Source organism: Sapajus apella, unplaced genomic scaffold, assembly GCF_009761245.1.
Source record: "Sapajus apella isolate SASKATOON/1434 unplaced genomic scaffold, GSC_monkey_1.0 scaffold29, whole genome shotgun sequence".
NCBI lineage: Eukaryota > Metazoa > Chordata > Mammalia > Primates > Cebidae > Sapajus > Sapajus apella.
In genome coordinates this window covers 21,378,039-21,450,127 of record NW_022436969.1, presented here as the reverse complement: position 1 = coordinate 21,450,127, position 72,089 = coordinate 21,378,039, and the positions used below count along the sequence as shown (strand labels likewise).

Below are 72,089 nucleotides of genomic sequence, written 5' to 3'. Positions count from 1 at the left end.
AACCTTGCCTCCCAGCGTCAAGCGATTCTTCTGCCCCAGCCTCCTGAGTACCTGGGATTACAGGTGCCCACCACCATGCCCAGCTAATTTTTGTATCTTTAGAAGAGACTGGGTTTCACTATGTTAGCCAGGCTGGCCTCGAACTCCTGATCTCAGTTGATCCACCTGCCTTGGCCTTCCCAGAGTGCTGGGATTATAGACATAAACCACTGCACCCAGCCTCGTCTTCTATTTCTAATCCCCTTCAGCATTTTTCTGTGGAATTTTGGAAAAGACAAAGTCCATTCCGAGGAGGGAGCACAACCACAGAATCTATCCAGTGAGCTCTCACTAGCCCTAAAGACTTAGGCTAGATTTTTCCTCCCCTATAGGACCTCCTTAAGGCCCCAGAAAGAAGCCCTTCTTGTCTCATCATAGTGCCATAGCACTTTCCATAGTGTATTATAGATATTTATGCAGCAGGACAGCCCATATGAGCCAAGACTAGAATTCAAGCCAGGGACTCTAAGTTAGGAACACGAGTTGTGGTCAATGGAAGGAGAGCAGAATTACCAGAAAGACAAAGCAATGCACATTGCATGGAGCCTTAAACAAATGGACTTGTTTTTTCTGTATAACAGGAAATCTAAGTTCAGTTAGAAGTGAACTAATGCAGGGAATTAAAAACATCACAAAGTGTTCAGGCGCCTCTATCTTTCTTTTGCAGTATTATTTTATTTACTTATTTTTTAGATGGAATTTCACTCTTGTTACCCAGGCTGGAGTGCAATGGTGCAATCTGCAATCTCCGCCTCCCAGATCCAAGTGATTCTCCCACCTCAGCCTCTCAAGTAGCGAGGATTACAGGTGTGCACCACCACACCCAGCTAATTTTGCATTTTTTTAGTAGAGACTGGGTTTCATCATGTTGGTCAGGCTGGTGTCGAACTCCTGACCTCAAATGATCCATCCTCCCAAAGTGCTGGGATCCATCCTCCCACAGGCTTAAGTCAACATGCTTGGTTGCTGTAACATTCTTAAAAGTGTTGACATGTTGCCCTATGCGTGTAAGACACATGCTAGGCCTTCAGACAACACTTTCAGGGTCAAGGCTGGGAGACAGTTGAAAAAGAGGGAAGCAAGGAGCTTTCTCCAAGGGAGATTACGCATTAGTATGGGGAAAGGGAGGGTGTCCCCAGCACACGTTCATTCCACAGCATCACCCGTCACTAGGCAACGATCCTGTCTTAGATGAAAAAAAGTTAAGTGATCATGTCTTGGTTAGACCAACCACGACTCGTCCTCTAAGGTGGAAGAAGGGCTTCCCTTTCTTGCAATCAAGTCAGATCTACTAGCAACTGGACAAAGTGGGTTTGATTCACAGGGAGGAAAGGAAGTGCCCGTAGTCTAGGCAGCAGACAGGATGATGGCGCAGCTTCTGATGCCTCGGGCTTTCTGCCTTTATGTAGACAGTGATTAGAGAAAGAAGTAGAAGAAATTGTTTTTATTGGATACTTTGTGGGAGGCTGAGTCTCCAGCCTTACTAATTTCCAAATGTGACACAAGTCCCAGAGGGTTTGCTCCACAGAATGTGTTTTAGTCATAGAATGCTACATAACAAATCCCTCCAAAGCCTGTGCCTTAAAACAAAACATAATTTTTATTTCTTTCGGTCTCTGTGGGTCAGGCATTTGGGAAGAGCTTGGGTGAGTGGTTCTGCCTGGATTTCTGATGAGGCAGCAGTGAAAATATCAGATGTGCCTGCAGATCTGAAGGCCTGGGTGGGGCTGAAGAACCCGATTCCAAGTGGCTCCCTCCGACAGTGGCCTGGCCCAGGATGAGTGACTCCACAGGCCAAGTGGGAGCTGCATGCCTCCATGACCTTGCCTCAGAAGGCAGACACCGTTTCTTCCACTGGCCTCTGTTGGTGTCATGAGTCACTGTTTAGAGGACTGTGTAAGAGCATGAACACTAAAAGGCAAGGCCATTTGGAGACATCTTGTGTAAGAGTTAAAGAAAGAGGAAAGAAACACAAAAAGTGACTCAACAGTCAAAGACAGGTTTATTTTGGAGAATAAACCTGAGAGGGGCTGCCGGCCACTTTCGGTCAGGAGCGTTCTGTCTTACAAACTAAGAGTATTTATTGGTTTTAGAATTACCACAAGCTTGGGGTGTTTCTGTGTGGGGGAAAAGTTTATGGTGGGGTTGGAATGTCTCTGGCCAGAGGGGAGATTATGTTGAGGCTGACATCTCTCTAGTTGGGGACGGGTTTATCTTTTGGTTGGAATATTTCTGGTCGGAAATGTCATGTGTGATTTCTGGTCATGCTGGCCTTAGCCATTAGGCTGATGCCCTTTGGATTTAGGCAGCTTTTGATCAAAGTGAACTTTATTTATTTATTTTTAAATTGCATTTTAGGTTTTGGCATACATGTGAAGACCATGCAAGATTGTTGCATAGGTACACACATGGCAGTGTGATTTGCTGCCTTCCTCCCCATCACCTATATCTGGCATTTCTCCCCATGCTATCTCTCCCCAACTCCCCACCCCCTGCTGTTCCTCCCCTATTTGCCCCCAACAGACCCCAGTGTGTGATGCTCCCCTCCCTGTGTCCATGTGTTCTCATTGATCAACACCCGCCTATGAATGAGAACATGCGGTGTTTGATTTTCTGTTCTTGTGTCAGTTTGCTGAGAATGATGGTTTCCAGGTTCATCCATGCCCCTACAAAGGACACGAACAAAATGACCATGTTTGTCCAAGATGGCAATGCTCCTGCTCTGTCATCTTCGAGGCTGGCTAACCCCATCCCCCTGCGTAGAAACCAGAACTGCCCTGATAGCTGAAAGGGGAGCAGGGTGCTGCCCTCTGGGAACTTGGGAATAATGTTGCGAGTGGAAGGGCTGGTTGGAGAACAGCCTAAGATTTTGCAGTTCTGCAGAAGCCATCCAAGAAGTCATGATATCTTGGACATTAGTGTTAATGTGATGTCATTTGTGCCCCAAAGCTGGAGAGGCTGGGATGATCTATTTCCTTGATTTACAAGTCAGCCTCCTCTGAAGACCATGAGTTCTTCAGGCAAAGAGCTCATGTTGTTTATCTTCAGATTCCTACCACAGAGCACATTGTCTGGAAATACGGAATGTGATTCCCAACTGTCTGTTAAATGAATAAAATGAGTCAATGGATTCCTTTGTAGGCAAATTTTACAATAAATCTTCTCATTAGAGACCTCTTAGAAAAATAGAGGTGGAACTAGGGCGGAAGGTGAAAGAACATCTTCCCCAGATCACACAGACTCAGGAGTGGTGCTGCCTGGAGCGAGGATGGGAACCCACCGGGCCTGCCTGCAGAGCCTGTGCCCCACCAGCCATGCTGGGAAGCAAGCCATCCCTCATGACCACGTCTGGAGGCCCTTACATTTGCTCAGGATTTTGCCATCTGGAAAGTGAAGAGACAGGCAAGAGACGGCACCTGGGCAACCACCCGGAGCCATCACACCTAAGCCTTGACAGCTGAGGTGTGCCTCCCCTGCTTCTCTGGCTGCCCTCCTTATCCAGCCACCTGCAAGGGAACCGCAGTCAGGTGGAAATCACCTAGAGCTGGAGAGGCGCTTGTCCAGGGGGCTTCCCGGATAAGCAACAGAAGGAAGGGAGATTAGTCATCAAAACACATCTGTGTACCTTCAGCTGAGGACAAAAAAGCTTAACTTAAAAAAATATTACCTACCATCAGAATAAAGCATGAAGCAGCCTATCTGCAATGAGTATTGGGGGGTTAGAAGAGTGAAGTCATCCAGCTTTAGTACTTGGTAAGCTGTGCATTTTCCAGCCCCAGGAACGACTTGAGCAGCTCTGTGGGCCCCACATGTGCAGCCAGTAACAGGATCTCCCAACCCCAAATGCAAGGGTCCCGAGCCTCTGTCTGCAATCCCCACATCCCTGCTGCAGAGGGGCCGACAGAACACATGTGCTGCCCATTTGCAGAGCCTGTTGATTTATAGGAGGGACTAGCTCTGAGGCAGGCACTGGCTGTGCTAGCTATTAATTCACTAATCAATTCCTCTCACATCCCTGGTCTGCAGGATATTTCCGTGGGATGGATTTCTCCAGGCGCGCTAAGCCGCGGCTTTGGTTTTCTAATAAGACGGTGGTGCCCTAGTGAAATAAAGAACAGTTCTGGCCAAGAGTGAGTGTCTGGAAACAAATCCAGGTGTGCTGGGATCTTACTGCCCCTGCTGTGGCTGGGGAGTCTATGAGAAGAAATCTCGGTGAGTCACCTGGCTTGGGTGAGAACAGGGCAAGCAGGAACAGAGAGCAAAGTGCAATGCCATCCTGACCCTGAGACGTTCCCCTCCATCCGCAGAGGCCCAGCTTCCCAGGGAACTGGCACAGAGTGCTGTGTACCCAAGTGTGAGCATGGGAGGCTCCCATGTGCACCCCCTGGACTGTGCATGGGAGGTTTCCCCAGTAAGACTCTCATTCTCTGGGGTGCAGAGAATTCTACCAGCCCCACCTGTGTCCCACAGTCAGTTTCAACAAAGAGCTCATACCCAGTTCTCCAGAATAATTAGTCTTGACCTGATGAGACTGAATTCCTAAGCTCAGAGGTGGGACTGGCCATGATCCTGCCTGTGCTGGGAGCACTGGTAACAACCCAGGAGGGTCACTGTGGCCCCGCCCAGTCTTGCAGCCATGTGCTGGCTTTTCTTTCCCTGGTAAATGGATAGGAACAAAATGGTCCCCAAGGAGACAGAGGAGCATTCTCGTCCTGGGAGGTGTGAGTGCGCACAGGGTGCAGGTGCCTTCTGGATCTGCCTGTGGGGTCTCCACCCCTGGCAGAGGTGGCCGCATCGTGTTCCCAGAAGCAGCTTCCTGGTCCCACGTTTTTGGCCCTATTCCATATTTGTGATTATTTAAAGCTTACTACAGACAGGTGATGGATACACTGAAATTTCTTAAAGTAAGTCCCTTTAGGAAGGCTATCCCCTCCCCTTGCTTCCAAAAACCTCACCCCCAGTCACCAAAACAGCCAAGCCTGGAGGTCCATACTTGCCTCTACTCTCAGAGGGGGCTGGGGAGTGTCTGGAAAGGAGAGCCTTTAGGTGGGCGTGGGCAAGTCCATGCACAGCTCTGCTCTGATCCACGTTTCCAGGACCTGCGCTCAAGCCTCCTCATCAAGGCACTGGGCTGCCGGCTCAGGGCCTCCATGGCCTGAGATTCCAGGAACCCTGAATTCCCTTGTTTACATCCATTGATCCTCCTGGCCCTCTCTTCAGACTGGACAGCTGCCTAGTCCCAGGGGTCAGGGCAGATCCAAATTCTATGGGACCTGAAGGTTATATAATTTAAAAGAGTCTTTAAGAAAAATATAAAAATAAGAACACAAAATTAGGTATAAAGTGCATCTTTATTTCGCAGGAGAAAAAAATCACACCACTCAGAAATTTTTAAAAGTTAACAAATATCATAAATGTCACAACATCCAGAAGAAAATTCAATTAATTTACTCCCTGATATAATGTTTTTATTTTTATATATCTTGAGACAGTGTCTCTGTCACTCAGGCTGGAGTGCAGTAGTGCGGTTATGTCTCACTACAGCCTTGTACACCTGGGCTCAAACAACCCTCCTGCCCCACATTCCTGCATGGCAGTGACTACAGGCACATGCTACCCTGCTCAGCTAACTTTGTAATTTTTTTGTGGCGATGGGGTCTTGCTATGTTGCCCAGGCTGGTCTTGAATTGCTTGTTGGGCTCAAGCAATCTGCCTGCCTCAGCCTCCCAAAGTGCTGGGATTACAGGTGTGAGCCACCATGCCCAGCATATAATTTTATAACAGTTTCCCTTACATTCTAGGGTTTCATTCTCTTTGATCTTCTCTTTATATGACAATGATTTTATGCTATTTTTCTATAAAGAGAATAGACAGTCAAGTCTTTTCTGTAGCATGATTGGTCAAAATTTATTTTCCATTATTGATAATTTAGAAAAGCTCCTTTTGACCTAACAGTTTATTATAGGTAATGCTATGTCAAATTTTGTCAAATTTGGGGAAACTTCTATTATGTTTATTCTGTAAATAAAATGTAAGATTTCAGGACATTTCAAGTTTTCTTACATAGTGGCTAGTAACATATTTTAAATTATCAGTACTTATTATTCACTTTGTCATTGATGTTCACATTGTAATGGCACACTACAAATTCTCTATTATCTATAATGTCAATGTTTTAATAAATCAGCCAGAAATCTAAATCAACTCTTCTGGCTTGTTGGGCTTCAGTTGAGAGGTCCGCTGTTAGTCTGAAACATTGAATCAACCGGAATGCCCATCAATGATAGACTGGATAAAGAAAAATGTGGTACATACACAATGGAATACTATGCAGCCATAAAAAAAATGGAATGAGATCATGTCGTTTGCAGGGACATGGATGGAGCTGGAAGCCATTATCCTTGGCAAACTGATGCAAGAACAGAAAACCAAATACCACACGTTCTCACTTATAAGTGGGAGCTAAATGATGAGAACACACGGACATATAGAGGGAAACAACAAAAATTGAGGCATATTGGAGGGTGAAGGGTGGGAGGAGGGACAGGATCAGGAGGAAGTAACAAATAATAGGCTTAATACCTGGTGATGAAATAATCTGTACAACAAACCCCATGACACCAGTCTACCTGTGTAACAAACCTGCACATGTATCCCTGAACTTAAACAATTTAAAAAAAAAAACCCTCAGTCATTATCCATCATATTAGTGTGCTTGACTCCCGTCCATTCACCGCTGCCTCTCGGCTGACTCCTGTCCTGCCCCCCACACTCCCGCCCCTAAGACTCCCATGCACTGATCTCCATCTCCGAGTCAGTTTCCAGACCACCAGCCTGTCCTGGGTTGAACAGTGTCCCTGCCAACTTCATGTACATCTGGAACCTCAGAACGTGGCCTCCTTTGGAAATAGGATCCTTGTGGCTATGACTGGTTAAAGTGAAGTCATGCTAAGTTAGCGTGGGGCCTAAACCTAATGACCTGGAGTCCTTATAAGAAGAAGAGAGGGAGCACAGACACAAGAGGAAAGTGGCCAGCTGAAGACAGAGGAGGAGACTGCAGCCATGAAGCTGCAAACCCAGGTGTGCCAGGGACTGCCAGCCACCACCAGGAGCCGGAAGAGGTCAGCTGGGTCTCCCTGTGACCAGAGAAGGGAGCTCGGCCTTCTTACACTTGGTCTCCAGCCTCCTGTGGCACTGTCACTGCTGCCCTAATACGTGACTCCAGACACTCCCCTCAGCAGGACAACAACATTTCCCAGGCCATACACTTCACACAAGGGGATTCGAGATGGGAAGAGAGGTTGGCTTACATTAGAACACTTTACAAAACCATATATGAACACATTGTTGGGGCTTCTTCTCAGTCCTAGAAGCTGCCAACTCATGGCTGCTTGAGGGAACAGGCTAGGGTCCTCCGCCCACCTCTGAAGACATCTGAGTGAGCTGCAGAGCACAGCGCAGGCATCTGTGTTGCCAGAACTCACAGGACCATTTTGAAATGTGATCCTCCACAAACAGGGGCTCAGAGTGAATGAATGAATGGATGAAAAGCAAGCTTGATGTAAAATGTAGTCCTTGCCCCTAAATATTAATATCTGACAGTGCAGAAGAGATGCTGGCTGTATTGTACAGCACAGCAGAATATGACAGATGCCATCAAGTGCCCATTAGCGCAGGCCCTGGGAGCTGACCAGAGAGAGGGACCCGGCAGCGGTTGCTGGAGCCTCCTAGGACTGGGCAGCAGAAGACCAAAACTCTAAAGGATAGAAATCTTCTTCTTCTTCTTTTAATTAATTGATTTTTTTTTTGAGACAGAGTCTCACTCTGTCACCCAAGCTGGAGTGCAGTGGTGCGATCACAGCTCACTGCAACCTCTGCCTCCCAGGTTCAAGTGATTCTCCTGCCTCGGCCTCCTGAGTAGCTGGACTACAGGCATGTGCCACCATACCCAGCTAATTTTTGTATTTTTTTGTAGAGATAGGGTTTTGCCACGTTGTCCAGACTGCCCTTGAACCCCTGGTCTCAAGCAATCTACCCACCTCAGCCTCCCAAAGTGCCAGGACTGCAGGCATGACCCACCACACCCAGCCAAGGGTAGGAAAGCTCTAACAAGCAGGAGGCACCCTCCCTCCCGAGAGACGAAGACCAGAGTGTACTCTGATGCCCCAGGGGAGCTGGGTCTCCACTCAGAACACTCGTCTCTCACAGGAGAGGGCTGTGTTCCCTTTTTGCACAATAAATGTTGCTATTTATGTATTTATTTTTGAGTTGGAGTCTCGCCTCCGTAGCCCAGGCTGGAGGGCAATGGTGCGATCTTGGCTCACTGCAACCTCTGCCTCCCAGGTTCATGTGATTCTCCTGCCTCAGTCTCCCAAGTAGCTGGGACTACAGGCGCCGACTACCACGCCCAGCTATTTTTGTATTTTTAATAGAGACGAGGTTTCGCCATGTTGGCTAGTCTGGTCTCGAACTCTTGACCTCATGTGATCCACCTGCCTAGGGCTCCCAAAGTGCTGGGATTACAGGCATGAGCTCAATGGATTTTAGGGCAGACTCAATGTAGCCATCAGCATTGAGAAGTCTGGCTTGAGACCTAATGCCAATTTCCATTTCCCATAGCAAGGTTTACAGGCACAGGAAATGTGTATGAGACCTAAGATACTGAATTTTTATACCTGTGAAAGTGGAGGAAATATAAATTTAAAACAACCTGCAGGCAAAGAGGGCATTAAATAATTTTTCATAAATACTGAGTCTTCCATTTTTTAGGGACCTTGAAGTGCACCTGGTCCCAGCCCCCTTATCACAGAAGAGGAAAGTGAAATGCAGAGGGTTTGAAAACACCTCTCACGTCACAGCAGGGCCCAGTGGGTCCTCATGCCTGACCCCGAGGCCATCACTTTCCTGTCATGCCAGGAGAAGTCCCTGCATGCCAAATAATGGCTTTCACAGACAGAGATTACCCAGAGGAGAACCTACTTTACCCCTATGTGAAACAACTTTCAAACAAAGACAAAAGACATGTGAGCCTGCGCTCCACAGTTAAGCAGCATGGCAGTTGAATCCACACAAGGACCTTTTTGAAAAAAAAAAAAAAAAAAAAAAAAAAAAAATGTAGAGGCCAGGCACAGTGGCTCATGTCTTTAATCCCAGCACTTTGGGAGGCTGAGGCAGGAAGACTGCTTGAGGCCGGTTCATGACCAGCCTAGGTAACAGAGTGACACTTCATCTCTACAAACATTCTTTTTTTAATTAGCTAGGCATGGTGGTGCACACCTGTAGTGCTAGTAACTTGGGAGGCTGAGGGAGGAGTATTGCTTGAGCCCAGGAGGTAGAGGCTGCAGTGAGCCATGATCAGTGATCAGGCATTCCAGTCTAGGGGACAGAGCAAGATGCAGTCTCAAAAAAAAAGAAACCTCTAAGCCCAGGCAAACAAACCAAGATGCAAGATGGCTGGTCATCTTAACTCTTCAGAGAATTTCCACAGTATTGGTGGTTTTTCTCTCACTTTCTTTTCCTATGTCTGGTGGATTGTTAAACTCTTTCTCAATGATATATTAGATTAAATATGTAAATCCAATATTCAAATATTCTCATAGGTTAAACTGTAATTTAACTGTTCTCATAGGTTTTCATATTTCAAAACATGAAACAGGTTTTGAAATATGATAACCTATGAGAACAGACGTGAATTACCCCATCTCTGGGATCAAAGTACAATTGGCTAAGTAATGGATATTGTAATGGTAATGAAACTCTGCCGCGGGCCTTAAATCTTTAGCCAGGAAGTCAATGAGGTTGTCTTGATGCCCCGTCTGGGTTCTGATGCTGCGTGACTTACAAATGAAAAATGTTCCTTATGTTTTCAGAGAGTTAGAATATGGATCAAGGTGAGTCAAAGTTAACCAATGAACGAGTAATGAACTGGTTAACAGAAAGGTGACTGTGCTTAGTTTCCCCATTTGCCAATCAAATGTAGAAATAGTATGTACTCCATAAGAGCCTTACAGAGGTTAAATGAGTTAATATCCGCAAAAGCACTTCAGAGAGTGCCTAGCACATAGGAAGGGCTCTAGACATGTTCATAAAAGAAATAAATAAAAACTACATGGGACAACTTTTGTTTTTGTCGTCTTTCCGATGTAGCTAGGAGCTATGTGTACCTTGACTTATACACAGTCACACACAAACTCGTGTGAGGAAAATGCTCACAGGAATGAATATAAGAAGATCTAAAAACACATTTGAACCTCACTTTAATGTATGGTCAAGATTTAAAACAGACAAATGAAGTTGATTCATCTCTTCATGAACAATTTCTTTAAAGGGTGAAATTCCCTCATTGACAGAACTTTTGGCTCACACGTGGCTGTGTTCACACCATTTTCAGCCAACCATCCAGACCGCGGGAAGCAGGGCGCATGGGCAGCCTTGTTTCTGAGCTTCCACCTCCCCTGCTTGCCTCAGAACATCAGGGAATCTGCCTACTTCCCTTTGTTCAGCCATAAGCGGATGTCTGCGCTCACTTTATTAGAAGGGGTTTGCTGGGCCACAAGGAGTTGTAACTTAGGAGTGAAGTTAATACAAGTACCTAGAACAAGCACAGTCCAGACAAAAGTGACAGACAGATGGGTCCCTGCTTCCAGGGGTCGGGGGGCTTGGCGCCCAGTGAGCGGGGTGGAGTGAACTGGAGAGGACATGGCAGGAGGGGTTGGAGGGGGCACTTGAACCTGACCTTCTAGAGGGACGGGGTGTATGGACATGGCTGGGGAGAGGGAGCCAGGTGGAAGCACAGCTGGGGTGCTGTGGGGCAGAGGAGAGGGAGTGGTTTGGGCAAAGCGCAGGGAGTAATGTAAAGAGATGAGAGACAGCGGCGCCCGCATGAGGGCGCTGACTCGGAGCCCCTCACCGACAGCCACATCCTTCTGGCCGAGAGGCTGGATTTCAGTAGGGTGTCTGGTTCCAAAAAAAAAAAAAAAGTGTTGCTTAATCCATATCAGTCATATCTATGGCAACCGTGATAAAAATGATATTTTCACAATGACAGAGATGATGAGAGCAATTGAGATTTGATCACTGGGGCAAGGAAAGAATGGAAGAACCAAAAACCAAACACAGAATGAAAGGAATTAAGTAGGAGGTAGAGGAATGGGAGGAGGGAGTTGGGTTCCTGGAGCTTCAGGTCAAGGAGATAATAGACAGCTGGGTGGGGCTGAAGTTTTGGGAAAAAGTCACGGCTGAAGCTGAGGGTTGAAAAGGCACCGACCAGAGTCGAAAAATTAAAGCCATGAAACTAAAGGGCTAAAAGCAGGTGTGGAGAGAGACAGAGCCCAGAAGTTGGGGTCCCGTGAGAGGCAGGTGGGTCAGGGCCCCTGGAATTGAGGTCCAGGTCTCTGATGACCGTCAAGTCAATGCCAGTCCCTCCAGCCCCCAGACTGTAGCCCCTGATGGTGAACCATGAACATCTTGGACCCCACTTCCCATCCACACCCAGGGCACACTGTGGGGGTCAATGACAGTGCCAGCCATCCCTGTGCTTGCCGCGGGCCAGCACCCCTGGGTGGATGGAGACCGGCTGGAAGCCAGGCTGCCGTGGAGAAAACACCTGAAAGAAGGTACCTCCCCATCCCCCTTCAGGGCTGCCCCCAAGACCTGAGCTGCCCGTGTTGTGGTCACCCCCAAAGCGGGTGAAGGGAGGACAGAGTTTCCCAGATAAAATGGAGCCTGTGAGAGCCTAGCGACCCTAGACCCTGGCCTGGTGTGACTCGGGAAGCGGATCTGGTACAGAGGTTGAAATTCAAGAATCAGCAGAAAAATTACGCACAGGAAGCATTGTGTCTACAAAGAGAGAAAAGAAAGAGAAAGGGGGAGCCCCCAACCTCAATAAAAAAGTCTGGAAGAGGGGAAGGGGCCCCCAAAAGAGGGATGAGGAGGTGAGCCAGGCTGGGACGGACACTGGGAGGGTGAGCAGACACCCTGCTCTGCTCTGTGACCCAAGCCCATACTAAGCACACGCCAGCGCAGCCTCCCAAGAGAGCACAGCTCTTCCTTCCTGGCGGTGGAAACGCAATCGAGGCCTGAGGCCCAGGGCCAGGGCCAGGGCACAGGGCCGGGCACAGCACACAGAGGCTTGGCCCAAGCATAGGAAGGGGCTGCATTTCGCCCTCAGGGACGCTGAGCTGAGTCCAGCGAGGACATGGTGGTTTCTGGGCCAGGGACAGGCTTGCTGAGTCAGGGGCAGCGCACTCGGACCTCACAGTCTCACTCCTGCCACCATCACCTGCGGTAAATGCCAGCTGCTTCACCTTCATTGATTCCTCTGAGGGACCAGATAGTTTCCTTTGGAAATTTGGAATTTGAAATGTAAAACTGAAAGAGCAGTGCCAGCCTGTCCATAAATGGAGGCCCTGCATCCAGAAGCTGCCAAGACGCCACCCAGCCTCAGCCTGGCGAACAGACTTGACCACATCAGGTTGTTGGGTTCAGCTTCTACACCCTTCCCAAAAACGCCCTCCTGAAACGCCTTCCAAACATGGGCCAGGCATCATTCTAAGTGGCTCACACATACTTTCTCATTCAATTTTCCCAACAACTCAGCTGTGAGGACTCCAAAGAGCCCCATGCACAGGTGAGGAAACAGGGACCCAGAGACGGAAAGTCACTTTCCCAAGGTCACTTGGCCCAGGGTGCTGGCATTGACCCCCGCAGGGTGGCTCCAGAGTCCTCTCCAGTAACCACTGGGCTGCTTGCCTGTCGAGGGTGGGCCAGGTCATTTGGGGTCCTTAAGTTCCTTGAAGTGTAAATCCTGTTCTGCTCTGTTCCATCTTGGAATAACCTGACAACCGTGCTCGGCAGGAATGATCACCGAAGAGGAAGCTAAGCCAGACGGGTTTATAAGTTTTCCGAGATCACACCTGGAGTTGGAATCTTTGTCTACTTAATTCCAAGTCCTGGGCCTTAATGACAGCAACAGAAGTAGACTTTTACCCTAGGTCTGGAGAGCAGAACTAGAGCATGTGACTGGAAGAAGGCCCTGGCAGCAAACGCCACCCTGGACGACAGCTTGGTAGAGAGAAAAGCACCAAGGACTTACAAGCAAAAGATTTTGGTGTGAATTTCTATTCTGCCAGCTCAGTTAAATCACTGAAATTTGTGGAAGCAATCCTACCCTAATAATGGTCTTCCTATCGCCCAGGGTTGTTAGGCGCTGAAAACAAACGACGCCCTCTGTAAACTATAAAGTGCTGTAAGATTGCCATGCGGTTGTGGTTGCCAATGATAATAAGATGCCTTTTCTCGCTAGGGCAGTGAGGGTTATGAAATGGCTATTTCTCACCGTGGCAAAAATTCCTTCTCTCAGGCAGGGAGGAGCTCAGTGCTGCTGTGCAGCAGAGGCTTAAGCTCAGAAGTCCTTCACATCACTGCCTGGCGGTGTGGGGCAGACAACCTGTGGATAATTTTGTACCTCGTGGCTGTGTGTTCCTATTTTGTCCACAGAGTGTGAGTGGCTGTTTTATGAGAGGTCACTACGGTCCAGTGTGTTACAGACATACACTATCCAACAGCTTTCTTGCCTATAGAACTTCTTAAAACCTTCCACAGGCTGTGGTGTGTAGTTCCAGGAAATATTACATAGAGTTTCTTAAACATTTTCAGCTGGGTTTTTTTGGAATTTTTTTTCAAGGAGGATCTCTTGAGAATAATGATCTGTGACTCACTCTGAGAAATGCAGCATGCTGGGAAGAGTTAAGAAACAAAGAGTTTAGATGAAAAAAGTACTGGGTGGGCCCTCGATTCTCCAGGGGGCTCATATCTTCACCCGTGGAGCTTCTAGTGCAAATCCATCTCCCCTCTCGCTCTTTCTCTGCCCACCAATAGCTCACATATCATTGTTACTGGGAGCAGCAAAGCCTGTCTGGGCAGGGTGGTAGCTATTCTGAAGCCAATTCCCACAGTATTTTAGCGAGGAACGTTCATGCCTCCCTGCTTCCAAGCACTCGCTGCCTAACGATCTCTGTGAAACTCAGCCCCTGTCTTCTCTGGCAGAGTAGGGGGTATTCTTACCAGAAACTTTAGAATGTCTCTGGGATGCTAAACTAGGAAAACCTTCCTCTACTCCAATAATCTAGCTGGAGAGGGAATTACGAGTCAAGGACTTTGTCTTTAGGTGACATTGTGAATTTTCAAGGAGAGAATAAATCCAGTGAGTCAGACAAAAAAGATCACAGGTTGCTTGGGGGCCCAGACAATATGCACCCTGATACAGGCCTGCGTATGATTCCAGGACTCAAACAGAGGGAGGCAAATGAAGGGTGATCAGTAAGAGCTGGCTCCAGAGCTTCTGAGCAGATCTCCGGCCTGCATGACCTGTACTTCTACCTGCATAGGTGGTGGGCGGAAGGAGGGTCCTCTGGCCTCCGTGGCTGCCAAATCACCAGGGTTGGGCTGTCCGACACTTCTGCACTGGATCCTCTATGGCAGGATTCTGTGGCTTGCAGCTATAATAGTGCTTAGATGTGCCTCAAAAGAATTTTCCAGACCAGGACTACTCAATAGAACTTTCTGCAGTGATAGAAATGCCTTCTATGTGTGTGCACTGTCCAAAATGGTAGCTGGTAGCCACGTGAGGCTATTGAGCATTTGAAATGTGCCTGGTGCAACCAAAGAAGGGAATTGTATTTTATTTCTTATTTTAATTAATTGAAATCCTAACAGCTGGCTATCCTACAGGATAGCACAGATCCATGGTGGTGTTTGCAGATACTTCCTAAGTTTTTAGGACAGAGGGGTGAAAAAGAGGGATCCTGTATTTTTACATCTGTCTGTGGTTCCCAGTAATGAACAATACCCCCACCCTGGGTACAGCTGCTGCATATGTGTGGGGACAGTTTTTGACTTATCGCAGTTCTTGGGGGATGCCATGAATATTTCCCGGGCAGGGGCAGGGGCAGGGATGCCCCATGAGTATTTCCTGGTCAGGGGCAGAGAAGCACTGCCCAGGACAGAGCCGGAGCCATGCTCAGAACAGCTGTTATCACCATCTCATTTTGTCATGGCTCGGGGCCAGGAAAGGGTCAAAGGGTAAATAGAATAACTGAACGTTTGCACGCAGAGTGCCTGTGTGCATATGTGTGTGTGCTTCAGAGAGAAACACACCCTGGCTGCAAATTTTCATGTGACCGGTAAGTGCAAATCCTATGCATCAATTCTATAATGTATCCTCAGTGTTTGTGCGTAGCAGGCCTGGGATGGATCGGCGTGAAGTCTTGTGATCGGGGAGGGCCTTGGTGCTTTGGTCAGGACCAGCGTTAACCCGCTCGGGAATCAGTAAGCTTGCTCTGCAGCGCCACCTGGTGGTTAGAAACGTTCTGACCCTGGACTCTCCTTGATAAACCTGAATTCCTTCTCAGGCCAAAAGCAGAGGGAAGGCAGGGAATAAACTGCAAATAAATGTGTTCGTTCCATTCCAAAAACGTTTGCTGGTGAAAGGCAGCACGAGGTGGTTCTTATGAGCCCCAATGCTAGGGTAGTGCCCTGGGGAAGACCCTGGACGACCAGAGTGCCTCACCGTCCGCCTGAGAGCTCACCCCGCGCCAGCACCTCCCGGGGGATGCTGGCACCAGAGACCAGTCAGGGAGGTCCGGATGAACGCGGGCTCTACCTTCAGCAGCCTTTCTTGCCTGTGCACTCTTATGGGGTCTCGGGGTTTGCTACTGCAGCCTGAGAACATCCTAGGCTTCCTTAAGCCTTCCCCTGCTCCCCACGATGGTGCCCTCCCTTCATTCCCAGGGTTATCTCTGAGCTTAGTAAATCAAACACGCTCTATTGAGACAAGGGACCCTTGTCAGCATGCGAAACGTTATCTGCCTCTGTTGGCTCTTCAGTAAAGAACCTGAAAGGCCTCAGTGAATGACTGTGTGGCCTGTGAGGACCCTTGCCACCCTCCCAGGGTGGACCTTGGATCTAAGATCTTCACAGCCCATGGCAAACTCTGCCAGGATGGAATAAAAGCCAGGGCCGGGGTGAAAGGGGCTCCCAGGTGCACGTCCAGACATGGAAGCCACACCCCAGAGGGGGCCTTTTCTGCCTCACCTGAAGCCCATGCCACCCAGATGCCACATGCCTAGGTTTGGCTCAGACACCTTGTGCTGGAGTACCGGCAGCTCCATAGGCAGGGGGCCATGCAGGTGCATAAGGGCCATACTCTGAAGGGCCTGCATGTGGGAGTGCCTTGAACTTCTCAATAACTTAGAATTTATGTTTTGTAAGCTAAGTTTGATGGGACAGTGGAGGCTGTGTCCTCCTGCATGGTCCACCCCATGACGAGCCCTTGACAGCCCACTCCTTATCCTGCACAGAAAGTGCAGCTGCCCTCCCCATCAGAGATGGCCTGGCCACAGGTGGATGCACACCCTGTGCCACGTCACAATACAAGAACCATGTGGGTCAGTTGCTGAAGCACATGGAATAGCAAACGAAAAACACCTTGACAGGTCAACAGAGCAACTGCAGAGGGAGGTCTCTGCATTTCCTGCATTTTCATTTTGCACTGGGCCCTGCAAATCACATAGCCAGCCTGGCTGGAGAGCCCCCCACACTCCAGGGTCATTGCTGGCTAGAGTCACCTGGACCAGGATGGGATTGCCAGCAGCTGCTGGGAACGCTTGGCAGCCCTACCATGTCAGCTCATGTGGGGGACATGTACACGCATGTCCTGGACCAGGTGGCTGTGTGGCTCAGAGATGTCAGGGAACTCCCTCCAGGTGCCCGGGTCACTCTGACTTCCACTTGGTCAAGTAATTTTGTCATACTGTCCCTCTTCTCACTGGAATTTCTGATGACCATCAGGGCAATCTGTCCCTGTGAATTTTCTGTCTCGGTTGCAACCGTCTACAAGACACACGGAGGAGGTAAGGGGCTGAGGGGATTGCGACAAAGCCACGGTCTGGTGGACAGTGAACCTCTGAGGGCCAGAGGTCACAGCTCGCCACTGTGTGTCCACATGGAAACTCTCAGCCCATGCTCACTACAAGAACAAGAACTGAGGTGTGAGGAGCCTCGTGTGTCCCAGTGGGGCTATGCTAGCACCTTTGCTCCACTCACTTGCTCTTCTTGTACTGTCTACACTCTTCTCTGACAACAGGGATACATTAACTCACTCTTTTTGTCAAGAAAATCAATCGGTTAGGATCATAGCATTACATTATTGAAGACGGTGTTCAGCTCTGAAAATATGAATCATGGTGTGGGTACTCAGTACTAACAAGTGCTCTTTCATCAGAAACCAAAACTTTGTTGGCATCACTTCTAATTACATCCTATCACTTAAGTCAATGATAGAAACATAAAAGCACTCAGACCTGGGGCAGGAAAAAAGACAGATGCTTAGAGAATTCTGGTCTTTCTCCTGCACAGATCCTGGAGGAGAGGCATTCAGGCTGGGTGGGGGATTTGCTTCCCATTCCGGAAAATGAAGCCTCCAGGGATGTGAACAAGAGAATGAGATGTTCCAAATAGGTGTGTTCTCAATTAATCTATGACCAAAAACATTCCAAAGACTGACAGGGTCCCGAGGCTAGGGCACAAGACCGACCTTCACTTAGGAGCCTGAATCATAGGCGCAGTGGTGGTTTTGTGGTTCTTCAGAATCTGCAGCTAAGGACACTTGGCTTAGTCACTGCAGAACTAAGCACAGATTGTTGTTTTATTTAGGACTGAACCTAAATCTCACTTAAAAAATGAAACACAGGCCGGGCGCGGTGGCTCAAGCCTGTAATCCCAGCACTTTGGGAGGCCGAGGTGGGTGGATCAAGAGGTCAAGAGATCGAGACCATCCTGGTCAACATGGTGAAACCCCGTCTCTACTAAAATTACAAAAAATTAGCTGGGCATGGTGGCGTGTGCCTGTAATCCCAGCTACTCAGGAGGCTGAGGCAGAATTGCCTGAACCCAGGAGGCGGAGGTTGCGGTGAGCCGAGATCGCGCCATTGCACTCCAGCCTGGGTAACAAGAGCGAAACTCCATCTCAAAAAAAAAAAAAAAAAAAATGAAACACAAGTTCAATTTTGAAAATAACTTTTCCAAAGATAGGATTCAATGTAAGCCATTGCAGTGCTTATTGGCTCCGTCGAGATCTTCAGTGGAAATATTGTAAGTTGTAGGCTGCTCCACATCTTGAACTGTGAAGCCCAACTTCTAGAAAGGGCTATAGAAGTATTTTCAGTAAAGAGCAGAGGCAAGATTTCTGTGTATAGGCTCAAATATTTGAACAGGGTAGTTCAGACAAATTTCGTTTCTACTTTCTTCTTTCCCTATCACTGCCCACCTCATGTGTCACTCCTGTGAAATCAATGCCAAATCTCAGCTTCAGGCAATAAAAGCTTTATGGTTTGGCTCTGAGATTTGGAAAAGTTGGAACCTAAGAATCATGGAAGAGATCTACGCTGGGTCCTGAGAGGCAGGTAGCTGAAGGCATTTCCATGTGCGTCTGTATTTCTCAAAGCACATGTTGAAATCCCAAATGCGCCTTGGCCTACTATCTAGTAGGGTGCGTTCAGTCTCTAAATTAGGCGTGGAGGGCTGGGGAAAACAAAGAATCCCGTAAGTTAAATAAAATTCTCGAGAACTGAGTAGCATGACATCTATTTGTTTTTAAAAGTGTTGGGTAAGTACTGGTGAGTAGAAATGAGAAGTGGGAACTGCATTACTAAAGACCTGCCAATTTCTACCAAAACAAACAGAACAGCATTTGCTGAGTGCTTTTGTTAACATAGTTATTAATAATTATTGAAAGTCACTGTTCCAGGAAGAGGGAGGAAGGGTATCACGGCTCTCGTGGAGCACACTTTAACGGGGGAGACACACAACAAACACATCAACACACAGCACAACTTCCAGAGCCGGGGAGTGCTATGAAGTCAAATCAAACAAAAGCAAGAGCAATATGGGGTGGAGGGAGGAGATGATAGGTAGAGTAGCTGGGGAGAGTTGTGGCATTTGAGCAGGAACCCGCAGGAAAACGGCTGGCGAGCATCCTTGGCTGAGGAAACAGCAAGTGTGGAGGCCCTGCGGCCACAGGAGCTAAGAGTGGCAGCCGCAGTGACACCAAGGTGGACAGGGGTGGGTGGAAGACAAGATGTGGGTGAAGAGCTGAATCCATAGGACCCGCAGAGCATCTGGATTTTATTCTGAGTGGGCCAGGAACCTACCGGAGGGCTAGGGTGCTATCATCTGACAAATGTTTTCAAAGATCACTGGCTGCTCGGTGAGCACAGATTGCAGGGTTGTAAGGGGGACACCAGGAGGCCAGTGTAGAAGCCAGGGAAAGACACAGCAATGGGAGCTGGATGGGTGGGTCACCCAAGGTCAGGAGTTCCAGACCAGCCTGACCAATATGGTGAAATCCTGTCTCTACTAAAAATACAAAAATTAGCTGGGCGTGGTGGTGGGCACATGTAATCCCAGCTACTAGGGAGGCTGAGACAGGAGAACTGCTTGAGGAGGCACAGGTTGCAGTGAGCTGACATCACACCACTGCACTCCAGCCTAGGCTACAGAACGAGACTCCATCTCAAAAAAAAAAAAAAAAAAGAAAGAGAGACAGCAATGGGGAGATGGACAAAGGTGACAAGGAGCGGCAGGAGTCCCCTCTCAGAAGGTGGGGCAGGGAGAATTTGCTAATAATGGCCTGAATATGAATTAAGGGGAGGAGAGAGGAACTGAGGAGTGTCCTGTTTTTGCCCTAGGCAACCAGGCAAATGATGCTGCCACTGACGGAGGCAAGGCACACAGGAGAAATGGCTGAAATGAATTCCGCTTGGGGCAGGGTGAGAGGTGGCGGCGGGCAGCTGGACACAGTTGTCTGGAGCTCAGGGGAGGTCAGGGCTGATGACACAGGGAGCTTTGCGGCTGACTGCACCTCCCAAAGTGGCCACAGCATTTCCAGCCCCACGTGCTCTTCCAGAGGGGGCCTCGTGCCCCTCTCCTTGAACCTGAGTTGTTCCTGCCCACCCAGCAGTGGGTGGAAAAAGCCATGCTGTATAATCTCTGAGGCTAGGTCCCAAAAAGGTGGCAGAGGAGCCATCAGTCTCCCACCTTTCACAGGGTAGAAGCCTTTCAGTAGAGACATCTTGTCATGCCAGCTCTTCAAAACAGATAAGCTGAAAAAGTAAGCTGCCTGAAAGAAACCCAAAGAACTCACAGGTGCACCTTCTAAAAAACTGATTAATCACAATGGGAGTGGGCATGTGTAGGGCGGGAACATTGGAACCTGCGACCACTCCTTCCCTCCAGCCTGAGGTCCCACTCAGTATGCTGAGAGAGAAATCACACAAGCGGATATTGAAAATATTCCCTGGCTCCAAGATGCTCACAGAAACCCTAGAGCAGGGAGCAGCAGGCACTAGGGCTGAGGGTGTCCCAGTGACTGGAGGACTAGGGGGTTCCCGGCAGCTTCGTTATTCCACATACATGAGAGAAAACAGCCAGTCCCCAGAGGCTAAGTTTACAGATCCTCAGTACAAGTGTTCAGGCTGAATCTGGTGGTGGAAGCAAACCCCACGCTCCCTAGGGAGGGCCCTAATTTGCTTGGCCTGAGTCAGAGACCTATCTGGGAGTAATCACCCGTGGCCAGGAGGGTGGGGACACACTTCTCAGGCATGGCTGCTGGAAGCCCTCCAGAGTGGAAAGGCAGAGGGGCGGGAGGTGCAGGGCCATCAACCTGCTCCACTGCACAGGTTCAGAGCCACTGGCCAGGCTGTAGCTGAAGGCAGATGTCAGCCTCGAGGTGACAAACCAGAGTGGAAGAGGACCCAGACAAAAATCTGCAAAAGGGCCTCTAGGCAGAGACCTCGACAGCCAGATCCTCAGAGGGCTGCGCCCCTGGGGAGCTGTACCCCTGGGCTGTGGCCATCTGGGGAGTGCCTAGGCGTGGGAACAAGCTCCTCACAGACTGTCCTCAGCCACCATCAGGCCATGTCGAAAACAAAATAAAGTCTGCTAAAATGACATGCTTTAGTCTGAAATGCATTGTGTTGGTTACCAGGAAAGTTTGTCAGAATAAGAACTAAGTTCACTCTCTCAGCCATCATCCTAATGTTTATTGTCTACCATTTGCAAGCACTCTTTACAAGAGCTTTGCACCTGTGAACTCTAACCCCACAACTGCCCTGTCAGCGAGTACCACTGTCCCCAGGTTATCAGATGAGGAAGCTCGTCTGCCTTGACCCCACAGCCCGCTGTGCTGTGCAGTCAGGAATCCAAGGCAGGCAGACTCGCTCAGAGCCACGCTCTCCAGCACCACACACCACCACTGCCATCAGCTTCAAAGAATCCAAACAGGAAAACCAAATGTGCTTCTTAAAAGAATGATTAGAATAATTTACAACAAAAGATGCTTTAACCCAGGTTCATATTTTTTTTTAGTGTTTCAATATTTTTACTGTACCTTAGGTTCTGGGTACATGTGCAGATCATGCAGGATTGTTGCATAGGTACATACATGACAATGTGGTTTGAGGCCTCCATCCCCCCGTCACTCACATTTGGCATTTCTCCCCATGTTATCCCTCCCCGACCTCCCCATCCCACTGCTGTCCCTCCCTTGCCTCCGCCAACAGACCCGTTTGTGATGCTCTTCTCCCTGTGTCCATGTGTTCTCATTGTTCAACATCTGCCTATGAGTTTGACTTTCTGTTCTTGAGTCTGTTTGCTGAGAATGATGGTTTCCAGATTCATCCATGCCCCTACAAAGGACACAGACTCATCGTTTATTATGGCTGCATAGTATTCCATGGTGTATATGTGCCACATTTTCCTGTCCAGTCCATCGTCAATGGGCATTTGGGTTGGTTCCAGGTTTTTGCTATTGTAAACAGTGCTGCAATGAACATATGTGTACATGTGTGTTTATAATAGAATGATTTGTAATCCTTTGGATATATACCCAGTAATGGGATTGCTGGGTCAAATAGAATTTCTATTTCTAGGTCCTTGAGGAAGCGCCACACTGTCTTCCACAATGGTTGAACTAATTTACACTCCCACCAACAGTGTAAAAGTGTTCCTATTTCTCCACATCCTCTCCAGCATCTGTTGTCTCCAGATTTTTTAATCATCGCCATTCTACCTGGCGTGAGGTGGTATCTCAATGTGGTTGATTTGCATTTCTCTAATATAACAATGAGCATTTTCTCATGTTTGTTAGCCTCATATGTCTTCTTTTGAAAAGTGTCTGTTCATATCCTTCTCCCACTTTTGGATGGGTTTTTTTTTCTTGTAAATCTGTTTTAGTTCTTTGTAGATTCTGGATATTAGCCCTTTGTCAGATGGGTAGATTGCAAAAATTTTTTCCCATTCTGTTGGTTGCCGGTTCACTCCAATGCTTGTTTCTGTTGCTCTACAGAAGCCCTGGAGTTTAATTAGGTCCCATTTGTCTATTTTGGTTTTTGTTGCCAATGCTTTTGGTGTTTTAGTCATGAAGACTTTGCCTATGCCTATGTCCTGAAAGGTTCTGCCTAGGTTTTCTTCTAGGTTTTTATGGTGTTAGGTCTGATGTTTAAGTCTTTAATCACCTGGAGTTGATTTTAGCGTAAGGTGTCAGGAAGGGGTTGAGATTCTGCTTTCTGCATACTGCTAGCCAGTTTTCCCAACACCATTTATTAAACAGGAAATCCTTTTCCCATTGCTTGTTTTTGTCAGGTTTGTCAAAGATCAGATAGTTGTAGATGTGTGGTGTTGCCTCCAAGGCCTCTGTTCTGTTCCATTGGTCTATATCTCTGTTTTGGTACCAGTACCATGCTGTTTTGATTACCGTAGCTTTGTAGTATAGTTTGAAATCAGGTAGCGTGAGGCCTCTGGCTTTGTTCTTTTCGCTTAGGATTGTCATGGCTATGCAGGCTCTCTTTTGGTTCCATATGAAGTTTAAGGTGCTTTTTCCAGTTCTGTGAAGAAGGTCATTGGTAGCTTGATGGTGATAGCGTTGAATCTATAAATTACTTTGGGCAGTATGGCCATTTTCATGATATTGATTCTTCCTAACCATGAGCATGGAATGTTTCTCCATCTGTTTGTGTCCTGTCTTATTTCCTTGAGCAGTGGTTTGTAGTTCTCCTTGAAGAGGTCCTTTACATCCTTTGTTAGTCATATTCCTAGATATTTTATTATCTTAGTAGCAATTGTGAATGGAAGTTTGCTCATGATTTGGCTCTCTGTTATTGGTGTATAGAAATGTGTGTGATTTCTGCACATTCATTTTGTATCCTGAGACTTTTAAGTTCTTACCAGTTTAAGGAGATTTTGGGCTGAGATGATAGGGTCTGTTAAATATACAATCATGTTGTCTGCAAATAGAGACAATTTGACTTCCTGCTTTCCTAATTGAATACCCATTATTTCTTTTTCCTTGCCTAATTGTTCTGGCTAAAACTTCTAATACTATATTGCATAGGAGTGGTAACAGAGGGCATCCTTGTCTAGTGGGTTACAAAGGGAATGCTTCCAGTTTTTGCCCATTCAGTATGATATTGGCTATAGATTCGTCCTAAATAGCTTTTATTATTTTGAGATGTTTTCCTTCAATACCTAGTTTATTGAGAGTTTTTAACATAAAGTGCTGTTGAATTTTGTCAAAGGCCTTCTCTGCATCTAATGAGATAATCATGTGGTTTTTGTCTTTGGTTCTGTTTATGTGGTGGATTACGTTCATAGACTTGCGTATGTTGAACCAGCCTTGCATATCCAGAATGAAGCCTACTTGATCGTGATGGATAAGCTTTTTGATGTGCTGTTGCAATCGGTTTGCTAGTATTTTATTGAAGATTTTTGCATCTATGTTCATCATGAATATTGGACTGAAGTTTTCTTTTTTTTGTTGAGTCTCTGCCAGGTTTTGGTATCAGGATGATGTTGGTCTCATAAAATGATTTGCAAAGGATTCCCTCTTTTTGGATTGTTTGGAATCGTTTCAGAAAGAATGGTACCAGCTCCTCTTTGTAAGTCTGGTAGAATTCAGCTGTGAACCTGTCTGGACCTGGACTTTTTTTTTATTGTTAGGCTATTAATTGCTGCCTCAACTTCAGCCCTTGTTATTAGTTTGTTCAAGGTTTCAACTTCTTCCTGGTTTAGGCTTGGGAGGGTGCAAGTGTCCAGGAAATTATCCATTTCTTTCAAGTTTACTGGTTTATGTGCATAGAGTTGTTTGTGGTAATCTCTGACTGTAGTTTGTATTCCTGTGGAGTTAGTGGTGATATTCCCTTTATCGTTTTTTATTGCATCTATTTGATTCTTCTCCCTTTTTTTTTACTAATCTGGCTAGTGGTCAACTTTGTTGATCTTTTCAAAAAACCAGCTCCTGGGTTTATTGATTTTTTGAAGGATTTTTTGTGTCTCTATCTCCTTCAGTTCTGCTCTGATCTTAGTTATTTCTTGTTTTCTGATAGTTTTTGAGTTTTTTTAAATCTTGCTCCTCTAACTCCTTCAATCTTGGCAATAGGATGTCAATTTTAGATCTTTCCTCACTTCTCTAGCGGGCATTTATTGCTATAAATTTCCCTCTAGACACTGCTTTAAATGTGTCTCAGAGATTCTGGTACATTGTATTTTCATTCTCATTCGTGTCAAGTAACATTTGTATTTCTGCCTTCATTTCATTGTTTATCCAGTCGACATTCAGGAGCCAGTTATTCAGTTTCCATGAAGTTGTGCAGTTCTGAGTTAGTTTCTTAATTCTGAGTTCTAATTTGATTGCACTATAGTCTGAAAGGCTGTTTGTTATGGTTTCCATTCTTTTGCATTTGCTGAGGAGAGATTTACTTCCATTATGTGGTCAATTTTAGAGTAGGTGCCATGCGTACTGAGAATGTATATTCTGTGGATTTGGGGTGGAGATTTCTGTAGATGTCTATTAGGTCTGCTTCATCCAGATCTGAGTTCAAGTCCTGGATATCCTTCTTAATTTTCTGTCTTGTTGATCTGTCTAATATTGACAGTGAAGTGTTAAAGTCTCCCACTGTTGTGTGGGAGTCTAAGTCTCTTTGTAGATCGTTGAGAACTTGCTTTAAGTACCTGGGTGCTCCTGTATTGGGTGCGTATATATTTAGGACCATTAATTCTTCTTGTTGCATTGATCCTTTTACCATTATGTAATGTCCTTCTTTGTCTCTTTTGATCTTTGTTGGTTTAAAGTCCATTTTATCAGAGACTAGGACTGCAACACTTTTTTTTTTTTTCTCTCCATTTGCTTGATAAATCTTCCTCCATCCCTTTATTTTTAGAGTACATGTGTCCTTGTACATGAGATGGGTTTCCTGAATACAGCACACCAATGGGTTTTGGCTTTTTATCCAATTTGTTAGTCGGTGTCTTTTGATTGGGGCATTTAGTCCATTTACATTTAAGGTTAATACTGTTATGTGTGAATTTGATCCTGCCATTTTGATGTTAGCTGGATGTTTTGCCCATTAGTTGACACATTTTCTTCATTGTGTCAATGGTCTTTACCATTTGGTGCATTTTTAGAGGGGCTGGTACTGATTGTTCCTCTCCTTGTTTAGTGCTTCTTTCAAGAGCTCTTGTAAGGCAGGCCTGGTGATGACAAAATCTCTCAGCATTTTCCATAAAGGATTTTCTTTCTCCTTTGCTTATGTAGTTTGGCTGGATATGAAATTCTAGGTTGAAAGTTCTTTTCTTTAAGGATGTTGAAAATTGGCCCAACTCTCTTCTGGCTTGTAGGGTTTCTGTGGAGAGATCCACTCTGATGGGCTTCCCTTTGTGGGTAACTCAACCTTTCTCTCTTGCTGCTCTTAGCATTTTTTCCTTCATTTCAACCCTGGTGAATCTGACGATTATGTGCCCTGGGGTTGCTCTTCCTGAGGAATATATTTGTGGTGTTCTCTGTATTTCCTGGACTTGAATTTTGGCCTGCCTTGCTAGGTTGGGGAAGTTCTCCTGGACAATATCCTGAAGAGTGTTTTCCAGCTTGGATTCATTTTCTCCATCACATTCAGGTACACCTATCAAACATAGATTAGATCTTTTCACATAATCCCCTATTTCTTGGAGGCTTTGTTCATTACTTTTCATTCTTTTTTTCTGTATTCTTGCTGCCTTGTTTTATTTCATTGAGTTGATCTTCAATCTCTGATATCCTTTCTTCTGCTTGGTCGATTTGGCTATTGAAACTTGTGTATGCTTCGCAAAGTTCTCGTGCTGTGTTTTTCAGCTCCATCAAGTTGTTTATATTCTTCGCTAAGCTGTTTATTCTAGTTAGCATCTCATCTACCCTTTTTTTCTAGGTTCTTAGTTTCTTTGCATTAGGTTAGCACGTTCTTTTAGCTCTCAGAAGTTTTTACCCACCTTCTGAAGCCTGTTTCCATCAATTATCAGATTCATTCTCCATCCATCTTTGATCCCTAGCTGGTGAGGAGTTGTGATCCTTTGGAGGAGGAGAAGCATTCTGGTTTTTGGTGTTTTCATCCTTTTTGCACTGGTTTCTTCCCATCTTTGTGGATTTATCTACCTATGATCTTTGTAGTTGGTGACTTTCAGACAGGGTCTCTGAGTTGACATCATTTTTGTTGATGTTGAAGCTATTTCTTTGTTTCTTAGTTTTCCTTCTAACAGGCCCCTCTGCTGCAGGACTGCTGGAGGTCCACTCCAGACCCTGCTCACCTGGGGATCACCCACAGGGACTGCAGAACAGCAAGGGTTGCTGCCAGTTTCTTCCTGTGCTAACCTCATCCCAGAAGGGTACCTGCCAGATGTCAGCCTGAGCTCTCCTTTATGTGGTGTTTCTTTGGGCATACAGGGGTCAGGGAGTTGCTGGAGGAGACAGTCTGTTCCTTGTAGGAGCTCAAGTACTGTGCTGGGAGCACCATTGTTTCCTGCAGAGCTGCTGGGCAGGTACCTTTAAGTCTGCTGCAGCTGAACTCATAACCGCCTCTTTTCCCAGGTGCTCTGTCCTAGGAAGGTCAGCTTTATTTATAAGTTCCTGTTGTGCTGCTGCCTTTTTTCATAGCTGCCCTGCCCTGCACGGAGTAGTCTAGTCACAGTATGCCAGCAGAGGTGTTGGTGAGCTGCACTCCAGAGCTCTTCCTATTTGGCCATCTTGGATCCTTCTCCTAGTTTGCAATTTCTATAATAGCTTTATCAGTGAACAGTTTTTCAAAATTTAAGCATAAATCTATTCTGCTCTCCAAAAGTACAATAAAAATTATATATGCCATTTTAAGATGGGTATCATTTCAAAAGAACAGGGAGAATTTCTTAGGTAGTAAGAGTCAAGTGATGTCCAAATTGTGGGCTGTTCTTTACATGCTCAGGCCTTGAACTTTACTTCATGATGCTGCTTCTGCAAGGCTGCTCCCCACAATATGGTTTACTACTTGGATCAGGATTAAGAGAAACTTTGAGATTTGACAGAAAAATTTTAAGTATGAGACATAAAAAAGCAAAGGGAGAAAGAAATCTCAATGACAGAGACCCTGATTTCAATCTTCCTGGATGTTCCAACTTCTTAGTGCAGGAACATCTGGACCTAAGATCACCCCAGGATGAAAGCCACAGCATCTGAGCTAGGAAACCAGCCAGTCTGAACCATGTTGCTTTGTTTTTAAACACCAAATTGCTCACATTACTATTTAAAAATCAAAAGCTCAGACTCCAGGTTGGCCTACTATTGTTTTTCTTTTCACATAAATGACAAAAAAAACCAAGAGGCTGGTTCAAACAGCATCTATTAGGAATATTGACACTAAAAACATTCAGAGTAAATTAATTCCTCTGGGTTTGTTTACTCACCTGAAAATGGGGATAGGAGAGCGACTGTCAGGGCTATACATAATATGGTGACACCACCCTGTATGTCTGTAACAGCAACTGCTTTAGGACTATATTGTTTTCTACTAAAATCCTATACTGAGAATTAGGAAAAGTTAATCAAAAATAACTTCTGATTTGACTTCAAATGCTCTAAGGCATAAGTAGTGTTGTATAATCCCTAGCATAGCTGGTTCTTCTCTCCCTCTTGGCTCACAGGCGTCCAAAGGCTTTGGCTCCTTTATGATTTGGTGAATGAATGCAGGTCAGGGGTCTCACCTCTGGGATGGGCAGCACATTGCTGGGATCTGTGCATCTTTCTCCTACCACTGGGATCTGTGGTCCCTTGTTCTGCCCTGAGAGGCAGACATGGGGCAGAGCTGACCTGTGGTGGACATGTGGCATGAATGGAAATGAGCCTTTGTCATTTGAAACCAGAGATCCAAGGGTTGTTTATTACTGCAGCATAAGACAGTCCTTTCTGACTGATCAACTTTCTATGAAGTCATGCCTTCCCTGTAATGAGACCGTGTTGTCTGTAATGGTGGTTGTTCCAGTAAGTTTATCAATATAAAGCCTACTGAATTATAAATTTATCAATATGACTACTAAATCATGGCCTAAAATCCATGAAATATGAAAAGACACAGGAACCAACTGAACAGTAACGATACTTCCATCGAAATCAAGTAGGAGAAGATAGTACCTTCAACCTAGTTATAGGTGCAGAATTCTTTCTATTCAAATCCCACTACAAAATGTTAAAATAGGTTACAAAATACCATAATAATAAACCTAAGGATGAAGACTTTAAAATGCCATGGTCCACTGCTTTGTGAAACTGAACTCCAAGCTCAAAGGCACAGTCCTGGTGTCCCCCACTGACATGGTACAAAAACTAAAGTTAAAAAAAAAAGGCTGATGTGCTCACCTGAGTATGCACAGAACTTCCTGCAAGAATTCAGCACTCACAGTACACATCTCAGTCTTTGTGCTCCAATTGTGCCACGGTCCCAACCATTTTGGCCCCCCCAAGAAGGTATATTTGTTCTTCTTATTTGGCTGAATGACTTACCCTGGGTTAAGTATAAAAATAAGTATTTCATATTGATAAAGTCAACTTTAGTGATAACACTTTCTAGTTATGTTTAGGAATAAATTTTATGATCATTATGATAATCTGCACAGGTTTATATTTAAGGTTCTTAAAACATTTAACAAAATCTCACATATTAACCTTTTGATTTTCATTTTAAATCTTTGTGATTAAGAATTTTTCACAAAGAGTATTTGAAAATTTGAAAGCTCAAATTACCATGTATAAGTTGGATTTACTAGCTTTATAAGTTGCTTAAGTACTTAGAAAAATTTTTTAGTTTTAAGGCTATTTAAATTAGGCCCCTTGAAAAATTTAAGAGTCAGATATAAAAACAAAACCTGTAAAGGTAATGTCACTCTATGGGAGCAAATTAACCAAGCTTGTGAAGTGAAGGTAATTATCTAAGGGCATTTTATTGAGTGTCCCTGAGTATTAATTAAATGCCATGTAAGTTGTTTCTAAGCACAAAACCTTGTCGGAATAAAGGTAACTGAGTGGAGAGTTTGCTTTCCTTTTTCAAAATTTGTATCTGCCTCAGTACTTTTTACTTTCAAGATGTTTTTCATGTCCTTAAATTTAACTCATCACATTAAAGTCATTATTGAGCCTTTTTTGATGAGTCAAATGAAAGGGGAGGTGGGTGACAGGGGAAGGTGGACTTTGCTTATCCTTCCTGGCTATCTCTTCTTGCTGCTACAAACACAATAATGACTACAAACCACATTCAGGACACTCCAAAGTGTCCTGGAAGAAATACACAATCACACTATGTCTGAGGGCCACTTCTGCATTCTTTCTTACTCCAACTTCTCCTAAATCCAAGTATCACATTATTATTAATTTCCATTCCATGAAAGACAGGGATAATATTACATAGTTAGCATCCAATAAATGTCTGATTATAAGTAAATTTGCTAGTAATTAAGGTGCTAATTATGTAAACAAGTTCACATCAGTACTCTTAGTCTCCTAATCTTACATGGTTTTATCTCAACCCAATCAAAGAATTACTCTCTTGAAAGATGTTTTAGTCTTCCATCTCACCAAACAGCAACATATTATAGTATTATGATAACTGAATGACTAGTATTTTGAGAAGCTCAAACAGTTTAAATTTCCAAAGATACCTTACTCCCAAAGAGCGGAAAAGACAACTGCAAATAAAATTTTACAAAGACAGTATTTACAAAATACTGTCTTTGTAAAATAAAGCTCAAGTCATATAATTAAGAGAATGTGTCCCTGGAAAAAAGAAAATTAACGAGCTAAACAAAATAAATAATACAAATAATCATCATATTTATATAGTTTCAGGTTTTATTTTCATAATTATCTTCCTATAGAAGCAATAATCTGCATTTCCATAACACATTTAATATTCTACTCATCAGAGCTGAAAAAAAATAGTAATAAAGCAGATTTTATACACAAATACCATACTCTGCATATGTACAAATAAATTCAATATATTAAGTCTATTTTGTAGCTGGACTTCACTTACAATGTAACAGAATGTTGAATATTAGATTCTGAGCATATTCATGCAGACTTCCACTTTGGTGAAAGTGATGACAGTGGAGTTCTGGAAGACGATTTTTCTTGTAAACACCAAGTTTTATACTTCTGACTACACTCTCAAAATAGGAACTTATGTGACTAGAAAAAGAAAATGTATAAATGTGAAACAAATATTCTTTACCACACAGAATAACCCTGACAACAAAGAATATCCCCAAGTCCTAGTTATTCAGTCTTAACCATGGGCAAGAAGGGTGAAGGAGGCTGCACTTGGAAACAGCCTTTTGTGTGGTTTAAAGCCCACCTGCGCTGCTGCTACAGAATGCACTTTATCATCACCTTTCTTTAAAAAAAAAAAAAAAAGTTTTCAGTACACAAGAGTAAAACTAAAAAATTTTTTCACCAAGACTTTAATGGGTAATAAGATCTATAAACAAATAGTCTAAAACATCTTTAAAGTATTGCCGAATCTGTTTAAACAGATTATTAATTAGCTCAAATGAACATTAATGTAAGACTCCAGAAGTTTCTGACTGGATCTAAAGTAAAGGATACAAGCAGCAATGATGGGTTCTCTGAAACACTGCAATGTCCTTAAATGCAAATGTCTAAATATAGCTTGTTCATAGTTAATTCCAGTATCATTAATAAAAATGAGCTGCTACCTGAAGAACTATGCCAATAAATTAAGAAAAACATTAAATTTATTTGAGTTTTGTATCAGGCCTACAATAAAAAACTGTATACCAACATCCACGTTCCCAAGACCACCTCCCAAAGGAGGATGTTATTATGTCTTAAGCTCTCCTACTCAATTAGTTTTGACTAAAATCACTTCTGATACTCCACCTTAGTGTTTTCAGAAAGTCTAGCAAAATTAAGAATCCTATACTCAAAATTTAAGGTATGATTCTAAAAGAGATAGAGACAGGGCACGAATAAGTAGCACGTGCCTGCAGAATGCACAATGCTAGTGTCTGTAGCCTCTTTCCAATTAACAGATTATGAGATGGGTCTAGGCCACATAGGGTAAAAAAGGAATGTTTCCAAAACAGCATTTTAGAAATAACTGTAAAGGATCAATATATTCGCAGTGCAGTGTTTTAAATATATGTCTTTCTAAAACGATTCTTCCCTTTCAGCTAAGTTTTTATAGTATATAGCATTTTCCATATCAAGTTACGACGGAGTTAAAATCAAAATAAAATGATTCTGGCAAAAAGAAATGTAACTGTACTAGGTTGATGGAAACATTACCTTGTTCTTACAATGCATAAAAAAGATATTCGCAGGCCGGGAGAGGTGGCTTATGCCTACAATCCCAGCACTCTGGAAAGCCGAGGCAGGCAGATGGCTTGAGCTTAGGAGCCTGAGGACAGCCTGTGCAACATGGAGAAACTCCATCTCTACAAAAAATACCAAAATAAAAAAAAAAAATACTCTGGAATGGTGGTGCATGCCTGTAGTCCCAGCTACTTGCTGTAGTCCCAGTTACTCAGGACTGAGGTGGCAGAATCACCTGAGTCCAGGAGAGGCTGCAGAGAGCTGTGATTATGCCACTGCACTCCAGCCAGGGCAACAGAGTGAGACCGTGTTTTAAAAAAAAAAAAAAAAAAAACAAAAAAAAGGTATTCCTTAGCTATTAGCTCCTATTTGGTTCAGAGCCAAGTAGATATGGAGACAGTCACTATGTATTTTTTAGAAGGAAGAAATACCTACACTTCAGAGAGAACTGAAGGTATTTATAGAATCACTTTAATATGTTACCTTCAAAATTTTTCAAACTGATATATAAGAGCTTCAGTGCACCTTTTATTGAGTTAAATAATATTGTAAGGCTCAAAATAACTTCCTGCTCCCATCTCATCTCTGAAAAGACATAATAATTTAAATGTATCTAACATCATAGGGGATAAATTTCCTTTTCCAAAAAAAACAAATTTTAAAATAATTTTACCAGTAAACATCACTTTTAGCAGCAATTATTAAATAAAATATAAAAAACAATTCACTAAGAGTAAGTTATAACTGTCCAAGAGGGAAGAATACCTATGTTTATTACTCCTTTTGTTTAGAACATAATTTATGTATAATTTGGCTTGTAAATTTTTTAATCAACTGTATTAAAACATGACAGTAGCTTTTCTGTTAACTTCTGCTGGTGTCTTAAAAAAGCTCTTATGGAAAGAAAAAGATATGCTTCACAGATAAAGGATATAACTGATTTGGGAAAACGGTAACTAAAAACTAGTTTTTATTAGGATCCAAAATCACCACTGTAATGAAGTACAGACATCCCTAATCTAGAACCAAGTCCTTGAAATAGCATGTCAGGATTTTCCCTTTGTTTTCCTTTTCTTTTCAGCAAGCAAAATACTAGCATAGTCCTCCTGAGTATTCATCTTCCTCTTCATCGGCAGCTGTGGCAGTGACACCATCAGGCTTGGCCTGTGGTGTCGCAGGTGATTTCTTCTTGATTCCCCCTCCTGGAACCACCAAACTCAGGCCCAGCTTAGCATACTGTCAACAACAGAACATGTTCTTAAAAGCTGGATAACTAGAATCCTGACACATTTTACTAAGCTCTAAAAAGACACAGCCTGGCTCTCCACCCGCATGAACACCAATTCTGCCATTCAGATGGAAAAGCAAAACCCAATAATGCTCTCTCCAGATGCCTCATGAGCATGGTGGGACAGGTATACAACTAGTAAAACTATCATAAATTTTTTAAAAATTTAAAAATATATATTTTCAAAACCATGTAAGAAGTTATTTAGAAAAATTTTTTTCTACATATATCATTACAAAACAACTGAAGACCTTAAGTTGATCTGATACTATGATGATACTCTAAAGGCCTAAGACCAAACAGGTACTTAGAAATCTACTGAGAAAGAGAAATGAGAAAAAATAGAAACTTATAGCCACGGTTCACTTTATGTGCAAGATATCATGTAAGGGTATTTCTCATACACAGACTAATGTATTCTTCACAATAGTCCAGCAAGACAAGTACTAGTGGCTTCATTTTTACAAATGAGTTAACTGAGGCTTTAGCTAGTTATCACAGATTGCCAAAGGTCTACTGAATTACAAAGGCCACTACACAATGGGCCTCTTTCAGATGGTGCATCTAAAAGAAATGAATATACTAAGCAACCCATAAGACAACAGATAGAGGAAAAGTTGAGAAAATAGCCTGAATTTTAAAATATGTATAAGGTCAAGAGAGTTAGATGGGTGAGTAAATGGCATAAACCATACAACTAACATCTGTTTTATCTAAATCTATGGTGAAATTCAATGCAAGTGGTCAGTTTCCTCATGAGTAGTAGTTTGAGAAGAAAAAAACAGGTAGAAGAAAAAAACTCCTAAGTACACGGGTAAAAAATAATCTCAATAGAAACCTCTTTCTTTCAAGAGAAAAGATTAAAGATATGCAAACAGGCCCACTTACATCATTGTCCATGTACTTGAAAAGCGGCGAGTTGCAGACGTCTGACACTTGATCTTGGTCTTGCTGGTCATAACCTTCAAGAAGCTGTTCCAGCGCAGCACAGTCTTCACTGCCATTAAACCCGGGGATGCTGCAGTAAGCACAAATCACACGTCTTCACCTTCTCCTTAAAAGAACACATCTCAGCCAGGGATGATTCTGTCCCCTGGTATGTGACAATGTCTGCAGACATTTTGGTTCTTAAAAGTGTGGGAATACTAGTGGCATCTAGAGGGCAGAGACCAGGGATACTGCTAACCAACCTGCAGTGCACAGGACAGGTCCAACCACAGTTATCCAACCCAAATGTTAATAATGTCGAGATTAAGACTGCTCATGTTGAACACTGAGAAAAATCCCTCATTCTGATTTCTGTAACATACAATCTGAGAATTTTTCCCCCTTTTTCTTGTTCTTTTTTTCTTGGAAGGCAAATAAAACAAAATGACTAAAGTCATTGATTTCCATGGAGGTCCCCAAGAGAAAAATACAGGAAAGGGGAAAAAAAAAGTGTAAAATGCCCACTGTAAAAGATAAAATGGTAGAGGAGCACTCCTAAGATTTAGAAACAAGTTCCATGGCCAGGAACATTTGTCCTAGCAGCAATCTTGGTTGTAGAAACACAAGTGTCGAACATGCAAGTCAAAAGGGCGCAGACAATGTCTTACCTATAGCTCTCCCGGACACATCTTTCTGCAGCTACGTAGTCATTTCTGTGTAGATGAACTAAGACTTGAGCAATTGTTTTCTAAAACAAAAGAGAGGATCATGGTCAAATTTATATGTGTTTAATAAAGTCAGTATCCTGGCAGTATTAAAAACACCTGGAGTTTAACTTTCAGAGTCTTTGTTTGTATAAGGGGGATTTATAAATGCTGTAGTAGCTTCCACAGGACACTTGAGGGGAAATAGCCTAGAACCGCACTTTTCCAACTCTCGTGTCCTGGGATTTGGTTACATGAAGACAGTAAGCCTGAGGCAAGCCTGGGATTCACCCATTTCCAACAAGCTCCAGGGGGCACTCTTACTGCTGGTCTGGGGACCACACTGTGACACAGGCCTTAGATCACAACCATGTTTTAAAGAGAATTTCCTTCAAATATCTACACAGATTAAAGCTTGAAACATGAATAAAAAAGAGGAGGGGGACCCATAACTCCGCAATGATACTTACAATCCTTAAAAAGAAACTAGGAAAAAGATGTATGAGTGAAAGCCTCAGGTAACAGAAACAATGATAGCACTGATAAGTAAACAATAAAAGCAGTAATAAGACCAAAGATATGAGTGATAAATTATTGGCAAAATAGGTCTTTGTTAAGTATTTCTCCATCTTTTTTACCTCTATTGTTTAGGTAACTTTTACTGATCTATCTTCAAGTTCACAAAGTCTTCCTCTGTTATCTCTATTATGAGATTAAGCTTATCCAATATTTTATTTCAATAACATATTTTCCAGCCCTAAAATTCCCATTTAGTTCATTTGTATAGTTCCTATAAACACAATTTTTCAATAAAAACCAACAGAACCCCTCTTCCATTCATTTCTATTGTGTTCACCTTTACCTCATGGAGCAACTTACAGTTGCTTCAAAGTCTTTATGTGATAATGCCAACAACCCCGATCACTGCAGGGTTGGCATCAGTTGTCTTTTCTCCTAAAAACTGGTCATATTTTCCAGGTTCTTTGCATGTTGAATAATTTTGGATTGTACTGTGAATGTGATACAGTGCAGCTTCTGCTTAATTTTCAGGAATACAGATGTTTTCCGCAAGTAATCACCCCAGGTAGGTTCAGACTACATGTGGTACCTTGCTTTTGGTGGATGGAGGTTCTACACTTAGTTAAAATCCTTTGCTACGTGGCTTTGGGCCTGTTCCATGCATAAGCCCTTCAGAGGGCAGTGCAACACTTCGACAGTGATGAAACCGTAGCTCTCCAAGCTTTGCACTGCTACTCTGGGGCCTGTCTCAGCACAGCTTAAGAGTAAATCCAAGTCTTGTGTGGGCCACATCCATACTTAGAGGAGACTCCGTTTCCAGCTCTCTCCTTTCTGCGATTTTCTCCTTGCTCTCTAGCTCATTTTCCTAGTCCCTCTGGCAAAAGAGACTGGGGTCCTTGTGGAGTTTTATTGACCTGAGCCATCATCACAGTGTAGCTCCATGCCTTGGGCATAAGCTTAGAGCAAAAGTCAAGAAAACAATGGGACCTCTTTTCCCAGTGCTGGTTAGAAAGACAGGGTTTCTTTTGGAGTTTTCACTGTTGCAGCCTGTGCTGCCCAGCTTCACAACTGCAGGCTTCTCTAAGGGCAGGGCAAGAAGTGGAAAAAAACCCAAGAAACTCACTCCTATAGTGGTTGTTTCTCCAAGTGTTTGCTCCTGTCCTTAGTCTATCGGCTTGCATTTACTTTTCAGAGTTCAAGGGTGGTTGCTTTTGCTATCTAGCAGATTAGCTGTAATCAGCAGGGAGACAAGCTGTATTGGCCTTACTCTACCTTGGTCAAAAACAGAGGCCCATGAAGTATTATTTTACAAAAAACATAGAAATATCCATAGAATCCTTTCCTAGGTACGTATTCAGACCAGTAGAAAAAATCTGATGTAATGCCAAAAACAAACACATTCAAAGAATACCTTGTAACAAGTTGGATAATTCTCAATTTCCTTATAAATATTTTTTTCTTTCTGAATAGAGAGTGCTGCCTCATCAAACCTAAAAGGAAACATAGATATGTAAAACAAGCAGGTCTAAATCATCTATAGCAGAGGTCCCCTGTGAAATGTATTTGACATCATAGATTGTAGAGACACCAAGAGGACAGGTATTAGCAGCTGCCCCAGGACCCAGGTTTCCACACACTCTGCTCATCTGGCTTGCCTTTCAAATGTCTGACTCCCCACTTTCAGACAGTACACTGACAGAAAAAGCAAAAGAACTCAAGGATGGGTTAGGTCAAACAGGGAGTTTTAACCTTGGTAAGGACTGTCCAAAAATGAGTTTCTGTCAAACAAACTTCTTTGTGATACATAGTTGGGATGATCACCCAAGATTTCTTTCCTCCAGACTGAAAGAACATCCAGACACCCCAGGGCACCCCGTGCTGTCATCCAACCGTGTCCCTCCATCACATACTCCACTGCTGCCTCAGTGGCCCTAGCAAGCTCTGAGGTGCCTAAGAGGGCAGCATTGAGGGGGGGCTAGTTAGAGACCTAAACAAAATCCTTCCTGCATCTTCAATCTTCAACATTCATCTTTTCCATTGACTCTCACACTCTTCTTTTCTTCTATTCTGCCCAATGGCAGAATGAAGGTGAAAGCAAGGAAAGGGGTCACTAAAAATTTCCCCCCAAATGTTCCAGGCCCTTATCCCTTTCTCCCTCCCCCAGCCCTAATTCCATCAAATCCTAATTGAATCCTCCTTTTCCCAAAACTGTAGTATACTCCAAATACCAGGAATCCCTGAGTAGCACAACTTGAGACTGAGTGAAATGTATAGTCTTCAGCCATTGCTCTCATCCCAATAAGCGTCCAAGGTTATGGGGGCAACTACCAGGGGTCTGGGCATTGGGATTACATACAACCAACTGCCAAAAGGGGCAAGGGTCTGTACTATTGGGATCCAAGGGGTGACAAGTGGTATTGTAACCCAAAGTAAAAATACAAAAATGTTATGCTCTATTTTTCTATATGTTATTTTTATTTATTAATTTATTTATTTTTTGAGACAGAGTCTCACTCTTTTGCCTAGGCTGCAGTGCAGTGATGAGATCTCAGCTCACTGCAACTTCCACCCCCTGGGTTCAAGCGATTCTCCTGCCTCAATGTCCCCAGCAGCTGGGATTATAGGTGCATGCCACTTTACCCAGCTAATTTTTGTATTTTTAGTAGAGACAGGGTTTCACCATGTTGGCCAGGCTGGTCTTGACCTCCTGACCTCAGGTGAGCCACCCCCCCTCAGCCTCCCAAAGTGCTGGGATTACAGGCGTAAGCCACCGCATCCGGCCTGTGTGTTACCTTTTTAAAAATAGTTGTATATATACACACACACCCATACCCCTCCCCCACCACATCACACACACAGTGGCTTGGCTTATGCTATTATGGCTACTTACATCATGAGTTAAACTGAATCTTTATGGGATGTACCCTGGCAACTTAGTGTCTTATAAAATGACACTCATTGAAGAAATGCATTCTGAATTTCCAAAGGTCAACTTGGTAAAATTTTGGAATAAAGTCAATTTATAACTTGGGTTTGGTAGCAGAATTCTAAGAGTATTCCCAATTCTTCCCTCTTGTAAACACTTCCCGTATAATCCCCCTTTAAGTGTGGGTGTGACCCTCAAAATATGATGGGCCATCCTGTGATTAGGATACAAATCAGCTGACATTGAGTGAATCACTGTCTATGTGGGCCTGACTTAATCAGGTGGGCCCTTAAGTTAGAGACTGGAAATCAGAGTGAAGTGCTCCTGATGGCTGAAATTAGCAGCAAAGTGCCATGCTATGAACCAACAAGAGGGGCATATGGTCAGGAACTAAAGGAGAACTCAACAACTGAGAGCAGTTCCTGGCCAACAGGCAACAAGAAAACAGGAATCTCTGTCACACAGCTGCAAGGAAATCAATTCTGCCAACAATCAATGAGCTTGGAAAAGGACCCAGGCCTCAGATGAGATCATAGTCCCCTCTGACACCTTGATTTTGGCCTGATGAGACCCTAGCTCTGCTACCTAGCGACACTAGGTCCTAGCTACATTATATCCAGACTTCTGGCCTCATGAAATTGTGAACTCATCAGTGAGTATTGTTTTAAGCTGCTAAGTCTGTGGCAATTTGCTATGCAGAAATAAAAAATTAATGCAAGGCAGACTACAGCTTCAAGTATATACATCATTTTTAATTGTGACCCTGAGCTTATCACAGACCCTATTTTTATAAAATGAATTCGGAATATTCTGTGCTTATAGTGTCCAGATTATATTACATTCTAGTAGCAATCTCAGTATTTTAAATTTTTCATATATTTAACTATAAAGGGTGCATTCTTTACACATAAACTGTTTAGCATTTCTATGTGCTAATATATAGCTACCTAACAAAAGAGCCAAGCACTTGTATGAGTTGGTAGTCAAAAAAATTGATTGACTTTGCTAAAAGGCCATGAAATTAGCATATAAACCCATCTATTTTTAAATGTATACAGGAAAGTATTCATTACTTACTATAATGAAACATAGATGATTTCAACTTTCCCATCGGGCAATACTTAATATTCCTAACAAAATGACAAGAATCTGGTTTTGCTGAAAACAGAATAAATTGTTTTTATCTTCCTATAACTCAAAAAAAGTTAAACCCAAATGAAACAAAATTGAAATCCCACAGAAGGAAATGGTAGGAAACTGTTATAGAATCTCATTGATCCCCAAGCTTTCAAAAGACACTTTCCTCACCACGACTCAAACTCTTCTTCTGGCCCCAACTAGTTCTTGAACTCCAAACCAACTGGCAACGTTGGTAATGTTTTGAGGATGATGGTGGTCCCCATCCCTAGTGGAGCTTTCTAAAGGAACATGCACAGGCAGCTAGAAAACATTCTTCAGCTGACCTCCCCCAAAAAGATCCTGGCCTCTCTCCTTTCCTGTGCTACTCTCTCTACAACACAGCTTTAGTTGATCTATACACCTTGAGAAACAAAATGAAAGACGTGGAAAACAAAATACCTCATGGGAGCTGAGGCAGTGTGGCTCTCACACAGAGCTGTCGTTACCTTCTCCCCCTTCCTGCAACTTCATTTTCTCCACTTTCCATGGGGTCCTATAGTAACAGGCTTAGCACTCTAGAAAGTCACTGGGAACCTTGTGGAGGAGCATTGGGAGGCAAGAACAGATGAGAAAGAGGTAAAGTATGCTCAAACTTGCCTCCTGGCTGCCCTGAGAAGAATGAAGGATGCTGCTTCTAAGACATGGGGCCCCTGCTCGCTAGTCAGAACCTCGGTATCACCTCACAGTTCAGCTATTCTGCCACAGCCAAAGCACCATCACCAAGAACAGCTCTGCTGCTGTAACAAACGCTTTCAAAAACTAAACTGAACCATTTGTAAGTTGGGAATTGTCAGAGTTAGCATTTCAGTAACTGATTTCTGGGAAGCAATAAGTAATAAGATGAATAAAGGTAATGACCCAGGAATGATATATAAACTTTGCTTCATGATTAAAGTTCTAATTTAAAAACAAAATAAAATTTCGTTTCGAATTAGACCAACAACCAAAAAACTACTCAACGAAGGAAGGTCCTATAAGCAAAGTAGTTTATCTAAATGAGATTGTTTAACAGTTAATTCTAGATTAATTTATTCTCATGCTACTCTAGACAGGTTTAAATCATATTTCAGAATCTGCAGTATTCATGAAGAAAAAAATTAATTCAGTCTCAGAAAGGACAGATTCATCAGTCATTTCTACTTTGAGTCCTTGACACATTAAATGGATCTTGGGTCTTTTCTGTTAGTGAGAAGCTTTGGGTAAATTTCAATTAAGATATCTGGAGACTTACTATCTCCTAAAAATGTTTATCTTAAATATTATTGAGACAGAATTTTATTAATGATAGAAATTATTTACTAAAAGTAAACTGAGATAAAGTAAAAAAAAAATAAAAAGAAAACCCAATAGGATTTTAGCTTTCTGAGGTTCAACTATTTCTGTCTCAGATCATGTTGAAAGGATAACAAGGTAAATATTCCATTAATGACACTATTTGTCAAGAACCTGCCAATTTTCATGGGTGACTGTTTATGCATTTTTGTCATTTACCCTAATACTCTTATTTTTCCTTGAGAGAGATACTATAATCCAACCAAATAACAGATGAAGAAAACTGTTCGCTCTCATGCTGCGGAGCCAGGGTTCAACCAGTAAAAGTATAATGCATGATAAATTTGGACATTACACTTTCAAAAAACAACAGATCTTTTAATATCTAATTCAGTGTGCCCACTGTCTAATAAATGTTAACATTCTATTGTGTTGCCTAGTATGTCTACAGCTTACACCAAAAAATTAACAAGCTATCCCCCAAATTACTTTCCAGTTCTAAATGTGGATTCAAAGTATAAACACATAGGAATAGTTCTTAAAGACATACCTACGTCCTCGTACTAGTAGTCTGGAGGCTTTTCCTAATAATTCAACTGCCTGTCGTAACCGTTCCTCATTCTGAAGGAATCAAAGAAAAACAAGTGTTGGCTGTTTTAACGTTGAAATTTTTTTATCTCATAATATTTATTTTGTAAAGAAGTAATAGCACTGGATCAAGGGGGAAACACGAAAGTTGCTGGTCCATTTTACTACTTTCTAGCAGAAAAGAAATAGCACGCAACTGTGAGCAGGGAAAAGTTTTAAAAGTAGTCACTGCATTTATTTATTTTCCTATGTATTATTTATCTAAACATTCTAAATAAGTAAAGAAAAAATAAGACTCAAACTTACTTCAAACACATTAGCTGTCTGTTGATATAACTGTACAGCCTTTTCTGGATCAACATTTTCTATAAGCCTGAATTAGACAAGAAAATGTGATCTACATGAGAAATGGAAAGCTTGTTTTTCAAAGACTTTATTAAAACAAAAAGACAAGACTTCTATGCAGAGACTGGTGCATCTCACACTCACTTTCCAGCCCGCTCCAAAGCCATGGCTGCCGTGTCTGGGGTGCCATTTTCTAGATACATCATGCTTGCTTTCTCAATTAGCTGAACGGCTTCTGGTAGTTTCTGCATCTCCTTTGGGCAAAGGATACAGCACAGATCAGCAAATGCATTAATTAAAGAAAAACAGAGTTAACAATCTGAAATGCAATTATTTTTTTAAGTTCCAGGACACATGTGCAGAACGTGCAGGTTACATAGGTATACATGTGCCACAGTGGTTTGCTATATACCTATCAATCCATCAACTAGTTTTTAAGCCTCGCATGCATTAGGTATTTGTCTTAATGCTGTCCCTCCCTAGCCCCCCATCCCACGAAAGGCCCAGTGTGTGATGTTCCCCTCCCTGTGTCCATGTGTTCTTGTTTAACTCCCACTTATCAGTGAGAACATGCAGTGTTTGGTTTTCGGTTCCTGTTTAATTTGCTGAGAATGACAGCTTCCAGCTTTGCAAAGGACATGATCTCATTCTTTTTTATGGCTGCATAGTATTCCATGGTGTATATGTACCACACTTTCTTTATTCAGTCTATCATTGATGGGCATTTGGGTTGGTTCCAAGTCTTTGCTATTGTAAATAGTGCTGCAATAAATATATGTGTGCATGTGTCTTTATAGTAGAATGATATATGTTCCTTTGGGTATATTCCCAGTAATGGGATTGCTGGGTCAAATGGTATTTCTGGTTCTAGACCCTTGAGGCATCTCCACACTGTCTTCTACAATGGTTGAACTAATTTACATAAACACCAAAAGTATAAAAGCGTTCCTATTTCTCCACAGCCTCGCCAACATCTATTGTCTCCGGACTTCTTAATCATCGCCATTCTGACTGGTGTAAGATGGTATCTCATTGTGGTTTTGATTTGCATTTCTCTAATGATCAGTGATGATGAGCTTTTTTTTCCATATTTTTTGGCCACATAAATGTCTTCTTTTTCTACAAGGAACTTAAATTTGTAAGAAAAAAAAAACCCCATCAAAAAGTGGGCATAGCATATGAAATGCAATTATTTTTGACTATACAAAACACTGCACAGCAATAAATATATTTAAAATGAAACGCTTTACATGATTATTCTTTCAATCAAGCTTCATTAAGCCCAAAAATATACCAGGTAATTTCTACACAGTTCATCATCACTTCATAGACCTTTAGGAAAACTATGAGAATAGAAAAAAAAAAACAAAAACCTTGCTCCTTACTGTTTTTTAAGCATTTCTTATTCTTTAAACATTTACTAAGTCCCTATTATATACAAGACCTATGCCAAATATCACAAACTGGCAGCCCAATGACTCTATCTCACTTTCAAGTGTGTTTTGCTTGATCCATGAAGTATTTTTAAATCAGTCTTTCACAAAAGCTGTTTTATGGCTTTCTTCAAAAAAAAAAATACATATATATATATATATATATATATATATATATATAACTCCACACATATATATATAAAACTCAAAAGCTACGGCACCAGCAGGCTTGCATCCCTGAATGGCAACAACGAGCTGGGGCTGGATAGTGCTGTCCCATCAGATGAGCATGCACCTCCTGGCACTTCTCCCTGCTCTTCACTTCCAACTTCCCTCCATGTCCAGGCTGCTTCATTCATTTCAGCTATTCCCATATGACCTGAGTTCATTTGAGTTTACAACCCTCTTCCATGACTGATAAATTCTGTGTCTTTAACTTATACATCCCAGGATCATGCAGTCCTAATGTCTAACATCTCCAAATCAAACATTTTTGAAATAGACTAAAAAAAAAAAATCATTTAAAAGCTAGTTATAAAGTTTACAGGAACAACTTATTTAGTGTTGACTTGCTGTATCTTAAGGTAGGCTCCACATTGCATCTTATGGGTGGTTTACAAATCTGCCTATTCAGTCCCTCGCGAAGTCGACAAATTCATTAGGATACCCCTAACAAAACCGGTCTCATTTTCAGCAACCCCAAAACATACTTTATTATTTAGCTATGGAAACTAACAACAACAAAAAAAAACAGACTGAAAGATAATGAAATAAGGCTGCTATCATTCACTCAAGCAGAATGTTACGCTAATACATCTCCAAACCTCAGTGAAAAAATAAAAACGATACTTTGTTATAAAACCAAAGGTCAATGAAAGATTCCGAGTCTACAATATTTGCTCAAGGATATCTGAATGAACAGGGAGGTAAACCTAACAATTCTCTCTCAGGCACTTTAGTTCTGAGGGTCATTTTGGTTTTTAAAGAATACAACTGAACCTTGAACAACAGGGATTTAAACTGTGTAGGACCAATTATATGCAAACTGTCTTGCTCCTGGGCTACCCCTGAGACAGCAAAACCAACCCCTCCTCTTCCTCCTCCTCCTCAGCCCACTCAAACGTGAAGACCATGATGAGGACGAAGAGCCTTCTGATGATCTACTTCCACTTAAAGAACAGTAAATATATTTTCTCTTCCTTATGATTGTCTTAATAATATTTCCTTTTCTCTAGCGTACTTTATTGTAAGAATACAGTATAAAACATATTCCATATAACATATGTATCAACTGGCTGTTTATATTACTGGTAAGACGTCTAGTCAATACTAAGTTAGTGGCTTACACCTGTAATCCCAGCACTTTGGGAGGCTATCCCAGCACTTTGGGAGGCTGAGGCAGAAGTATCACTTGAGCCCAGGGGTTTGAGACCAGCCTGGGCAACACACCAAGATGCAGTCTTCATTAAAAAAAAATTAAAAATTAGCAGGGCATGGTGTCATGCACCTATACAGCTACTAAGGAGGCTGAGGTGGGAGGATATTTGCTTGAGTCCAGGAGGTTGAAGCTGCAGTAAGCTACGATTGTGCCACTGCACTCCAGCCTGGGCAACAGCGTAACACCCTGTCTCAAAAAAACAAAAACGGTAGGCTATTAGTAAAGTTTTGGGGGAGTCAAAAGTTGTATGTAGATGTTCAACTGCACAGGGGGTTGGTATCCCAACCCTGGGGTGGTTCAAGGGTCAGCTGTATTTCTTCCTCTAATTTACCTATCCATTAATTACATATTACTGTCAATCTACAACATAAAAGCATTTGGGAGGATAAAAAGAAATAACACAGGGACTATCTTTCATTAGTTTTACCCAGTAGATTAGACGGACAGAGCAAAAAATACAGTAGACGGCAGTATAAATGCCATTTAAGTCCTATTTGTTGTTTAAAAATTAACGACTACATCTCCCTGCTTTTGCGTAAAATCAAGTGAGGCTGTGAGTAAGAGGTCCAACCACAATATTGATACTTCTCCATAAAAAATGATGAGCTGCCTACTTGAAAGTTATACTCTCTACCATAAATATGCCTATTTTCAATGGCTGTGTGCCTGTGCAGCAAACAGGATATGAAATCATGGCAGTCATCAAGTGACAGAACCAAAGGTTGAGCCAACAAGTTCCTGTGGCTTCCCTTGTGCATCTTTCTACAAAATGGCACTCGCCAAGTCTTGCTGGGGAATAAATATGAAGGTGTGTATGACAAATTGATAGAAATTTCAGCCCACAGAATTAACTGTGGACCATGTAGCTCAAGACTCCCATGCTCCCGAGACTATCCAAAGGCATTTAGTTTAAATATAAGACAATGCCAGAAAGCATTCTCCTTCTTATTTCCCTATCCATTAAGTTGATTTTCTTTCATCCAAAGTAGCGCCTTTCCAACACTCAAATTAAATACATACTTGAGCAATAGAAATGATGCCTGAATAATAACTTTTGATGAAGATTCAAGTCTTAGTACAGTTGTTGCAATATAAACTGAGGTTGTGAGAATTAGAGTGGTTGAGGATTTCTCAACTAAGTGTATCTTAAAAACAGACATGAAGTACACTGAGACTGTAATAGCCACCTGGGAGCTTCCTAGTTCTCAGTGGAAAATGAGACAGAAGAAGACCAGAGCAGATCCCTGGCTTCTCTGGCTGTAAGAGAAACTCTAGTTGCAATGTTACATCACCAAATATCAATTCAGTTGCATGTTCGGCTAGAAAAGCTATATTTCAATGGATATATAACAGTTTTTCATACGAAGAATCACAATTTCTTTAAATACTTTCCCATGATCAAAAATTTAGATAATTGCCATTTCTTCAAAAAACATCCTGATGCATAAATCTTTGCTATCTCTCTCTCTCTCTCTCTCTCTCTCTCTCTATATATATATATATATATATATACGCGCACACACACACGCATATATATATATACATGACAGATTCACAAAATTGAAATTCCTGGGTCTAAGGCTATAAAATCTTTTAAATTAAGCATGTTAACAGCTATTACTAACGTTCTTTAACCTTTCCAGTATTTCTTATTGTGCTGCAAGGAGAATGTGTCCACTGAAAAAAAATAAGTTCACATTACAAAAGTGATAGAAATTAAAAACAAAAACATTACTAAGGTAAAAGTTCTTAAAAACAAAGCTTTATAATAAATACTTGAAATTAGCTTTTACCATTTTAGAAAAAAAAATTTTTTAAAAAGAAGAAGATTTTATTTCAACTGCCAGCTGGCACACTGTGAGAGTCAATATCATATGTTCCGTCTCACCACACCAGGACATTAATTCCTAGCCTGCTTTTGGGGGCAGAAGTACAAACAGTGGCATAGGTACATTAGTCGGAGAATGAATAAAAGTAGCAAAAGCTTAAATCTGTGGTTGTCTCTGCTGCCAACTGTTGTCCACACAAGTAAACATCTCTTCTTTCTATAACCCATGTATGATGATTTTTAAAATATTTATAACCATTCGGATGTCCTTCTCAAAAGTAGAGAAACTTCCCAAAGAGCTCTTTTTATAGCAGTACACATCTATCCTGGTTATAAACCTTAGAATGTTACTGTTCCCAGTTCCCTCCGAAACATTTTCTCTTAAATTTCACTTTAACACTCTTTACCTTCAGACACACAGAATGTATTCTATGGGTCCAATTAATGTTACCATGGACAGAAAACCAACTTAGCACCTCTTGCCTTAGAGTAAGGATGCTTTTCAACTTCAACATAAATTCTACATCAACACCTTATAGTTAATTTATTTTACCTACACAATAATTGTAACACAACATTACTGACCTTCAACATCATTCCAGCTTGCTCATAAGCTCTGCAAAGAGAATATAATTTCTCTGATGAGATCTTAATGAAATAAGGGGTAGGAGAAACTTTCTGTTGAGGAACTACTGGTAAGGAAAGTGACTTCAATTAAAATGGGCTCATGAACAACATATCACTTCAGACTTGTATTACCACACAATACAATTTTTTATTCTTTTTATTTTCAGGGGGAATAATAGCTTAGAACATGAGACATTTGAGTTAAAGAGATTTTATTTTGCAGATGCAAAATTAAGTAAGGCTCAGTAAAGTTAAATGACTTTCCATCTAACAAACCTAAATCTATGGGGTTTGTTGTTTTTTGAGATGGAGTCTTGCTCTGTTGCCCAGGCTGGAGTGCAGTGGCATGATCTCAGCTCACTGCAACCTCCACCTCCCAGGTTCAAGCGATTCTCCTGTTTCAGCCTCCTCAGTAGCTGAGATTATAGGCTTGTGCCACCACATCTGGCTTTTTTTTTTATATTTTTAGTAAAGACAGGTTTCACCAAGTTGGCCAGGCTGGTCTCAAACTCCTGACCTCAAGTGATCCACCCACCTCAGCCCACAAATAACTACTCTCCACAAAGCAGGAGAAAGCTTCCTGCTTCATTTCCATAGATACTATTAGCTATTAAACAGAGGAAAAAACAGATTCTAACTTATTTTTTCATAGACTAGTAAACAAAAAGCTCCTAATAAAATATTATGCCAAATTTAATTTAAACTCCTTACATTTTAGAGTTAAGAGTGATTTATTTTTTAAGGTTTAGGTAAAAACTGAAGCAAAGAGAAATGATTATTATTTAAATCAATACAAAATTTATAATTTGGGAAAAATTTACCAACCTACAGAAAAACAGCAACATTTAAAACATAATTTGCAAATACAAGAAAACATGAAGAATACTTACTTGGCAGCATGAAAAAGACTGAATGGAAGTAACGAAGTTAAAGTTAAGGAAAAAAGAAAAAATCAATAGTTTCTAGAGATCTACCATTTAAAGACAGTTAACTAAATCACTGACCCAGGTGGTTCCAAAAGACAAATGCTACAACCAGGTAAAGAAGAAATAATTCAATGCCTGCTGATACAGTTTAAAACTACATAATTCCCCAAAACACTGACATAACACTGCACAGACTCTAAACTATTTCTATTATGCAATTCACTGAAGTGCAAAGTTATTATGACTACACTTTGCAAGTAAGAAAAACATTTTTTATCAGTAAGTTTTCAAATACTTCTTATAACTCTTATTTCAAATAACTGAGGAAAACTGTATTTTTAAAAAACTGACACAGTAGTTTATGTGTTTTCAATACCTGTCCTACTTCTTCATTCTTCAGCATGTCTATAGATTTCTCTTACTTCATCACAAGTAAAACTATCATCAAGTAAAACCACAAACAACAGAAACTAAGTTCTCAAATGTAGCTCTGCGAAGCACTGCGGACCTTACGATCAAACTTCACTATAAACGCTCCTTCAGAGTTTAAAAATACACAATTTTTCTAATCATTTTCTAATTTAAAAACATTTTACTTCACAGGTAGTAAAGCAAATTTATAGCAAGAGACAACAGCTTATCAAAATCATCTAATTGTTTAATTTCTTTTTAAAGGTTGAAAAAGATACGCCCTATTATTTTCATGGGCAACAGCTTCCCTCAGGCAGGCATCTTTTGCTTGCTCAAACTGTTTGGCATTTTTAAAAGCAACAGCTGAAAAAGAAAAAAAAAATTGACTCTCTATTTCCACCATTGAAAAGCTCAAATGAATCATTACTGAAATCTGCATTTTATATGAAGTATTACAAACACACTTATTTCAAATACTTAGGAAGTTTCCAAAAACTATAAAATACTACTTTTTTCTAAAGCGATTTCCTTACAGCTTTTCCAATTATCAGTAACTTAGGAGTATTTTTAAGTTTTTCTTTTTTAATTGTTGACTACTGGCAACAAATCAGTCACTTCAATTCAAAATCAGTAAGTCTTTCTAACTGCAACACTCCCTAACACTCTCCAGGATAGGTAGATTTTTTAGTCACAAAGGCAGCACCTTACTTCACTACTTTTACATTTAATAATAAAACAGAACTTCAGGTGTAGGTCATTCAATTATGTAGAAAATGACGACCAATAAGCACATTAAATAGTTTTTTATAATAAACCTTCCTTTGGCATAATCTTTAAATGTCTAACAATGCATTTAAAAAAATATTTTACACTGTTTACTGTCTATAAAAAAATATCTCACTGTTTAAACAGCTAAAGTATACTGCGAGCTGTTTTAACAGTGTAATCATCAAAGCAAAACAGGAATGCTTGTAAAATATAATCTTAAAATTTTGGAAAACTTTTCAAGGGTTGCTTACAAAGAAGCAGAAAGCACAATGTTTTAAGAAAAGTGTTATTTGTTAAAAACACTCTTAAAATTCTCTTTAATAAAATGTGAAAACCAAATACTGAACCATTCTCCTCACTGCTTTTCTATCTGTTGCTTTTTAAAATTTTTATTCTGGTTAAATAGATTTTCCATAAGCCCTTAGAGAAAATAAACAAAGCTTCAATGGGAAAATCTGATCTAAAACATTTATTTTTGAATGTAGTTCATGTTCTCTGAGGGATATAAAACAAATCTGTGTTAAATTTCCCTCACAGTGGAAACTTGCAAAACGCTGTTCCCTTCTGTTACAGATGCCTCCTTGCAGAAGTAGTCCATAAAATTCATTAAGTTTGAACTTTTAATAATTTTAAAGTATGAGATATAAACAGTTTGCATGATGCAAAAAAACAGAATTTACTCTGATTTAAATAAAAGTACTGAAGACTCATTTGCTGTTTATCCAAAAGCACTTGCCCTAGATGATCTCTATGCTAGGCTAACACATGTGATCAGGGTTATCGCTGAAATACAACTGAAAATGTGTTCAAGGTACTTTAAAATTTTGTTTTATTTATACTACAAGTCATCACAGATATGCTGAAAGCTATCATTCTATAATTTAGAATGCTAAATTTTTAGTAAATTCCCTTTCTGTTGCATATTTTACATTGTTTATATCTTACATACATATAAAATGATTAAAATACATATATAGATTAACACTTAATGAACGATGAACAGATACACTCAAAGTGAGGTTCATAAAAGTACCAAGCAAACATGATCTGCAGATCTCCTTGAGGATAAATTAACAAAAAAATTTAACAAGCTCTTTATTCAACAGAAAGTATAATAGAGAAATATGGCAAAACTCATGGATACAGTATACAAATAACTGGAGTTGAAAAATATATAAGCAATGCTAAAAACCCACTGCTGTATATCACCAACCTCGCCCCATCCCTGCTGTCATAAACAACAGGTACCAAGATCTCTGACTCAGCTCTCAACACATCTGAAAATAACAAGAGGAAAAACACTCAACGGCTTGCACAGTTGTTCTGTTTGTTTTTTAACTATTAAAGCCTCGTAGAAAGCACATGAGTAAGTATTACGGTGAAATGAAGTTATCAGACTATTTTGAGATTACATACTGGAGCAACCGGACTACAGTCAAAAATACCTGCTTTTCCATATTCAGAGGCGGCACTGTCATAATCTGGCTTCCATTTTAAAAAACCAGTTTTCAGGCTAGAATGAAAAAAAACACAGTTAACAGAAGTTACCAACCACATTTATAAGTCAGATCCCTGCTTCTAATAACCTTCTAGGTTAAAAAAACAAAGAAAAGAAAAAGGAGGAGCCATCAGGCACAAATTCTTTGTGTCACTCTCCTCCATCCAAACTTATACCTAACAAACACAACCTCACCTCTTTCTCTTCCACTGTCACAGGTATGTGGTTTTCCTCCTAGAGGTTCTCAATTCATGGTCCCCGGACCAGCAACATCAGCACTGCTTAGGAACTTACTAAAAACGTAAATTACTGACCCCATCCCAAGCCTACAGAACCTCTGAGGTTTAACAAGCCCAAAGGTGCATTAAAGCTTAAGAACCTCTGAAGCACAGTAATGACAGCAGAGGGGATTCATGAAACTGAAGCACGATCAGAGGCTAGAGACATAAATGGAGGTGTCATAAGCAAATGTCAAGAGCATAGATGAGATCCCCTAGTGAGAATGCAGAGAGAGAACAGAAAGACTAAGGAATACAATCACTCAGTGGAATGACAGAGGGAGTAGGCACAAAAGTCAAGAGAAACTGCTTTCCAGGATCACTACTGGCTTCTTGGACGCCAAATCAAAGGCCAGTTTTTTGAATCCTTATCTTACTTGCCTTTTCCTCAGTATTTTATTTCTTTTTCTTACTTTAAAATAATTTCAGACTTGGTTTAAACTAATTCAGTAACTGTCAAATTTGAGTGTAAGAATTGCCCAAACCATCTTAAACTCTAAATTTCATTCAATTAGTGAAGGCCTGCTTGGATAGAATACTGCTTGCTTCAAATGAATCAGGGGAGTACCTTAACTGAAAGATGGGGAATCTGAAATTAGCCCTCAGAAGTATAGCCTTCCTTTTGTTACAGCCATGTGAACTGCCAAAAGTAGTAGCCTTTTTTTTTTTTTCTTGTCATAGGTTCTCACTTGGTTGCCCAGGCTGGAGTGCAGTGGTCTGATCTCGGCTCACTGCAACCTCCACTTCTTGGGTTCAAGTGATTCTCATGCCGCAGCCTCCTGAGTGTCTGGGATTACAGGTTTGTGCCACCACACTCAGCTAATTTTTGTATTTTTAGTAGAGAAGATGTTTCACCATGTTGGCCAGGCTGGTCTCAAACTCCTGGCCTCAAGTGATGCACCTGCCTAGGTCTCCCAAAGTGCTAGATTACTGACATGAGTTACTCACTGCATCCAGCCAGCCATAGGTTTTAAGTAACATTTTTGGCCAATTAAATTTATTTAACATATTTAGCATCTAAAACTTCTTTGTGTATATAGTGTTACAAGATTCAAATTAGCACAAGCAATTTTTCAAGGTTACCAAGAATTTCACTGCTCAGAAAAATAATATCCTTGAATTATGGTGTGTCTACTCTAATTCACAAAATTGAGGAAATATGCAAAATTCTAACCCTCCATTCCTATCCCAAAACAAACACTACATTCTCTATATTAACATAATTTTTAAAATCCCACTAAAAACCAGATACAATCATTCAGTCACCTAACATGCTGTACACGGAAAGACCCAGAGAGTTTAAAACTGGGCAAAACCATCCCGGTCACATGGACACCACTACTGAGGAAGAAAGATGTACAGCTAATTTAGGTTTAGTAGCTATACCTGTTAGTCCTTTTCACTCTTTTTCTCCAAAGAATCAATAAGGAAGCTGACCGATTTCCACAAAAAAAAGGAAAACAGCAACATTACCATCTGTGTAGGGGGATCAATTTACAAAATTACTCAGCAATACTGAATTGCATCATCATTAGAAAACAGAGAAAAATCAAGTATCTCCCAAGCTCCTGGCCCATTTTGCCTGCCACTCACTCAGTAACTGTCTAGCAGCATTTCAAACTAACATTTCAAGCCTGAACCCCACACCTCCTCACCCCACCTCCCTGCCCCAGACCTAACCACCAATCATGTCCATTAACCTATATTCCCTACCTTGGCTGAAGGCCTCTCCCCCTCCATCTCTCAAGTTAGAAACCTGAGTTAAGCTTTCATCTCTATACACAGGCAGGTTATTTAAAGCATGTCAGGCCATTACCAACTCTTCCCTGAAATCAATAACCCACTAACATGTCTGACACCCCCTTCATGGGAGAGTCACCTTTCCTCCTCTTCCATTTCTCACACCCTGAACATATTACATTTTCCCTGCTTCATATCTCCACCATATCATAATGAATACTTCTATTCTAGCACTGAACATCTTTTTACTCCTCTGTTCACTTGTCTGCCCGCCTGTGAATTCTAAGCTCTTGAAGGCACCACTTTTGGTTACTCCAGTATCCTCAGTGGCTGGTACAGGTACACAGTGACAACTTTGTAAATGTTTACTGAATATGTCAAAATTCTCCCTCCAACCCTCTCCCCACAGTCCATTCTCTACATTGCTGCCACATTTTTCTTCTTTTTTTGTTTTAGACGGGAGTCTCCCTGTCTCCCAGGTTGGAGTGCAGTGGCGCGATCTCCACTCACTGCAACCTCTGCCTCCCGGATTCCAGTGATTTTCCTGCTTCAGCCTCAGGAGCAGCTGGAATTACAGGCGCATGCCACCACGCCAGGCTAATTTTTGTATTTTTACTAGAGACAGGGTTCCACCATGTTGGCCAGGCTGGTCTCACGCCTTACCTCAAGTGATCCACCTGCCTTGGCCTCCCAAAGTGCTGGGATTTCAGGCAAGAGCCAGCACGCCCGGCCTGCTGCCACATTTCTTTTACCAAAAACAAATCTAGCCGGGTCCACTGGTTAGATGCCTACAAGAGCCTACAAGAGCCATCTGAGAAGCTGAACCTTCACACTTTGGCCCCAGCTCTTCTTCACTCCAGTTTTTCCCATCACTGTGACTACACTATAATCACTGTTCCCAGAGCACATTTTCAGGCCCATGTATGATACATATTACAGATTGTACATAGAATCTCTTTCACAGGATTGTCCCTCTGTCTAAAACATTCTGTATTTTTCAGGCCCTGCTCACAAATCATCTCTTCCTTAAATTTTCTCAGGCAGAATAAACTTCTCCCTCTATGTTACCCATGCACAGTTCATACAGCTTTTTTGTGGTCCCTATTCCACACTATTTATTCTTACTACAATTTTTCCGTTTGCTCCCACTTGAAAGTCAGATTGTTGTGGAAACCTCCTGCACCAGGAGAGCCCCAGTACCTTACACACTGACTGCCTCGAGTCATGTGATAGAAAGGGCTTGAGTTTTTCCACTGTTTGAAAACTGGCTCTGCCATCTTTCACCTGCGAACCCTGGGGCAAGTCGTTATAAGGCTTCTATGAGCTTCACTTCCTCTTACGAATAATGAGAATCTCTCTGGGCAGTTATTGTGAAGATCTTAACTTATGAAATTACGTATGTGAAGCACCCACCACAGAACACAGCACCGACTTTTCATTAACCCTGTCAGATAAAAATGAGCTGGAGTAATGAAACGGCGGGGGAGGGCGGCGGGGTGCCAAAATAATGAATTAAGGAGAATCAGTTCAGTCCCACGAACATTTGCTGGGTGCCTATTACGTACTGTACCAGAGATGGCAGAACATACACATCAAAGGACGAGGGAAGCACAGTCCTGGCCCACTGGAACAGTAAAATGCCAGATGACAAAGGTTCACAGAGGAGTTTTTGGGGTAAATCTATGGTCCTCTCCACACAAGGGGCTCTTCTAGGGCGGTGGTTCTCAACTGGGCGATGTTGTTCCCCAGAGGACATTTTTGGTTGCCACAAACGGAGAAGAGGCGCGACCGGCACGTCGCAGGTAGAGGCAAAGGATGCTGCTAACGAGCCTCGGATACAGACAGTCCCCACCACAAGAAGCCTTTAGAAGCTTAGCGCCCAGGTAGAGAAGCCCTCTTTAAAGACCAGCCCCGCAGCACTGAGCCGGGTCCCCGCCCACAGCAGCTCTGGGGAGCGGACTTCCGGCGGGGTGGACCCAAGGTGCTGCCCTAGGCGCTGGCGGCCTGACCCCGACCCCGACCTCGGAAGTGCGACCCCGGGGACACAAGCCCCGGCAGCCCCGCAGGCACCAGCGCGCCGTGCCCCCTCAGCCCCGTGCCCTCCCTCTCGCGCAGCCGGGTGCTAAGGCCGTGCCAGTGAAAGACGGACTTGGCGTCCACACACAGGCCCACCCGGCGTCTCACTCACTATTTCTCTGCTTTGGCGAGGTGCTCCAGCCCTTCGTTTATCTTCTGAGCCGCCATCTCCAGAGTTAGGTCTCTGACGTGGAGAAAGGCTGAGCCTACCTCTTCCTGGAGTGCCCGGAATCCACTCGAATAGGCGTGGGAACGCCGAGTAGGAAGTTGGAGCGGCGCAACAGCCGAGCGCCTATGGAGGGCCGGAGGGCTCAAGCCGCTGCGGCGAAGCGGGGCTGGGAGCTGGTCGTTGGGCCCTGCAAAGAGACGTCGCGCAGGCGCGGTGCGTCAAGGCTGGCCCCACCCAGGGCACCTGGCGCAGGCGCGGTGAGATACTGATGGGGCGTATTCTTTCACTCAGTGTTTACAGAGCACCTAATATGTCAGGCACTGTTCTAGACACGAGAAAATCAGCAGACAAAAATACCCGCCCTATTGAAGACTTGCACCAGGAGTTTTTCATTAATGTGAAACTACTGTGGATCTTCTTTGTAGGGTTAATTGGCCTTATAACTTATTACATCTGAAGATTCTCTGTATCACAGCCAGAATAGTATTCATCTATCTATCCATTCTACCTTTTGGATATTAATCGTATGTCAGTGAAGAAACGAAACAGACTTGTAAGCCCTGATTACTGTCAAAAAATCCACTCCCGGCCCAAATAATCGCTCTAATATTTGAAGCCGTGATAAGTGCTCTAAATGGAAAGTTGAGGGACTTAAGGCCGCGTACAGTGGTCTGGTAGAAATGGTAACCAGTAATACAGTTGGCTCCATTCGTAATTCATGATGATTTCAATATCCACGCGGATGATTCCTGCAATGCCTGTACAGCTTCTCAGCTTCCACCTCCTGTGGTCTTTCCCACACCAGAGCAGCCACACATTCTCAGGGTCACATCCTTGACCTTACTCATAACTGCGTGCCCTCCCTAGTGTCAGTTTCAGGCAGCCCACTTTACTTTCCTTTGCCATTCCAACTCGTACCTCCTAGTGCCAGTAATTATTTACCTTCACCAAACTCCTCACTTTTCCCTATCCCTCTGCTCTTACACGTCCCTCTTTTCCCAGCATAAACTCATGTCCCATCATTAGAGTGCCTGTACACTTAACGTCCTTGGCTCCCTCTCTGTCCTTTCTCCCAGCCAGGAAAAACCGCAGCTTTCCATCTACTCTGGAACCGCTCTTAAGCAAGTGAATTTGGCTGGAAAAAACCAATCGAGCATGCTAAATTACTCATTTTAATGATCATAAACATCAAGCTGACCTTTGGTGCTGCTGAGCAACTCTCCTACATTTCCATGGTCAAATCCTCACACAGTTGGAGAGCTGTTCACACCTTCCTTCTCACAACTCCTACCCAAGCTCTGCTTGCCTGCTAACTCTCACTTCTTGTTGAATAGAAAATAACAATTCAGAGAGTTCTTCCCTTTGGCCTCACCACACAATCTATCAATCTACCTGCATCTATTTGCCAATCAATATTTTGCCTTTTCTCTAGTGACAATGGGTGAACTGGCCTTGGACTTTTTCTGTTCTATCCTCACTTTCTTATTTAGTACCCACACGCAAGAACCCTCTTCATTTGGTTGTCTAGCCTGGGCTTCCTTATAGGAAGGCAGCAGAATTTTAAGAGAGTGAGAGTGGACGCTTCAGGCTTCATAAGGCCTGGACTCCCGCTGCACATCACTGCCGCCACATTTTATTGATCAAAACAAGTCATAAGGCAAGTTCAGATTCAACAGAGAGAAGATAGAGGAGTGTAAAATACTGTGACCATGACTTCCAATTCACCACAATTCTGGGATGACTGATTAAGCATAAAAGGACTGCTATCAGTGGAAAGCCTTATGCTTTCAAGTGAATTTAGATTTATTAACCACCCAGTGCCATCACCTTCTAAAACCATCAAAAGTGCCCAGAAAGTTTCCTAAGGGATCTACACCAAAAGCCTATAGCCTCCTCCATATTCTTATTCATTCATTTGTTCATTCGTTATTGAATTATTATTCACTGAACGCCCACTCTGCATAAGACACTGGGCCTCCACACCTAGGACTCAATTGTTGAGCAAGAGCTATAATGCCTGCTCTTAGGACATTTGTGATCTATGAAAGGATACAATATTTAACTCAATTTTGTTTTGGCATCAACAAAGAAAGAATTTTAAAAAAGAAAGCCATGATAATGATACAGCAGTTATTAAGAAATAAGCGTTTGGTAGATAGTAAGGGTAAAGGTTCTTGGTGGAAATTTTCCTGTTGTAAGAAGCAACCCCTGAACCATCTCTTTTCTAACAGAAAATGCAGCTTGAGGGCCAGGCTGGCAAGCTTTGACATGCAAATGCTGGCCATTAGAAACTGGCTTCACTCAACCTGGAGATACCTGCCATCTTTTCCTCGTTATCAGGTGTACCAAGTGTCATGGCCACCTCTAGACAACACCATGTGTTCAGAACATCATGGTGACCCGCATTTGCATAGTAAAGGACTAAGGTGGGAAAGCCAGGTTTTTTGAGGACTATGTAAATGACAGGCCTGGTCAGACCAATCCCCTGGGCCCTATGCAAATGAGACACTACCTCCTCCAGCATCCCAGTATAAGCAACCACTTTTCTGCCACACACTGGGTTTTCTCTTTGTTCAAATCCTCTCTCTCCCTGTCTCTGTATGAGGGAGCTGTTTTCTTCTCCTTTCCTTCTCTCCTATTAAACTTTTGGTTCGTTAAAACTACTCCATGTGTTCGTGTCGTTAATCCTATTGGCATGAGACCAAGGACCCAGGTGTTCCTCCAGTCATCAGAGATTTATCAATAGCCATTGGCATTCAAGGGTTCTATGTTTCAAAGGGCCCTTAACCAAGCAAGCCATGGTAACCTGCATTCATAGTAAATGGGAGAAGAAGAGGGAGAAAGCGCACAGTAAAGCTGTAACACAAATGTCCCCACTCTCTTCCCCTCCCTCTCTCTTCCTACAATAAAATTGAGGCAGGAGTTGAGCAATGAGAATTTAAACTGAGAAGCCAGCTTGGAAGAGCTGAGAATGGAAAGCATGGACCAGATGATGACAGACAAAGACAAGTAGTTTTCCAAGCTAGATTTAATAGCATAACTCAAGCCTTGGTGACCCATAAACATAATTCTTGTTATCACAGCGGCTACCACCGGAACCTCAGCAAAAGTTGTCTTTGTGACTTCAACTTATCTCTTGCCTAAGCCTCTTTAGATACTTAATATCCTCCCTCACTCACCCCGCCAATGTACAAACTGGCTGGCTGCTGGCCCAAGTGACTCCATCTAAGCCAATCCTCTCCTCTAGTTCCAGAAACTCCTTTTCTTTATCCTGCCTCAATAAAAATGTGCATTCCCAAGTGCTTTACTTGTTCTGGGTGTGACTAAAATGATTCACACCAAAGTGTGAATGAGGCTTAAATTAGAGCTTGCAAACCCTGTCTGAGAGTTCTTTGAGCCTGGATCTCCAGGTTCCTTGTCTCCACACAAACCTGCTTCCTTCCCCAGCCTCGTCTGCTGCCACAAAGCAAAATCCTTGGACCTACCTCCCACAGCTGAATGTTCCAGTCAACTAAAAGGTCTGTCATTTCTTGGAGAGAGGGTTTGGTTGGTCAAATGAGCTCTATTTCAAATCAGGAATCATAAATGAGGGAGCATAAGAGCTCCTCTATCAGTAAGTTTTGTTTGTTTAACTGCTAGTACCTTGACAGTGTTACTTTACCCTTCCCCTCCTCCCCTAAATAGACTGTTTTCTTATGCAAGAGATACATGTCTGAGACCTGGCCCAAGAGGTTAGCCATGAGTCATAAAATTATTTCTGTGGGAAAATATATTCTGAATTATAAATAATAAATTTACAAAAACTCTTTGGAACAAATTCTGCTATCATCTGGCAGTTTCCCTCATCAGAATAGGATTTTGGAAGATTGTTCTTGCCTTTTGTTCTGTTAAAACTAATACAAGCCTTTACGATCTGTATTTTATTTTATTTTATTTATTTTTATTTTTTATTTTTTTGAGACGGAGTCTCATTTTATCCCCCAGGCTGGGTGCAGTGGTGCGACCGAAGTTATTTCTGGTTAAGTGTTAATGAATACATTGATTTTAAAAAATCACCACTGAATCTCTATGAGATCAAAACGGAGAACTCTTTCTCCAGATTCCTTTGTCCAATGCCTGCTTAGCAGTTCCACGTGGACATCAAATCTCACACATAACCTGTCCAAATCTGAGCCCCTGATGCCCCCACACCTGCTTTCCCTTCAGGCTCAACAGCGTCTGTTCAAACCCTCTCCTTGCCCAAACACTTAGAGCCATGCTCCACTGCTCCCTTCCTCACACCACATGCAATCTATAGGAGATTCTGTTGATTTTGCCTCCAAAAAGTATCCAGAGGTAACTGTGTCTCTGCGTCTGCCTGTCCACGACCACCGCGTGGTCTGAGTCGCCGTCATCTGTTACTGCACTTGCTGTCTGTGTTCAGAACCTAGTGCAGTGCCAGCTCCAGAGCAGAACCCAGTCAATTTCGGCTGAAAGTCCTGTGTCATTAAGGAAGAAGATGAAGAAGCATTTGGACACTTAGAAGGTGTTTTCTCTTAAGCCTGGCTGTGGCCCTTCTTCAAGGTAATTTCTTTTTTCTTTCTTTTTTTAGAGACAGGGTCTTACTCTGCCACCCAGGCTGGAGTGCAGTGGTATAATCATGGCCCACTGCAGCCTCAAACTCCTAGGCTCAAGCGATCCTCCTGCCTCAACCTCCCAAGTAGCTGTGACCCTAGGTATGTGTCACCACACCTGGCTATTTTTGTTATTTTTAGTAGAGGCAAGTTCTCACTGTGTTGCCCAGGCTGATCTCAAATTCCTGGGCTCAAGCAACCCTCTCACCTCGGCCTCGCAAAGTGCTGGGGTCACCAGTGCACTCCCCTGCACCTGACCCTTTCCAGTGATTTCTTTGGCTTGTTATCTGCTTCTGTTTGCTGAGATTTCTCCACATTTCTCTCAATCTCTCCTGCTCTAACCTTTCACAAGATCATGATTTTAAATTTCCTTTCATTTTCAATTGAATTTCAAAATCAGAGCAAGAGAGTGAATGTATGAAAAAGGAGAAAGAGAACGGGGCCACACCCGCAGGTTCCAGCCCTTGAAGACCAGGCAGATTGGCATCCCCTAACCGTAGCATAGCTTCCAGAGCAGCAGGCCAGCTCTGGGGGTGGGAGAGAGAGGAGTGCCAAAGGTGCCTGGAGTGGGAGTGGAATTAGTAGCCTGGAGCTTGCCTGAACTCCCAGGCACCTGCTGGGGTCTGGCAGCTAAGACCTCCACTAAACCCCAGGGCTCCTGGTAATCATTTGCCAGAAACTCTACAAAGTGCTTTAGAAACACTGTTGTTAACCCATCTCACATATGAGGACACTGAGGCTCAGAGAAGCTAAGTAACATTCCTAAGGTCACACAGCCAGTAAATGGGAAGATGGGGACCCGAACCCAGACCCATCTGACTCCAAATCTACACTTGGCCCACTATAATGGACCAGAAAATGGTCTTTATTTTGTAATAGTTTAATAACCACTCACACAACAGTGCTGCTTAGTTGTATGGACCCAATTATTGATTTTCAAATGTTTTTATAGAAAAAAAGTTGGTTTACTACGTACCTGGCACTTTACACATACCTGCTTTGAAATTTTAATAATAATTGGAAAATGAAAGTTGGAAGTGTATTATGTTCGACTGAAGTAAGTTGTCAAATGGCTGAGAAGGAGCCACCCCTAACAGATGTGCCAAGCATATTATACTGAGAAGTCCCTCTTAGGCAGGCATCACCTGGGGAGAGTCCCGGCGTTCACTCCTCCTCCCGCGTAGCCTTGTGGTTCCCTTCAGCCAACACATGGTGGCGCTGCCTGCACGTGCCTTTGCAGGCTGTAAGCTGTCCCAACAAAAGTGGTTAGTTTCTGCCTCTTGGGATTACAGTCAGATTCTGGCAACGTTTCACATTCATAACTGAACTTTCCACATAAAAGCGATCTCTCTCATTGTTTTGTACACAAAGTGAGGCAGCGTTGTCTGAGTACAGTCACGTTGGAAAGAGATGAAGCATTGTAAATGTTTAACAACAGAACTCTTGTTAAATCCACTCTAACAAACACAACCGTTTTGATGAATATTATTTTTAAAGACAGAAAAACACCGAACTTCCTTTGCAAGTTATCTTTGAATAAAATATAAAACAAATGTACTGAATTGGCTTAGTGGAATCCCACCGTATATTTCATTAGACTACTTGCTGATAGCCTAGTGCCAACCTGTATCCCATAGTTTTACAACAATCATTTTCTTAGTAGGAGGATATATTCACGCAGTTACATTTTGTACAAATACAAAGTAGGCAAATGGAAAGAACACAGCATAAATTCCACATTCATGAATTACTCATTCACAAACTTCATTAATGAATTTTTAAAGACAATATATCTTCCAAATTAAAAATTCCTCAAGTGCACATTTTGAAGCCGTTGGGAATAAAGAGCTGCGGACTGGGTTTATGCTATTCATTCTTTAGGGATTCATTCAACAAGCGCTTGTGGAGTGGCTTCTCTGTGCAGGCGCTGTTCCAGGCTCTGGGAGACAGCCCTGGACACAGCTGACATTCTAGAGGAGGGCATATGGGTGGGGTTGTGGGGTCCAGTAGGAAACTGGCTAAGGCGGTATAGACACAGTGCTAGAGGGGATCAACACTCGGGAAAATAAAGCAGGACGTGGGAATGGGACAGGGCTCTTGTGAGTGTGGGGCAGTTTTCCTCACTGGACAGGTGACGATGAAATAAAACCCTGAAGGAGTGGTGGCCTGAGACCTAGGATAACTGGTCAAAAGGGTTGCTGATACAAAAGGAGCAGCAAATTTGTTAGGCGGAGCGCGTGGGTGCCTGGCCCCGCATTCCAGGACAGAGCGGGGAGGCGGCGAGGTTGCAGGGGCCAAGGGTGACTCGGCTAGAAAAGCAACACATGACTCCCTTTGTCAAGATGGGATTAAAATTATGCAATGGTTGCATTAAGTTTGAAAATCTTCAGGGACACATCTCTTGCAATTTCCCTCTACTTGTGTAATTAGAAATGAATAAGTGTTGATGAGGAAGCTGTAAACGCTCTAATGGTCTAGGACATTATATAAAGCGTACTAGAACACGAAGTTCTCAAAGTGTACTAGGATTGCAAAAGCAGCCATAGGACTCTTATTCTCCAGATTTCTGTGGAGCTGAGGATGGGGAATCACAGCACAATGGCGGGACACATGGCAATGGAGCATGGAGCCATGTGCTAGCAGGTGTACAGCGGGGTCATGGCCGTTGTTGTTCAGTGGGGCCACCAGATCACAGATGAACACTGCAGCCATCCCACGTGTGGCTGCCCTTCCCCTTCATTTCCTACCCACCACTGTGTGGAGCTCTTGGGCCACAGCTATGGCTGGAGGAGGCTGTGGATTCAGAAACACGGTTGTGGATAAGGAAAGATTTAGCACTGACCACAAATAAAAAGAGATCTTCCAGATTTAGAGAAAAGGAAAAAAGCAAACCAAAATAAAACAAAAACCCTCTTTTCTCCAGCCCTCAACGTAATCAGAGATGAAAGAAGACAGCTTTAGCCTCGTAAATAAGAAAATAAACAAGCGCTTGAAAAGGATAAGTTTTTTCTCTTAAATTTGTTTCTGCAAAGGGTTTTTCTTCCCTGAAAAACAAAACACTAAAATCGTAAGTTGTGTTTTCATTTATAAATCCTTCTCAAGAGGAAATCTAATAATAACAAGAGGGTTCCATTGGATTCCAGCTTATTTCTTAATGTAAATATATTTCTATCCTCTGGGGAAAGAAATCTTTCCTGAGTCAGGTATTTCTCATTTAAATTTGTGATTTTATTCACTTGCATTTTTCCCTCTTCCTTTACCTTGAACAACCTCTCAAACTGAAGAGGAGTGTTCAATTCTACAGCTTATTGAATGGGACCTCTTCATTCAGTGATGCACAGTTTAGAAAGAATGTGGACAATGACTTGCTATGTTTTGTTCTACATCCAAGCAGATTAGTAGCTTGTGGCTCAAAAACTCTTATCTTAGAAGACCAGGTGTCCACATTTTAAGAGAGTTGGGCTGTATACTAGAAAGAGAAACGGATTAGAGTCAGTCATGCTTTCAGACCTCAGCTGTATGTCTTATGTGATTTGAAGACATATATTAACTGGCTTCTTTAAGCTTCAGTTTCTTCTGTAAAATAGGAAGAATAATAATGTGGTGGATTAAAAATGCCGGCCAAATCTCTGATCCTCCTCCCATTGAGAGGTGGGCTCTGTCCCCTCCTCTTGAATGCAGGTGGGTTTTGTGGCTGCTTTGACCAAAAGAACAAGGATGTGACACTGTGCCAGTCTAGGGCACAGTCTTCAAGGTACAGGCAGCTCCCACGTTCAAAACATGAAATAGGTCTTGGAAGCCTGAACAGTGCAACTCCCTTGAGGCTGCCATGATGTGAGGAAGCTCAAGCCACCCTGGTAAAGGTCTATGAGTGCAGAGGGCAAGCCCAACTGCCCTGCCTCTCCCAGACGCAGCCATTAAAGCCCAGTGGATCTTCCAGCTGTGAAGCCTAGTGGAGCTCCTCTGACTGCACCCTGTGCAAATTCCCCATCCACATCATCAGGAGAGACAATAATACTGTTTAAATCCACTGAACTTTGGCACGGCTTGTTAAGCAGCAATAGATAAACATAACTAAATGCCTGTGTTGTGCAGCTACTGTCAGTTTTACAAATAACACCCCCAAGGCACCTGCCCGGAATGGACACATAGGGAACAGTCAGTAAATAGCAGCCATCATTCCATATCGTTGTTATCATCATCTTCCCACAAGAGCATTTATTAGAAATGTGATCAGAGAATCCTTTCTGAGCTCACAGAGGCATTGAAATCCCTCGCAGCTGACTTGCTTGGGAGTACACAGGCTTCGGGATGGCAAAGCCTTCCTAGCCCAAGCCAGTCAGGTGCAGGAGAGCCACTAAACCCTGCCACTGCCAGCACTGCCACTAAACATGTGTCCCCTCAGTAAACAAGACGTGCCACCCCTGCATTCCAGGGATATCACAGCTCCACATTGTTCTTGTATTTTTTCCTCTCCTGCAAATCTCCCTGATGACCTGAACTCAGTAGGCAACTAAACACAATTGGGTTTACAGAAGGCACGGTGGCCAAAGAGATCTTCGAACATAGCTGTTGATGTCCAGGCTGCACGGAGGAGTTGAGAGCTTGCCAGCCAGGTTGAGAGCCTCTCAAGGACTTATGGTCCCCCTGCCCCAAGTGACCTTGTCCTTGGGGTACAGGTATTTAGGGGACACTTCTAATGTTGACTATAGATGTCATGGGACTGTTGACGCTGGTAATATTAGGAAATAAAGTATTTTCAATGGAGCGAACTTGAGGATTCAGAATCCCAAGATTCCTTAACCTCTCCCACCCAGGTCCACTGCTCCCCATCCTGGCTGCCATCAACACCTTCCCTTGCCTGGCCTGCTGGTCAACCTGCTCTTACTGATTAGTCATTGTGCCACCAAGCTGGCCTCTCTCCTCTGCAGCACAGTCTTCTTACAGCACCAATATCACAGTGTGGTCACACACCTCTTTGTTTTAGTCCTTCTTTACTAGTGGAAGAAAAATTTACCAGCTGGAGGAGGCTGGGTTCCCAACCCCTGTGTGCTCTGACTGATGGCTCAGGGACTGACTCTTTGGGAGGAGTGAGGGGCAAAAGCCAGAATGACACAGCCCATAGATGATGAAAGCAGCCAAGGTGAGCCTGGACGGCAGGGGAGGACCTTCTGCTTAAGGATTTCTTCTTTCTTACAGTCTGCCTCTGAATCTCAACTGAGACTCACAAGATCAGTCCAAGTTACCAGGACCAGGACAAATAACTTGGGATGAGGTGCTTTTTTCCATCAGCTCTTTGGAATTGTTTGGGTAAAAAAAAAAAACAGAGATAAAGGTAAAAGCAAAACGTTAGAAATCAAAATGAGGGAGGGTAAAGACTTTCAGTCAAAACTCACATGTTCCCCAGCCAAGCTGGGACCCGGCACTCAGCCTTTGTGCTGATGCTTCAGGCTGCCTCTGTCCGATATGGAGAACAGCTTAGGAGCCGTCAGAACCTGCCGGAGTTCCATTTAGAAGCCAAGTGCCCACTTTCCCGCTGTGCCCCGCGTTGTTTTCCTTTTGACAGTTTCTCCTGTCTCACTCCTGCAGCTCAGATTGTCAGTTCCTCCTTCTCATCCCCATCTCCAGCATCCCCACAGGAAGCTTCCTGGCCAGGTTTCAGTTGCTGATCTGGAGTGCAGGCCCCAGCTCGAAGCTACTCTCCCTCCGGCCTGTTGCCTTTGGAAGGGCACTCTCTGCATGGCTTCTTGTTGCCCTGGGTTGGCATTCTGCCACCCATCCCATTAGGCTCTCAAAACAGAGCCACAAGTGAGCTGACAACTTCCACCCAGTGAGCTGTGTAAAAACCACGCAAATAGCCACACAGACACCTGGGACCATGATGAGCATTTGCAGACAATTCCAGAAAGAGTTTCTACCTTAACAATGACTTGCTTTAACTTCCTCTGTTTCTGAGCTTCAGTGATAGTCCTACAGATGAACAGAGAAAGGTCCTCCTCCCATGGTGCATGCTGAGGACAAAACAGCAATGCAGCCGAATACGTCTGTCTCCAATCCATCCCCAAGCTTCCATTTCAGAGTCATTCTTTTTTTTCCGTTTTTTGAGATGGAGTCTCGCTCTGGCATCCAGGCTGGAGTGCAGTGGTGCAATCTCAGCCCACTGAAACCTCCACCTCCTGGGTTCAAGCGATTCTCCTGCCTCAGCCTCCTGAGTAGCTGGGATTACAAGTGCCCGCCACCACGCCCAGCTAATTTTTGTATTTTTTTTAGTAGAGATGGGGTTTTACCATGTTGGTCAAGCTGGTCTTGAGCTCCTGACCTTATGAACTGCCCACCTCGGCCTACCAAAGTGCTGTGATTACAGGCGTGAGCCACAGCACCCAGCCTCATTCTTTAAACTGTGACCCTTACCATGTCGAACTTGAATTTTATGGTGTTGACTTTTAAGTCCAAGATGGAACCTACAATTTAGATAAGGGTTGACCAGCAGATGACTTCCAGTTTAGACTTCAGCGTATGCCTTTGATATTCAAAACAGGCTTCCAAATCAACCCTCTTACTGAATTACAATTTTCTACATCTTGTTTATTAAAAATACAAAATTATGAAAACAGCAGAACTTAGCAATTTTAACCTGTCCTTTATCCATGTTCCAGGACTCTTGAGTTGTCATGCGAAGGTGTTACCATGAACATACCTCTGCACCCCCCACCCTGGACTGGCTTCCCTATCAGGTGGGCCACGTTCAGCTCCCAGAGACCAGCTTAAGGCCCTGGCCAGCCTGAGTGAGGTTCCAGGAGTGAGGCAGGTGCGGGGGATCTGTCTGTCCTTTTTTTTTTTTTTTTTTTTTGAGATGAAGTCTCGTGCTGTCACTGGGGCTGGAGTGCAATGGCATGATCTCAGCTCACTGCAGCCTCCGCCTCCCAGGTTCAAGTGATTCTCCTGCCTCAGCCTCCCAAGTAAGTGGGATTATAGGTGCCCACCACCACGCCTGGCAAAATTTTTGTATTTTTAGTAGAGATGAGGTTTCATCATGTTGGCCAGGCTGGTCTCGAACATCTGACCTCGTGATCCACCCACCTCAGCCTCCCAAAGTGCTGGGATTGAAGGTGTGAGCCACTGTGCCTGGCCCTGTCTGTCTTTTGATTCTCATAGTACCAAGAGCACGGATGGCCTTATTGTTCAGGAAAGACATAAATCTTCCCACTTGTTGCTGGGACTATCTGCATGTAATTTTCCCAGAGAGAAGGCTTTTTTTCTGCATCCTGAGTAAAGAATTCTCTTTCTGATTCTTAGGTAAGCACCGGACTTTTTTTTGCACTGAGTGTCATTCACCATGAACTTTGCTCCTGACAATAGTTTAAATAGGCGATTAATGTAACATTTATATTAGGACAAAAGTCTACATGTTTTATCTATAATATTTTTAGTTGATTCACAAGAATTTTTGAAGCTGAAGTTCAGCTCATTTTACTCCCAGAGGTATGATAAAATCTGTTTACTCTCTGTTCACATTTTGTAATATTCTGAAAATTTGAATTCTGTGTAGAGCAGTTTTTAATGAAGCCAGGCTGTAAGGCTGATTGGGGACCCAGCTGCCACATATGGTGTTTGCTTGCTCATCAGAACATGTTTTGCCAAAAGTGTTCCATGTGCAAGGCACTGAGATGTGCCAAGGGCACGGGCAGGGACAAGTCTGGAACAGCCCCTTCCCTCGAGGAGCTCACTTTCACAGCAGGAGACAGGTAGTAAATCACATTTTTAGAAATTGCAAACATGGAATTTGCTGCCAAGGAGACTAAAGCCCCCCACTCCAAGGGGTGGGATGTGGGGTGTGTTAGGGAGGGCTGATATGAGCGGCATTCCAACAGCTCAGGGAAAGCTGGAGACTTTCTCTTTCTTTCTTCCGTTCCCTCCTTCCTTCTTTCCTTCCTTCCTTCCTTCCTTCCTTCCTTCCTTCCTTCCTTCCTTCCTTCTTTCCTTTTTTTTTGAGATAGAGTTTTGCTCTGTCACTCAGGCTGGAGTGCAGTGGCATAAACACAGCTCACTGCAGCCTCAACCTCTTGGGCTCAAGTGATCCTCCCACCTCAGCCTCCCAAGTAGCTGGGACAACAGGAGTGTGCCACCATGCCTGGCTAATTTTTAATTTTTTAGGTAGAGTCAGGGTCTCACTATGTTATCCAAGCTGGCCTCAAACTCCTGGGCTCAAGTAATCCTCCTGCCTCAGCTTCCCAACATGCTGGGATGACAGGTGTGAGTCACAGCACATGGCCAGGGATGACAATCTAAGGAAAGACTCATCAGTGGAGAATGAGCCCCCAAGAGCCTAGGGCCTGGTGCCTGAGAGCGCCACTTGCAGTTAAGGTGTGAAGGTGTGGATGCCCATCTAAGAGCAACTAGCAAACAGGGCACTCATTGGAGTGTCTAGCAGCTGTATCCACTGATGCTTCCTTGGCACATTACAGGATGTATCCCGAGCCTGAAGGTTGGGGGAACAGGCTGAGGATTGATGATATGAGATTTGAGAGGAAAGGTATGTTTGATTAACTCTGGTATTTTTCACATTTGGAGATTCAAAATTTAAAAAAAAAGAATATTTGGGGTTGACTCTTGAATTGCAAGCAATTCCAGGGAAGGGTCGAATGCTTCTTAAAAACGACAATTATTAGGAAAGAAAAGAAAGAAGCAGTACTCATATGGCTGCGGCTTGATTGCTGCCAGCAAGGAAATCAGCCTCAGCCAGGCTGGCAGGGCGCTGAGGAGCAGTGAGGGCGATCCTCCAGCCCATTCATGGGGCCGCATGTCTCCTTTGGTGCTGAGCAGGCTGTGACCCGGCAAGGAAAGAGCCCCCATGAAGCCCCGATGCCAGTGTGTAGGGCAAAGAAGACCCAGAGAGTGTACCCGCCCCACCCACACATGACACACACAGAGAGACACAACCCCCACCCCCACCCCCCCACACACATGGAGTCCCATGGGGACACACACAGAAACACTCACACACATATCACACAGGCACACATATACTCAGACACACATAGAGACACACAGACACACACACACAAATACAGACACAGATTCACACACACACACACACACACACACACACACACACACACACACACACGCATCTTAGGAAGAGCAGGGATTTATTTCCCAGAGGAGATGCCACCCTGGATTGAGGACTTTAAGAAATCCCTGTGCCAGAGGATAGGAAGAAGGGAACAGAGAGAAGTCAAGAGAGAGTGCAGCATCGGTGGGCTCGCATCTGGAAGGCTGTCCCTTCCCGAGCAGCGCAAGGGGATGATCCACAACTGAGGGAAATAAGAATTCTTAGCCTTATACTGGCAGTGCTGAGATCCTCTAGACTCTGGGCGAAGCCATGCCATCGGGGTGCGCTGTCTTTTGTCAGGAGTAGACTGGCAGGGCAGGGGGGACCCTGGTAAAAGTGACTCCCCACACCCAGCCATTGTGTGAGAGAGCTGGCATGAAGGTGAGAGACACAGCAATGATTAACTTCAGGGGAGAGAGAGACCCGTGAGGCTGCACACGGAGCCCCTCTAAGGATGATGATGGTCATGGCCACCCCTCCCCCAACAAGAGTCTATCCAAGAACATGCTTGGATGCATTTTGTAAAGCAAGAATCCTCCCACATGGAGGTTACACAGTAAGTGGTATTGCTGCGAAAAAAGAGAGCAATTCAGAGTTTTAAACTTGGATGGGTTTAACAAAAACCGTCACATCAAATATTCGGCAGAACACACTCTGCCTGCAGACTGCATCCTCTGGGCATTTACTGACACCTAATAAGACTATATCTTAATTATGTGAAAGCTCTAGGAACAGACAATTAAGCCTCTTTGATGGGAATGAGACCTCCAGTTTATGACTTGAGTAGCTAGGAGACTTGCTCCATCAATCTGCCTTTCATTAGCACATAATAACATCTCACTTTTATGGGAAGTTCCTTCAGTTAATTTTCTTAATTAGATTTAGCTGAAGGATGAAAGTCAAATCTTGCTACACAAAGCTCTGGTAAGGAAGACCACTGTGTTTAATGCAGTAATTCAAACATAAAAGCCACATACATCAAAGATACACACAAATAAGAGAATTATGTTTCCTAAAGATCCTTGGAGCAGTGAAGGCTAATTTCAGATGGGCCCTGGGTTGCAAATTTAACTGAAAATGTCCAAATTTAACTGAAAACGTCCATTTAACTGGAAGTGGGGTAGACCAGGGTAGGTAGCGCTAGTATCCTTAGTCCATATTCTAAAAGATACACCAGTGTCTGCATTCCTACTGGAACGAGGGTATCATGCTGAGCAATAAGCAAGTGAATTCCTCTGTGTTGAATAATTCCCACAAATGAGAAATCTCTCCCTGCTGTCAGAAACAATTGTGCCTTTTCCTGAGCAATTAACTTGTTCAAGTCATATGAAATTTTAAGCCACATTACCACTTTAGCATATAGAAAGGCTGACATTAAATATGGCTCACCTACAGCAGCTAGGGTTTAAGATTTGACAGCACATTATAAGTGTTCCAAGGCCACATCTGGATTGTTCTTATTTTCATAGCCCTACATTCTGGTCATCCAGATGCACTCAGCTATTTTTATATTCTATTTGGTCTTGATGAATTGTAGGTATTTCCGTAAGCTGCCTTGAATCATTTTGGAATAAAGTAGGATATAAATAAGTAAATAAAGAAACACTGATTACAGATTAAAGAACTCAATTTAACCATACAATATAAACGAATGCAATAAGATCAAAGCCAAGAATATAGATCAACCATTCAAAAGCACAATTTTAAAATTTAAGTTGATAGCTCACTCCTCTGCTCTAAATACAACCACTTGCTGTCAAACCAAGTTGATGTTCCCTTTTATTTTTCCCTGGAAAAATGTCCAGCTCTCGAAGCTCCTTGGCCCCTCATGGAAATGAAACTCAGAGGACCTGGCTTCAACGGCTCCCTTGACATGCACTAATGTCTTGCCCTGCAGACTATCTGGTTCTTCTGTTGCAATTAAGTATTTTCTATGAGCTTTGATAACCACTGAATCTGTCAAAAGTAAAATATTTTAGCAAGTATCTACAAGCAGTATCTGCTATTTTGTGAATTACATATGATGCATGCCTCAGATGCCAGAGACAGAGGTAAAGTTGACAGTGCACTGGAATAGCTTCCAGATAGATGCAACAAGTACATATAAATTATTTATTTGGAACAAATTTTCAATCTTTTCAAGTTCTTGTACTAATGGCTTATTGAATCTTTGCATTGCTACATCATGTAACATAAAAGAGATAACTCTGGCTTCCAAATCTTTGAAGACATCAATTCTAAAATGAATGTTAAGCCTTATTTTAAAAAACTATAATTTAACTATTCCACCAGAATTGGTCCAGGATAGGTGAATAGTGGTACTAATATTATTTTCATTGATTCATCGACATCTATTTTATTCAGCATTTTCATAGAAATGTTAATTTGTCAAACTGGAGCTTGACCAAAGGAGCAAGAATGGAGCAGTGACTTAAAGCACTGGTGTCCAAGTGGTATCAGGACAGAAATTACAGGTCTTCCAAAATGGAATGAGCAGCCTTGGAAAACTGAGTAATGTCTCTGGAAGTGTCCAAGCTGACACTGGAAATTCACTATCAGTTACAGCACTGAGGAGATCACAGCATTGTGTGTGGAGTAGAACTAGATTGTTTCCAAGGTTTCTTTGAGTGTAAAGTCTTGTTTGTTGCAACATATTTTCTGTTCGTAAATAGTGGATGGGCTTAACCTCCTTGATCAATTTACTTAATGGTGGCCATGTAAAAATTAGTGAAAAACTACCAAAATGTTTGAATTTAGAATAATTGATTTAAGTCATGCCATCTAGGATTAGCTAACCTGCTATCTATCTTAGTCTGATCAGCAATACCTGAGACTGGGTAATTTCTAAAGAAAAAAAGGTTTATTTGGCTCACCAGTTGGCTGGATGGAAGACTGGGCATCTGGTGAGGGCCTCAGGCTGCTTCCACTCAAGGTGGAATGTGAACGGGAGCTGGCATGTGCAGAGATCACACAGTGAGAGACAAAGCAAGGGGGGTGGAGAGGTGCCAGGCTCTTTTTAACAACTAGCTCTCATGGAAACTAACAGTGTGAAGGATCCACCCTCATGGCCCAGACATCTTCTATTAGGCCCCACCTCCAACACTGGGGATCCAATTTCCACTTTAGATCTGGTAGCATCCAAGCCATAGCACCTTCACATTCCAGTGTGTCTTTGCATGACTCCCAGGAAAAAAGCAGTTAGGTCATGTAATTATCATGAAGACCAATGCTGGGACTTCACAGGCCTTACAGGAACAAGCGCAAGAACTATTTTTGTATTGGTTGTTATGAGATGTTGGTATGTGCAGCAAAATTTTGCATGAGAGTTGCTTCTATTATACCATAGTGTTTGGTAATAAAGTTTTAGAACCAGAGCTTGTGGGGCAAGATTGTAAAGTTACAGATATCCCACATGTGCCAAAAATAACCTGACAATTAAAAAGAGCCAAGTTCCCATTCCTGAAAGTTGTTCTGGATTTTTTTCTGAGAGATGGAACACAGTTAAACAGTATTGGTATCCAGCTTCCTGTTTGTAAACATTATTATTTTATAAAAACAGATTATAAAATATATTAGAAAAGAGAAAGGCTTGAGTATTTAAAACAGTCAATAATACAAAGATTTTATTTTGAGGTAATCAAGGGTTTTTAAAATTATGGAGTAGGCCATAC

The 72,089-nt window shown here is 42.9% G+C and overlaps 1 protein-coding gene across 2 annotated transcripts; it reads right to left on the bottom strand.

The window, feature by feature from the left end:
• Nucleotides 1-32,075: 32,075 nt before the first annotated feature.
• On the bottom strand, nucleotides 32,076-54,933 carry NAPG (NSF attachment protein gamma). Of its 2 annotated transcripts, none has more exons than XM_032293396.1 (12): nucleotides 54,637-54,933; nucleotides 50,378-50,445; nucleotides 48,443-48,527; nucleotides 47,718-47,735; nucleotides 46,786-46,816; nucleotides 41,646-41,755; nucleotides 41,463-41,529; nucleotides 41,119-41,189; nucleotides 36,603-36,681; nucleotides 34,637-34,716; nucleotides 33,930-34,059; nucleotides 32,076-32,989 (listed from the first exon to the last, which is right to left on the bottom strand). In XM_032293396.1, exons 1-12 carry the CDS (start codon nucleotides 54,690-54,692, stop codon nucleotides 32,846-32,848), a joined length of 939 nt encoding a protein of 312 aa, XP_032149287.1. In that variant the 5' UTR covers nucleotides 54,693-54,933; the 3' UTR covers nucleotides 32,076-32,845. The 2 variants fall into 2 exon arrangements, with proteins under 2 accessions (XP_032149287.1, XP_032149288.1); XM_032293397.1 differs by lacking the exon at nucleotides 32,076-32,989 and adding an exon at nucleotides 33,003-33,176.
• Nucleotides 54,934-72,089: the final 17,156 nt, after the last annotated feature.

Coding starts and splice junctions, on each gene's coding strand:
- NAPG (XM_032293396.1), bottom strand. CDS start 54,692: ATGGCGGCTCAGAAGATAAACGAAGGGCTGGAGCACCTCGCCAAAGCA. Junction 34,717..36,602: donor ATTATCCAACTTGTTACAAG/GTATTCTTTGAA, acceptor CTTTTGTTTTAG/AAAACAATTGCTCAAGTCTT. Junction 32,990..33,929: donor TCAAGTACATGGACAATGAT/GTAAGTGGGCCT, acceptor TGTTGTTGACAG/TATGCTAAGCTGGGCCTGAG.